We start from the raw sequence: 72,089 nt of genomic DNA, 5'->3' as shown, positions 1-72,089 counted from the left end.
TCAAACTTTCATGCATCCATGGCTAGTACGAGCGGTAGGCGACAGCCTGGGGCACCATTCATTTACGATTTGATTGGGGGGGCGCAAATTTTATTTAAAACATTTTTTTAGAGATGGGTCCAAGTTATACAATTTTTCATGATACTAATTCAATACAATCTTGGCCATTCAGTAAAAAAAAGGTTTCAACATGTTACCATGGGAGTCTAAGGGCAACTGATGGAATTCATCAGAGACATTTATCACAGCCATCCAGTAAAAATAGTGTATGTTAAACGTTTACTTTTTTTAAACAACGGAGTCTATGGGTGACGCATGGCTGACAAATGAAATCCATCGGAGGTACATATTTCTATAACTCGTCAGTTTAACATCTCACGCCTTACATCTAAGGATATGTCGGGTTTAGAGATTAGTTGAGGAAGGACACATCTATAAAGAATTGATGCACAACCCGGTATTGTCACCAAGACTACAACACTTCTACGTGCAATGATATACACAAATAAGGTCACATGACCCCTATGCATGCAAGGACCTACACAAATAAGGTCACATGACCCTATGTATGCAAGCATGGAGCAGCAAGTTTCCACAGAGGTCTATAATTATTTATAGGGTCTGAGCTTGGGTCTGCAGTTATTTAGGGGTCCTATTCTGGTATCTGTATTATTTTAGGGGGTCTAAACAATGATCTGGTCTGGGGTCTGCATTTATTTTGGGGTCTGGGTCTGTATTTAGTTAGGGAGTTTAGTCTGGGTCTGTATTTATTTAGGGTGTCTGGGTCTGTAGTTATGCAGGTGGTCTGGGGTCTTCAATTATTTAGGAGGTCTGGTATGGGGTCTGTATTTATTTAGGGGGTTTGGAGTCTGTATTTGTTAAGGCGTCTGGGTCTGTATTTAGTTAGGGAGTTTAGTCTGGGTCTATTTATTTCAGGTTTCCGGGTCTGTAGTTATGTAGGTGGTCTGGTCTGGGGATTTAAATTATTTAGGAGGTCTGGTATGGGGTCTGTATTTATTTAGGGGTCTGGTTTGGGGTTTGCATTTATTTTGGAGTCTAGTGTTTGTATTTGTTTAGGGGATCTGGGGTTTGTATTTATTTAGGAGGTCTGGGTCTGTAGTTATGCAGGTGGTCTGGGGTCTTCAATTATTTAGGAGGTCTTGTTTGCGGTCTTCAATTATTTAGGAGGTCTGGTATGGGGTCTGTATTTATTTAGGGGGTTTGGAGTCTGTATTTGTTAAGGGGTCTGGGTCTGTATTTAGTTAGGGAGTTTAGTCTGGGTCTATTTATTTCAGGTTTCCGGGTCTGTAGTTATGTAGGTGGTCTGGTCTGGGGATTTCAATTATTTAGGAGGTCTGGTATGGGGTCTGTATTTATTTAGGGGTCTGGTTTGGGGTTTGCATTTATTTTGGAGTCTAGTGTTTGTATTTGTTTAGGGGATCTGGGGTTTGTATTTATTTAGGAGGTCTGGTCGTGGGTCAGTAGTTATTCTGGGGTATTGTCCAAGGTCTTTGTTTATTCTTGCATTTAGATTTATTTAGGAGTTTGGTGTCTGTATTTATTCTGCCATCTGGTTAGCTCCGTATTTATTTGGCTGTCTGGTCTTGGGTCTGTATTACTGTGGGGGTTATATGTTTTTTTTGGCCCAGCGAGTTTTTATTTATTTTAGGAACTCTCTTTGTTTTTGAGTCTTGAATCTGTTTTTAATGTATGCAGTACTTGAAACACATAAAATCGGCTTGTGTTTGGAGGGCATGGCTTGTGTTTATGGTGGGCATATGTTAAAAATTCTATGCATCACTTATCACACCGCTTTTTGGAATCTCCCTAATGTCACCATCCAAAAGTAGGCGTAGGCATAGGTGCGTGTGTGCATTATATTGTATATGTGTGCGCTTGTTGCAACTGTAAGACTGTCCCTGACTATACATCTATGTAAGTGACTGTACGCCTGTCCCTGGCTGTCCATATGGCAGGATGCTTGCACTCCCAGCTCCTGCCAGCCTTGTTGTGGACCAATGATTGGGGCGCCAGACTGTGCTGGAGCTTGAGGAGGTAAGTAAACCACTGGACACCAGGGGCTTAACTAATATGCCTAATAAAGCTGTGTTGACACTGCTGTTGGCAGTCCCGTCATATCTAGCTCAGATCTAGATCTATTTTTTTGGGCTCTCACTTTCTTATTTTTTATATTTCTCTATCTATCTATCTATCTATCTATCTATCTATCTATCTATCTATCTATCTATCTATCTATCTATCTATCTATCTATCTATCTATCTATCTATCTATCTATCTATCTATCCATCTATCCATCTTTCTCTTTCTTACTTGCTTTCTTTCTTTTTTTCTTGTTTTAAACAGCAGCAAAGCTAAACAAAATTTTCCATCTGAGATCTGATAGTCAGCTTGATAATGATGAAGACCAGACGTTTTACACACATAATGAGCTTGGCTAGTGACATCACCATTTCCTCAGGCAGTGTTACCTTTCAACTGGCAATCTGGAGAAGACAGAGTTAAAAGGTTAATTAAATGAAGACACAACCTTGAAGAGGGTACATTTATAATATTCAGGATTGTCCTAGTTAATTCTATTTTATGGCTAACATCTCCTTATGTTAGAGTAAATAGGGTATGGAGCTATAAGTACATAGAGCATAAGAACGTAAAAAGCTATACAGAACGCTGTACTCGGCTCCGGCGCTCCCATAGGGAATAAATGGAGTGCGCATCAGCGACCTGCCGCTCCATTCAAACAAGGGGCACGGGACCCCCATTCTCATAATTGGTGGGGGTCCCAGCTATTGGACACCCACCGATCAGCAAGTTACCCATTACCCGACATATAGGGGGTAACTTGTTGTAATCGGAATACCCCTTTAAGTTGTCCTCTACTGTTATGTTGTCCAAAATTCTATTATAGCTTTATCTGTTCCTCAAAAAGTTAGGTGAAACCAATATGTCCACCTTTAAAGCTCTCTTGGCAGTTGTGCAGCATTATTCAGCCTCACTCTTCCAAGTTATCCAGGCCTTATTCACACTGTTCAGATTTGGTGAAGTTTTTAATATATTTTTTTTTTTCTAGACAAAACCAGGAGTTGATCCAAAATTAATAAAAGTAGAAAGGTAGGACTTTATACTACTGTATTTTAGCACCAATGGAGGTTTTGTTTGAGAAAAACACATCTCATACTGTTTGAACAAGGGCCCTATGTTAGAACTCAATCAGCCATATTAAGGCTTTCTACAATCTCTGAGTTTTATGGAGACAAAATATGGCACCCAAGGAAGTTTATGGGCCCCACTATTTCATACAGAGTTTTTTTTCTTTCGGATATGCTCTATCAGACATTGTATTATGTATTGCTACTGTAGGAGAATTCCTTCTTAAAACAGTGCTATATAGAAGCATCACATAGCGGCACGTAAAATGTCTATGGCTTCTGTGGTACAAAGCCGTAGGTACTCTGTCTGATGTCATAGGGGGTTTGCCATGTGCATCAGACCAAATGAGTAATGTAGTCAATATTTTTATGTTTAATATTATTGTAATGAGTTTGGATCACTTTGAGGAGACTTGTTTTCACATCAAAAGACCCTTTTCTGTTGATCAGGGTAAAAAAAAAATATTATATATTCCATGTGATTCAATTAATCAGAAAAAAAAGGAGGCACTTAATTTTCCATTCTGCAGCTGTCACTTCAGGGCTGGAATTTTACATGTAAAATCGAGCACATTAATTGAGCCTTGATCCAAAGTTTTAAGACATAAATTTTTTTCTTCCTCCTCTAGTTGCATGTGATAACTGTAGCATTCCCCTAAAAAAGTTTCCTTTCAATATGTCAAGTAAAAAAAAGGATGTTGCTAGAGTTAACTCCTGTCAGGATACAGCGGTCCCGGAAGTTTCAATGATTTCGAATTACAATATTTTCCATACGTAATGGTCATTCCTGGGTCATTGTAACTCAAAACCACACTAACATAAAATGACACAGACAGTCTGGATCTGCAGGACACGTAATTGCCGGGAAGATCCAGCCAATCAGCATTATTGAAGTGCATGATCTTATTGGCTGTCTAGTAGCGCCTCTCTACAGTACACAACAGTACTACATGTGCTGCACTTTATCGGTGCCAGGATGAGATGCCTCTTTCGACACCAGGTAAGTGCAGCTACATTTTCTTTTTCTGGTACACTGTGTACTTTACAGGACTCTGTAGAAGCAATTTCTATTTTTCCATAGGGTTATGTTCTCAAGTTGCAATATTTTCAACTTACAATAATCGTCCCGGAACCAATTAATATTGTAAATTGAGGGACCACTTGTAAGTACTTAAGTCGTCCTATTATATCAAGTTGTTGAAAATCCTATTTAGTCATTGCTTATTAAGGCTTCGTTCACATCGGTATTGGGACTCAGTTCATGGGTTCCGTCGGACCTTTCCGTCAGGGGATCCCAGGAACGGAATCCAAACTGAGACAAACGGAAACCATAGGTTTCCGTTTACATCACCATTGACTTTAATGGTGACGGATCCGGTGCAAATTGTTGCCGTTTGTCACGGTTGTTTAAGGGTTCTTTCATTTTGACGGAATCAATAGCGTAGTTGGCTGCCATATTCATTCTGTTAAAACGATGGAACCCTAAACAATGGTGACAAACAGAAACCATTTGCACCGGATCCGTCACCTTTGAAATCAATGGTGATACAAACGGAAACCTATGGATTCTGTTTGTTTCAGTTTGGATTCCGTTCATGGTTTCCCCTGATGGAAAGGTCCGACGGAACCCATAAACAGAGTCCCAATGCAGAAGTGAACTGAGCTTTAAATATGTTTTTTGAAGCATTGGTAATAGTCATAATGGCTTCCCACAGCGGCTGCAATACAGCTTTTTCCAGAGAACTAAATGAGTAACTGCCTTAGTGCCTTCACTTCAATCCATCATAAGGGCCTCAGCCGGGTTGATCTCTCTATCTAGTGGTTATAGTAACATTGTTGTTCTGTCACATACCTGTTGCTTGTATAGTTACATTCAAAACGAGTCTGCAAAGCTCTCCACAATGCAATATTTATGCTCCGCCAATGGCCTGTGCTTTTCCTTCTTCCTTATTATATCCTTCACTCCCATCTGCAGGATTTCTCCCGTGCTGCACCAATTCAGCAGAACTCACTGCACCGGACCATTAGACTTGCTGCTTAAATATCAAGCCATAAATCTGTCTTAAAAATTAACTTCTTCAAGGAGGCCTACAGATGTGTCCACCCTTACCTTTTCTTGAATTTGTTTAAGGACTCCAATTTCTCATGAAACAAATACAATACAATATTGCGACACACTAGCAAAACCCTTGACAGGTTGCAACTCTCATCACAGCCACTGGGTGGCCATACATAAACACATATAGCATTTTTTTATTTTCAAAGCTGGTCATTTCGTGCCTCACATCTCAGAATATGTTAAGATATGGAGAAAGGTAGAGAAGTACACATCTGTACATGACATGTTCCATGGTCCGTACATGACCTGACCTGGGCACACATCTCCACTCCATCCTATCCTCAACTAGCTCCCCTTGTTGCATCACTCTGCCTTTTCTATCTGTGTTGGCTCAGATACTGTTTGGGTGACAGGTTCATGCAGCTTTATTCATTTTCCCATTGCCAACACAAGAAGCAGGTCCATTGGACAAAATTAAGTCTATTGTGTTCCTTCTCCCAGTACATTTTGACTGTTAGCTCTTATGGGCAGGGACCTATCACCTTTTGTCTCATTGTTTCTTCATTTGTTTTGACTACTTGTCATTTTACTCGTATGTTGGTGCTTTATAAATAAAGATTCTTATTATTATTTTAGTGGTACCGGGTTAGCCATACGCTAGGCATATTTTTTTCTTCAAGGACAACGGAAGGTTGATGACCAAATCATTCAGTTTTGACAGATGAAGACAGCTTAATTGATTTTATTTATTGGGATTTATTTATTTTAAATTTTTGATTCAGAGAGAAATGCTAAATAAATTAAAATGATGGCTATTCAAATTAGAATTAGAATTTTCTTTTAGATGTACTGTTCTGGGTATAAGAACAAAATATAAAAAAACCGTATTGTGTGCATACATGTGGCATTCCAGTCCAGATGATGTAATAAGGTTGGCTTATGTGTTTGCACGGTCATAAATTTATTGACACACTAGCAGGCAATTATGTAAATGATATTAAGTTAGCTAATTATGCATTCTTCGGGGTGATATATGTCAGGAGTTATTTTACATTCTATGCAAATGGAAGAATCTCAACTCATTACACGTTTGTCATATATATCTCGTATTATTCCTGCTTGGTGCAATAATCATCCCTAATCTGGAGTCTTGTATTCTGACATGTACCATCAATCTAAAGCTAGTGAAAGGATTTTCAACTTGTATCTAAAAAATAAGAAAAAAGTTTTTACATTTTTTTATTTTTAGTTATCTATATGTGATTCCTGTTGTGATTTTTCTAACTTAAATGTCCTTAAGGACAGTTTTAAACAGCTGTAATATGGCCACATTTGAACCCTTTCAGTGCCAGTTTGTTTGTTTTTTTGGACATTTTACACCACTGGTAGCCTGGAGAATTTTCACACTTTTGATATGTACAAATAAAACCTAAATTACAAAATAAAAAATCATACTAAACTTCCACATCTTTAAATTTTCTGAAAGTAGAAACCTAACACACTATCAAAATGCTGTTCAACACTTTATACACACAAACGCCGATATGCAAATTTGTGTCAATGTAACATTTTTCATCAAAAATTTATAAAAATTCATATTTGTGACCTAAGCAGAAAATTAGATGCACCACACATCCTAAAAATTTAGCGCTGATGCCTTAATCTTCATTAGAGATGAGCGAACTGATTTGGCACCAATCAATTTCAGTACGAATCTCCCCAAATTTTTGGATTTGCCAAAATACTAAACTTTTGTGATTCGCGGCAAACAAATTGTCATAATTGCGGACGTCGGCGAGAGTCAGATAATTTAGCAGATTATAGAAAAAAAGACTGGCGAAATGGTGATAAAATAAAATACCATACTCACCACCACCGCTGCTCTCCCATAGTGACACGTTCCTGCCAGCCTCCTGAAATTAAATTGGATTTTCCCATGTGATCTATAAAGAATGTGGACAGGTTGACTTATAATTGGATTGTAATTTTTGTTATTATTGCACACACAGAATATATAATCAATTAGGTCAAATATTTTGTTTATTAGTGAACCCATAAGAAATAGAGTCTATGGGCAAGAGATTAGCTTCAAAGTCAGGTCCAAATGGGGTTGTCTTCTGCTACGCCATTGTGGACCATTATTTTCAGTGCCTGGGCCCACTGGAGGATCCCGGGTACTCTGCTGGGCCAGTCTGACGTTGCACGACGGTTCTACTGAACAGAGATCACTATAGTGTTTTCTGAAATTGACCTGCACACGTCAGACAATGCTATGGTGTTATAGGCACTATGTGTGCTGCTGCATGGTGCCTCCATTTGTTACCATATAAGAAAGATACTCTTTTCATTAAGCAATGATTCTAGATGAGAATACTTCCATAAAATGGCATCTAATGGAACATGACATGATTTTTTAATTTCAGATTTTGTGAATCTGAAAAAAACTCTGTAGGTGCTATATTACATTTGCATACAACTCGGAACTTGTATAGATTTGTAATATGGTCATACATGAGGCCAAAGTAGAAACTGTCGCCACTACTTCGCCTATGAAATAAACCTAGTGGGGTACGGGTGCTCTAGACCAATGTTTAACAATGTTTTTAAGGAATTTAACGCTACACAAAGTGTACTGTATGTTCACTTTTAAAAATTACTTTACAGTTTCTACACAGATGTAATCTGCATAAAAAGTTGAGTCACTTTGTAAATACATTACAATACTTACATTGTATTGATCCTGAGTTACAGCTTCTATTACTCCAGAGCTGCATTCATAAATGTGTTTATTGGTATTGAAAACATCAAGCTTGTAGGTGAGCTTCTATAATGCAGGGGACCATTTAATGTTTTCCTACATCAGATTGGTGTTTAGTGACTTACTGTCTTGTTTTAAGATGACACTTCCATGAATGCAAATCTCTAAAGCATGTTTTCTGCAGATTCTGAACAAGCAGGGGATGCAGGTCTGGAGTATAATACAGATTGTAACTCAGGATCAGATAAATAATAAAATGTATTTACAAAGTGACTCAACTTTTTTATGTAGATTACTCCTATATCTAAGTCTCAAACTGGTGATCAAAGGTGAACATGGAGTTAATAATAGAGTCAAGCCCCATTTGTGAATTTGCTGTGCTGGATATGCTGGCGCCTGCAGGGAGTCTTTGATTACCATATTCACACCCTCCGTCAGATAACGCTTTAGCTTAATTAATATTTCATGTTCATTTAAATATTTATAAGTTTGAGCCCAGATCCATTTTTGTTTGACATTTGAATCTTCGGTTTGTCATCAAGGACTTTATCTAACACAGCCAGTTACAAGGAAATACTTTCACCGTCTGTCTTCTCCGAGCTGCAATACATGTCTGCGATTAGAATGCCGTTTCCCTCCTAGGAGCCGTTCCCAGATTAAGATGAAAGTCACCAGTCACTTTTGCCAACTTCGGAGACTCTGTTTGTGTGGCATTTTTATATGGTTTTGCTATCTAGACATTTTAACAGAATTACATTAGATACTGGCAGGGTTGCATATTTGTAAGCAAGGATTCATTTTGTGTGTCTACTGGGCAAAGGCTGCTTCTAACATTTAACCACTTTACGACTGCCCAGTAGACTCTTAACAGTAGTCCTGTTAAATATCTGCATATAGAGCAGGAGGAGCTGAGCAGATTGATATATCGTTTTTTGGGAGAAGATTCATTATACATTGGAATTTATTGACCTATATTTCTGCTCTCTCTGTCCTCCCTGAGTCCGGGAGGGAGTCTCACTCAGTGATTGTCAAGTTTACCTTGACTCTTAACGCCTTAAATGCACTGTGTATTTTTTTTTATCAAATCTGTTTTTATTAGTATAAAAGTACAAATTACAATACAAAACTGACACTACAGTTACCTGTGTCGTACAAAAAACATTGAATTATTGTCATTCAGTTGGACTTATTTAACATGTGCTAGCTGAAAGGAAAAGGTAAATAAAAAGAGGAAAGAAAAAGTACATTTCCAATGTGAGCAGTGACATCCACTTGTATCTAACACATGGCTAAACATGAATTTCTAAGAAACATCAACGATGTGTTTCGATTTACTCTATGTATTAACACCTTTCACCAATCTTTAATGATAAATCCTTACGACTGCAGTAATTTCGATTAAGACCACATAACATCTGATTTTTGGGTAACATGAGGTAAGACAAAATGGAACGGTGGGGAAGGGTAATACAAGGGGATAGTTATGGGTAAGGATGTGAATAGGATTACAGCAATACCTCACAATAAAAAATCAGAAACTTAGGAAATTGTTCTCATTAGATCATCTCTATGTTGCAACCAAGGGGACCATATTTTCACGAACTTCTCGTAAGTATCTTCCACTCTGTTAGAAAGTTCTTCCATGCGACATATCTGACTAACCTTGTCTATCCATTGACTTACGGAAGGAGTAGTAGGTTGTAGCCAGTACAAAGGAATTAACATTTTTGCTGCCGCTAACAGATGCGTATGTAAGTACTTTTTGGACATAGTCATAGAATTTGAAGGGAGTCCCAACGCTATGTTCTCTAACGACAGAACTACATCTGTATTACATATCAAGTTAATGTTCCTTTCTATTTGTGACCAAAAGGGTCTAACCTGAAGGCAAGTCCACCAGATATGTGACAAAGAACCCTCCTGTGACTTACATCTCCAGCATAGAGCATTTGGGGCAAAACCCATACGATAAAGATTTTGCGGAGTTTTGTACCATCTGGTGAGCAATTTATAATGGTTCTCCTGTAGTTTTACACACCTAGAGAATCCATGTGAGTTGCACATTACCATATTCCTCTCCTGATCCGACAGCCGCAGTCCGAGCTCCGCTTCCCACGACGCTATGAAGGATGGCAAATCCCTCCCTTCCATTGCTGCAAGTTGGTGATAGATCTTAGACATTTTATGTTTATTCCCTCTATGAGTAGCTAGAAGCTTCTCAAACCATGTGAGCTCTCTAGTTATCTTGTAATCTTTTAAAAATTTAGTACATGCTATTTGTATGTGATGGATCTGAAGAAAATTAAGCTTCAAAGCCTCACCATGCATCATAGACTGGATCTCCTCTGCTGTAGGTACTCTATTGTCTAACATAAAGTCTCTAATCTGAATTCCTGCAAAACATTTCCATAGGTCTGAGCTATATCCGCTCCCCAATTTAATAAGTTTAGGTAATGCCGCTACTGGAAGTATTGGTGACGGTTGAGGTAACACCTTCTCTGTCAAGCCCACCCTAGCCCAGACCGCTAAAGTGCCTTTCATCAAAGGATTTCTCATAGCTCCTATGTCTTGTTGGCTCGGCACCCAAAGAACTCCTAATGGATTATCTAATCCGCCTACTGCGTCCCTAGATAGCCCTCCCTGCTCCTCCGACTCTGCTGCCAAATCTAACCATCTTTGTAGATGTATAGCTTTGTAGTAACCCTCTATATCTGGAAGTCCCATTCCTCCTTGACGTTTGCTCCTTGTGAGATTGCGGTATGATATCCTCGGCCTTCTTTGTTTCCACAAATATTTTGAGAACATTTGTTGTACTGTCCTGAAGAAAGTTCTTGGTAAGAGAATTGGAACCATATTCATAATGTAAAGCACCACAGGTAGGATATAGGTCTGTAGCAGATTCCTTCTGCCCATCCACGATATGTATGGAATATTATAGGCAGAAAGAAGTTCTTTTATCTTCCGAAGGAGCGGTTGATAATTTAATTTGTATAGTGCATTTAGGTCTGCGGGTAGTTGAATACCTAAGTATTTCACAGATTCCGAGGGCCATTGGAATTCAGAAGCTGAAGCCAATCCCTTCACCTGTCTCTGCGGTAGGGTTACATTAAGAATTTCCGACTTAGTATAGTTTACCTTGAAATTAGACACCATTCCATAACTGTGAAAGGTTTCTAAAATAACTGGGATAGCGCTCTCTGGATTTGTGATGGTAAGTAGCATATCATCAGCAAATGCGTGAACCAAGTGTATTTTTGAGTTTATATTTAAGCCTTCAATTCGTGTATCCTGCCTCAAGGCCTGCAAGAGAGTCTCCAGAGTCAGAATGAATAAAGACGGTGAGAGGGGGCATCCCTGTCTTGTGCCATTCCCAATTGAGAAGGAGGGAGACAAAACCCCATTCACCCGTATCTTCGCCGATGGCTTGCTATATAGCGTAAGGATCGCTTTGATAAATGGTTCTGGGAATCCAAATTTAGCTAACGTAGCTGTCATAAAGTCCCATGCCACTCTATCAAATGCCTTCTCTGCATCTGTACCTATGAGCACCAGGGATGTTTTTGAATCATGCGCTTTCTGTATGCAATTCATCAGGCGAATGGAGTTATGTCTACCCTCCCTCCCTGGCACAAAACCTTTCTGATCCAAATGCACTAAAGTATTTAGGAACTTTCTTACTCGCGTGGAGAGTAATTTAGCCCATATTTTAAGGTCCAGGTTTAAAAGAGATATAGGCCTATAACTCGAACATAAGAGGGGATCTTTTCCTTCCTTAGGCAGTATCGTGATATACGCTTCAAGTGACTGTGCCGTTAATTTATTTCCTCTTAGCAACTCATTATAAGCTTTGACCAAAGGAGGTAATAATATATCTTTAAATTTTTTATAATATTTGATAGTTAGCCCGTCTGGCCCTGGGCTCTTCCCTGAGGGAAATGAATATAACACTTTTGACACCTCCGCCAAAGTAACCGGAGTCATAAGTTCCTCCGCATCTGCAGCCGAGATTGTAGGTAATGTTAATGGCCTCAAAAAATCTTCAATTTGCATAGATCTGGAGATATCTGAGTTCAAGGAAGGGACCGGGATATTGTATAAACTCGAGTAGTATTCACTAAAAACTCCTGCAATGTCCTCAGTATTCGTGTATGTATTTCCTTCTGATGTTTTAATCCTATGAATAAAGGCCTTTTCTTTTTTCTTTTTGATCAGTGCCGTCATTAACTTTCCCCCCTTATCCCCGTGCGCGTATAACTTCTGGTGATAGTGCACCATATTAGCTGCCAGCTTTTTGTTCAAGGAATCTTTTAAATTATTCCGAAGAATTTGCAATTCCGATTGTAGCTTTTTGGTTGGGGTATTTTTGTGTATCTTTTCCGTCTCTGCAATTTGCGATAGCAACAATAATATTCCTTTCTCCCTCTCTCTCTTTACTTTAGTTCCTAGTGATATTAATATGCCCCTGATATATGTCTTATGCGCTTCCCATACTATAGTGCCCGACACGTCGTCTGTGGTATTGATTTCAAAGTATGTTTGTAATGACTCGGTCAATGTCTTGGACAAATCCGGTAAATCCAATAGGGCTTCATTTAGCCTCCATGTCCACTCTCTAGGAGACAGCTCAGCTACCTTCAACGTAATAAATGTTGGTGCATGATCTGAGACCGTAATTTGTCCAATACTGGCCGACTCCAGTGATGATATAAAATGTGCATGTATAAGCAGGTAATCCAGTCTCTGATGGGAACGGTGAGGGTGAGAAAAAAAAGTATAATCTTTTTGTGTAGTATGCAGAATTCTCCATGAGTCATGTAAGTTAAATTCTTGTAACTTATTTAAAAGCTTCCGTCTACCAATCTGTGGAATGGTTGACTTTTGTGTTGAAGAGTCTAGCTCTGGATTAATAGTTAAATTTAGATCTCCCCCAATAATAATAGGGCCTTCTGCAAAAGCTCTCAATTCTTCCAAAGTGTGAAGTAACCATGGAACCTGAGATTTGTTGGGAACATACACATTCGCTAAGGTGCATGTGAGTGCCCCCAATTTACCTTTGATAAATAAAGCTCTGCCATCCTTCGCATCATGCCTCGCCAGGAGTACAAACGGTAGGTCTCTATGTAGCGCTATGGAGACTCCTCGAACTGCAGAGCCCGAACTGCAGCTATGGAACCACGAAGAAAAATAGTTAGTAGGTAATTTAGGTATTTTTTCAGCCTTAAAATGTGTTTCCTGTATAAAGGCTACAGATACTTGCTCCCTTTTTAACAGCGTTATTATCTGGTTCCTTTTCTGAGGCGAGTTCAGCCCATTTGTGTTGTATGTCGCTAGCTTTATTGTCGCCATTTTTGTAGAGTATGTATTAAGCTATTCATTTTTCTAAGGTATTGTTTGGCATGTATTTGGGTAGATAAAAACAGTCGACAGGGTAGGAGCAGGACAAGAGGAAAGAGGGGGAGGAAAACATACAACAAAACAGACATACAGACAAGCAATAAGTGTCCAGGCACTATGTAACTTCCGCTCATATATGGCCAACTGGGCTGCATATACAAAACACCACCTAACAGGTGTAGTAGAAATCCCACTACCCACCTAATTCTATCACCATAGCATCGTTGCATACGGAGATAGGGGAGGGAAAAATTCCTGAGCCGAGGCCAGGCTCAGATCCATAGTTTATTCTCACTTTAGGAGAGATCAAATAGTAAAAAATAACATATTATCTATAACAATAGCATTGGAAGGAAATAACCTTCCCTTACAGGCACTTATCATAGAATGTCTGTCTTATGTGAATAACTGCCGGTCACTACCCACATTACTTCTGAGATGATATATTAACCATTAACATACTTGGCCCTTTTGTCCAAGTAGTATTATCTCAGAACATACGTACTAAACCACATACCTAACTATATTCCATTAGCTGGAGTTGCATATCGTACGTATCAGGTGGCCTAGCTGCTTCAAGTTGTTATTCTGGGTAGCTCCTTATCATAGTACATATATAGAGGTCTACATATCCTCTTCACCCATCTAGTACCGTAAAACATGTAGGCCTCTATCCACATAGCCAAAAACCTCAAATTATCATATTATCTATTAGTCACAATAATGTACCCTATAAAACATTCCAAACAGTAGAATTTTAAGATTAGCAGTTAGAGACATCAATAATTGAAACAAAAACAGCATAGCTCACGAACAAGACTGGACAGTTCAAGGTACATCCTCCTCCATGACTTCTGCCCTTTGCTTCTTTCCGCGTGGCGTTCTGTGTTTGGAGTACACAGACCAAGGTTCCATCTTTGGCAGATCTGGTAGCGTGATGTCGGTCTGAGCTGGTAACCAGTTCTGTATCGGAATCGGGCGTAAACCCAATCTTTCCCATGCTTCTTCCAGATCATTCGGAGTATGGATCAAGATCCTCTTCCCCTCCTTAATGATCGCCAACCCGAAGGGAAAAAGCCATGTGTAAGGTAAATTAATTTCCCGGAGTTTCGCCAGCAATGGTCTCATAATGCGCCTCTTTGCGAGTGTAGATGCCGCTATATCTTGATATAGCTGTAGTGTAGAGCCTTCAAATGTAACCCTTTGCTGTTCTCTGTTAGCCGTTAATATAGCTGCCGTATCCACGTAGCTTAGCAGACCACAGATGACATCTCTTGGTGTTTCTGTCGGCTTAGGCTTAGGTCTAAGGGCCCTATGGATCCGTTCGATCACCACCTTTTCCGCCCTCTCTTCTCCCAGCAAGACTGCAAATATTTGCCGCGCAATTACAGGTAATGCCTCAGCTGCGTACGATTCAGCCAGGCCTTTCAGCCTGATATTTTTCCTACGGCTTCTATTCTCCATGTCCTCAATCATAGTCAGTGCCCTGTTCATTTGCGACTCCTGAACTTGCAGCTTGTGCCCCACTGAGTCCGCATGGTTTACTGTGTCTGATAATGCCGATTCAAGCACTTCTAATCTGTGCCCCATACGCTTAAAATCTGACCTGAATTCTGTGATCTCCTTCATAACCGGCATTATGGCTTGTTGTAGGGTTTTCTTCAGGAACGATTTAGTAATTCCTCCTGTGTCTGAGATCGCTGCAGCAGCACCGCACATGCTGTCAGCATCTGAGTCCTCAGATGCAGGGTACGGCGCCATTTTGGAAACTCCAGCCGCCGTTTGCAAATCCCGTTTCTGCAGGAATTTATCCAGGTCAGCCTGCTGTTTTTGCGCTCCCTGGGTGCTCAATGTGTCCCTGAGTTTGTCCTTTCCCGTCTTCACCATTTTTAGTATAAATGTGCCTCTTATTCGTTCTGGATCTGAGCCGGCTTGTGAGGAGCACTGTCTTATGCTTCCATCACGTTCAGCGGTCAGGCTCCGCCCCTTGCACTGTGTATTTAATGCGTTGAGTCAAGTTAAACTTTGCTACATCTGTACAGAGATAGTTGCCTATCACTAAGTAGGACGGCATACTGGACTAATAAGACCAAAAAAACAGGGATTTAAATCGATACTTCTCTGATCTCCCTGTTTATGAGTCTAGAAGAGGTGGTCTCACTCAATAATTGACAATCTTCCCTGCCTGAGCATACATATATGAGCTTTCAATCATTCAGTTAGACCACCCCCAGAGTGAGAAAAGATTTATATCAATAAAGTTCCACTAAATATGTTCCAAAAAATAAATATATCTCAATCCGCTCCGCTCCTCCTGCTCTAGAACATGCTACTCATGTATAGGACAGCATGTTAATTGTGACTAGTTTGCTTTAAGGGGACTGATTCTTAGGTGCGACATCTCAATTTGGTATCCGCTCGAGGGTTAATGCTAAATCCGGTCTCTAGAGGTGACCACAGAACTAATCACGTATGCAGGTGCCGGCATACCATATGCGCAACCTGAGTAGGGGCCCAGTGTCCCTCTAAATGAAGCTAATAACAGCTTATTGTCTAAGATAACATATAAGGGACTGAGCTAATGAATTTCATCCAGACTGGTGGATTGTTAGGAAGATATAAAGGGGGCAAACTATGATGAGCCATCAGAGGGCAAGAGGCCCATATGCTGTTCCCGCATGGGGGTCCCTCTGCTATTTGTGTCCCCCTCAGTACATGTGAGAGCTGCTGAGTCTTACAACACCGAACTTGTCTCTTTGTGAACCTTTCATCCATTCAGCTACTTTGGTAGCTTTAGATCAAGAGGGAAATTGTAATGTAACATATAAATACAATTATAGCATTTCAGAAAAATCTATTCTGACTGGATAAACACTTATCAACTAATATATATTAAAAATAATATAAGGAAAAAATCAGGATGATTTAAGAGGAGTTTGAACAGCGAAATCCTTAGTGCCTCATGCCCACTACAGTTTTTTTTTCGTCAGGGTGCTATCCGTTTTTTAACAGATAGCACCCTGACACATTCATTTCAACGGGACCATGCACAATTTCGTTGTTTTAACGGAACCGTGCGACTGTTCCGTCAAAAGTAGAGCAGGTCCTACACCTGCCAGTTTTTGACGGAATAGTCTCGGCCTGTGCATTGATTTGGTCCATGAAACAACGGGCTGCACACAGAAGCCATCCGTGTGCGGTCCGTGATTCACGGAACCGTCATTAGCGGCCGTTCAATGGCACATGGAAGTGTGCATGAGGCCTAAAAGAAGTATTTCATCTTAGACTTCTTTTGCATATTCACAGGAGCTTGGCTGTTTCCATATTTTTTTGTCCTTCTTTACACTAATTCTACACCTGGATGCGGTGCCAAGCTGCTGTCTCACTAGACAGAACAGGGTCGAGGGAACCCGTTTACGGGGGACAGGTGCAGATCTTAGAGATGGGACCCACATCTATCAGAGATTTATGGCATATCCTATGGCTATACTATAGAAATCTAAGATGGGAATACCCCTTTAAGAATTTATTTAACCCCCTTAAGAACCAACGCACGGTTGGCCTTTCAGACAAGAAGAACTGTTTGTTTTTTGCTGCTTTGCATTCCATCGGCACTTACTCTGAACTTATTCATGGCCCAATTGACCTGGCATATGCCGAAAGAGTGTCCTTTCTAGCATACACTGGTCCTATATGTGTTTGTATATCTTTTTTTACGCTGTATTGAATAGCATAGTAGATTACACTATTCCATGCAGAGGCATACAGTAGAAAATGGTGTACAGTGGTAAACTTTTTTTACAATGTGGTCCCTTAGGCGATGTTTGCCACCTTATGCCTATACAGAGGCATATACCATAGACTTCCTTCAGAGGTATACTGTACGTCAGGAAATAATCCCAACATATACCACTGATGGAAGGCTCAAACACAATCTGAATAGAGCCTAATTTATTTCTATTAATTTTCCATTGTTTACATTGTGCCAACATATCTAACAGCACTATACAGCGATTCACATTGGTCCCTATCCCCAATGGGGCTCACAATTTAATTATCCTAAATCAGACTAACGCACTAGGGACAATTTCATACAAAGCCAATTAACCTTTCAGTGTGTGAGGATTTTTTATTTATTTTTTTAAATGTGGGAGGAAACCAGAGTACCCGAATTAACCCACGATGCCAGGTCTGCCATTTAATAGTGCTAACCACTGGACCCACTATACAGTAATTAACACATTAACTTTACTCTACAGGTCATTTCAAATACCCGGTAATTTGAAACCAAAAATGGTTAATGTAATAAAGTTGGGTCATTTCACAACTCCTCTCAGACACAGCCCTTTTTCTCACAATTTTAAAAAAAACTTTCAAGGAAAGTGTAAAAAGATTTTAGAACACATCTTTTTGGTGCATTTTGCTTGGTAAATTCCTCTTTGTCCCATCAAGACATCTTTTTGTAAAAAAATGTCATCATGTCAAAAAAATAAACACTGCAGAATTATGCCACAGAGGATTCACAAATGTCAGATTCAAAAACATGTTCACTTCCTCTAAAGGTCTTCTGGAATATATGCAACCTCCTCCATTATGGCAACTCTTTGTATTCTCTGGGACAGTTCTCCGAAGACAAAGGGTCATCTCTTGCTCTTTCAATCAATTATATTGCCCTGGAAGAGAAGCACTCACTCAAAATCGTAGACATTTTTATGATCACTTAACTGACTTTCACGCTTTTACCGGACCCCTATTTTTTTGTTTAAATAGGTTGATCCTTTTTTCTCCTTTACAGGACACATTGTTGCCTTCAGAACTAGAGCAATCAATTCATTAAGTAAATGGTAAATGGCCATGTTCACATACATTTCTAAATGTAGGTCCCAAAGGTAGTTTTGAGTCAGTAACAGTAAATTGTAGGATTACCACTTATAAAGTAAATAGTCTCATTGACCTTGATGTCCTCGATTTTCTTTGTTTCATCTCGCAGATTTTTCAAAAACACTCTCAGTTGGCATTATTTTGAACTACCACTGCAAGGCTTCGTTCACATCTGCGCTAGGGTCCCGTTCCGATGTTCCGTCTGAGCCTTTCGTCGGAACGGGACCCTGACTGACAGAAACGGAAACCAAAGGTTTCCGTTTCAATCACCATTGATTTCAATGGTGACAGATCCGGTGCCAATGGTTTCCGTTTGTCTCCATTGTGCAAGGGTTTCCGTTGTTTTGACAGAATCAATAGCATAGTCGACTACCGTATTAATTCCGTAAAAACAATGGAACCCTTGCACAACTGAGACAAACGGAAACCATTAGCACCGGATCCATCACCATTGACGTCGGAACGGGACCCTGGTGCAGATGTGAACAAAGCCTAATTGACCAAGTTCACCCTACAACAATTAAAGGCCCTGATAAGCGGCTGGTGCAGCGAGCATCGATCAGCGAGACATCGTTGATCTGCGCTCGTTTGCGCCTGTCACACGGAGCTATGGATGGGGACGAGCGGTCGTTACTCCGATCACTCGTCCCCATACATTATTATCATGTCGACAGCGTATCTCCCTGTTTACACAGGGAGATGTGCTGTCGACAACGATAATATTTTACTTTTTTAAAACGATACGACCAGCAGATGATTGAGCGTTTGCTCGTTTATCTGCTGATCGTTCTCCTGTTTACACAGGACAATTATCAGCAACGAGCATTCTATGAACGCTTGTCTGCCTGATAATTGCCTTGTGTAAAACCCTCTTTAGTCTGATGAGACCTTGAGTACATATTCATGTACGATGTCCACCAGGTTATCAACGTTGCAGGCTCTGGAAAGTTGAACCTTGTCAAGTTTCTAAAGGCTGAATCTTTGGGCCCGTGTATATGGCAAAACCGCATGTGCAGAGACTGTATGGTGACACACAGGCCTCCTATAGTTCCGTAATAAGGAGCCCTCGTCACTTAGTGTGCCTACTTATGGTGTCTTCATGAGACAGAATGTTATACCCACCTTATACAGAAAACTAAAAAAGTTATGGCTGTGGAAATGCAGTGAGGCAAAAACTAAAAAATTAAGTTGGACAATTAACGACACATACAGAGATGGAATACGGCACTTCAACCCCACAGAGAATGTGAACGGGAGCCGTTCCATTCTCTGAAGCGTACGCCATCTGTGTGGGAACGGCGCATGCGCCGCTCCCACACAGACCAAAACGAAGCTCGTTCGCTGAGTAAAATCGGCACCAGTTTCATGTGGACCGGAAGCCGCTGCCAGACACTAAGATGACGACTTCCGGTCGCGGCTTCCGGCCATATGTTCAAGGAAGCGAAGGTGCAAGGAATAGGAGCGGAGGCAAAGGAATAGGAGCAGGTAATTTATGTTCGTGTATGTTCATGTTATACTGTCGTCTGAGCACTGTATCTAATCCTCCTACACTGTGCAGTTGCTCAGAAAATGGCTGCACACAGTGTAGGAGGTTTGAAGATTCAAACCCCTTCTGGCACTAGCCAGAATAAGGGAGGGGGGATTCTGTGTGGACACTAGAGAGAGTGTGTCTACCCCAAATTTGCAGCATAAAGCAATGAGGTTGCTTTACCACATTGACCGTGCTGCAATTTTGGGAACTGCTCCCTCTAGTGCTCAGCACATGGAAATGTTATAAATTAGAATCTAATTTATAATATTTCCTGATGTGAAAAGATAAAAAAATAATAAAACAGCGTGTAATCACTTAAATAATAATTGTTTAACTGAAAAAAAATAAAAAAAAAATTCTAGCGACACATTCCCTTTAAGCATAATTTACATGAGCGTAATATACGCGCGTGCGATGCGCGTGATTTTTCACGCGTGTCGTACGCACCTATATTAGGCTATGGGGCAGTGCAGACAGTGTGTGAATTTTGCGCAGCGCGAGTGCATTGCATAAAACTCACGACATGTCCTTTCTTTGTGTGCTGTTCACGCATCACGCACCCATTGAAGTCAATGGGTGCGTGAAAACCACGCATGCCGCACGGAAACACTTCCGTGCGAACTGCGTGATTCGCGCAACAGCTGTCAAACTCTGAAAGTAAACAGAAAAGCACCACGTGCTTTTCTGTTTACAAACATCCAAACGGAGTGTCAAAATGATGGCGGCCGCGCGAAAATCACACAGCCGCACATCATACACTGATGACACACGCAGCTATTAAGTGCCTTTTGCGCATGCAAATTGCCGCGTTTTTTGCGTGCGCAAAACGCACACGCTCGTGTAAATCAGGCCTTAAGGCCAGAATTGGCTGCGGGTTAAAATACACATTAAAGGATAGACTGGTTTTGTTGTTTTTCTATCATTATTTTATATCTCTATTGAGCAGACCATACGTTAGAAGCTCAGAGGAACACCGATAGGCGAGCTTGGGAATTATAGAAGAGGTATGTTGTATTGCCTCTCATATGGGGCACCATGGCTGCTCTTTATACGGACACGGTGTCTGGTACTAATGGAGGTACTGTGGGTGGCATTGATATGGGAATAGTGTGTACTGTTCTGTTCAGGGGGAATTGTGGGAGCACTGAAAAACAGTGGCTAAAAAATATGAGTGGAGTAGGGGGGTTGGTGTTGGACTTTATTTTTATGTTTGAGGATATGGATGAAATCTAATTATATTGAATGCATTGTGAGGACAGGTTAAAATAAAGCTTTACACATCATTCTTTAAACAGTAAGCCGGCTGAACATTAGAGCATATGGATAAACATTTTCTGGACTGCTAAGGTTTGATGGCGCTGTCTTGGATCACCACAGCGCTTCATGTCAGTTCCAATTGCTGTGCAGCAACGCAGGAGAGAGAACATGACAGATGTTTTGTATTCTAATAGAAGTGAGACACCTTACAAAATACCTTGTCATTCTGCAATACTGGGCTGGACTGAGGCCAAGACTTTCCACACTGTGCTCCTATCTGGTGTTCTATATGATATAATTATTCATCTTTATCAAGGTATAGAGAGACAATGTGTTATACAATGTGTTAGTCCTGTTGTACTGCAAAGCTCAGAATGCCCGGCTACCCAGAACATTTTAAAGACATCAGTTACCAAGGAGGATCTAATTTTTAATATATTTTTGTAGGTTTGTTGATAAAATGTGAGGATTTTTGCAACACTTGATATTGTTTTTGTTAAAAGACTTAAAAATGTATCATAAATATGGAAAATAAAAAGATATTAAAAATATGTCTTTTCAAAGCTGGTTTTATTTAAAAAAAATTGAATATGGAAGGCAAAGTTTTTTAAATAGAGCTGTAGGAAAAAAATTGGAGGGACAACAACACTGAATCAGCACTGTGGTCCCTTTATTCTAAGAATTGGTGGGGGCCCCCGGAAGTCGTAATCCCCACCGATAATAAAGTGATGGCACCTCCTAGACATATACCATCATTTTCTGTGATGGGATTAATCGCCTAATATATACCTCTTGGCATATCTGAATGGCCGACCAGATTTGATGTGTGACATGTAATGCTACTTTTATCTAGCAATTTGTAGATCTTCCTCTCTCCCCAGTTTGAACTTCAGAATACCCACAATTTGGAGGACTCAACCCTTTAAATTGGGGCCTCTTTAATTTGTCATAGTAGAAGCTAATTAGTATAGTCACACCCACTAAATTGCCCCCCCCCCAAAAATAGTCAGCCCCCAGCAAGGCCTCGTGCAAACTTCCGACACGGTTTTCACGGTAGTTTTTGACAGATCCGTGTGTCCATTTTATCGGCCGTGTGCACTACGTGTTTCCGTTTCCGTGCGCCGAGCATGGTACTGTCCAGGGTGCTGAAAGAGTTAATGGGCTGCACTGATCGGCGGTAACTCTTTCAGCACCCTGGACAGTACCATGCTCGGCGCTCGGAAAATACAATTTTAATGTAATAAAAAAAAATAAAAAAAAATTCATACTTACTTTCCTCCTGTCTGGCCTCCAGCGATGACGTTTCATCCATGTCGCCGCTGCAGCCAATCACAGGCTGTAGTGACGGTCACGCACTTCAGGATGACATCAGAAGGCCGGCCTCCAGGGATGACGCTTCATCCCACGTGACCGCCTCTGCAGCCAATCACAGGCTGCAGCGGCCTCTGCAGCCAATCACAGGCTGCCGCGTCATACAGGATGGTCGGACTGGAGGAAGAAGAGGGACTCATCACCAAGACAACGACCGGGTACGTATGAACTGATTTTTATTTTATTTTTAATCAGCAGCCTCTTTTCTCTATCAGTGATTGATAGAGACAAGTGGCTGCCGATTAGTGTAATATTTCTGTTATGTTCTACTGCCCGCCCGGCGGTTGCCAGGCAGCGGCTCCGTCACACACAGACGGCACACAAATGCCTTCCGTGTGCCTTCAGTTTTTTTGACGGCCCCATTGACTTGCATGGGCCTCACGGTCACGAAATCCCGGACCAAAGTAGGACATGCTCTACTTTGGTTCAGAACGGAGCAACAGACCGTCAAAAAAACTGAAGTGTGCATGGCCCCATTGAAATGAATGGGTCTGAAGGAAAAAACTGAAGTGGGCATGGGGTGTGAATCATTGAGCGGTCCTCCATGTTGAGTTCTCCCTGCACCAAAGACTTAAATAATGCAGAAAGTTCTATGAATGAGAGTCATCACTTTACTCACACCAGTACTTAGACAGAGCACCAGGGCTTATTTAAGTGGTGGCAAACTGGGTAATTGCCAAAGACCCCTGTTTGCTATTGGGTCCCAATGACTGAACCCCTGGGAGAAGTTTAGATTAGAGCATGCAAGACTTTACTACCCCAGACCACAATGAACTTTACTATAAACCCCTTCACTATTTAGACATTGTATGGCAGTATTATTTTTGTACATTAAATGGCAGTATTGTGTGGGAAATTTATGACAGTGTTAGTTATGGATACTTTATAGTAGTGTTATTTGGATTCCTTATAGCTGTATTATTTGGGGACTGAATTATGTGGGCACAGTAAGCAAGTATTACTTGGCATTGTATGGCAGTATTCAGATATGTACAATTTGGTAAGAAGTGACATGTATCTGTGTTTCATTTATATATTTTAAAATTATGAGAACTATCTAAAAATGGTGAGCAAGGGGTCCTTCATTACTTATGGCCCACCACCTAATTTTCTATAAAACTGGCCCTGGTTTGCACTATTTGCATATGCCTTGATGTCCTATCTCTTTGCTATTATTGGTAATTGAGGGGAATCATTTTGAAGGAACATATCACCTCTAAGATTATCTCTATTAAGGCACATTCTGTAGACCCAATTTAACCTCTTCCCACATCATCACACACATTAATTGTATGTCACCGGAAGGGTCGACAATGTATATGCACACTACATCAAAGTGATCATGGAGCACAAAAGCTGTGGCTGCACGATTACCCACTGGAGAACGGCTGTGATTGACAGCCACCGTCCAGCCCTAATTTCGGGTATTCATAGAGAACTCAGATCCCGGCCATTTAACCCATTCAGAACCAAGATCAATTCTGATCATAGTCTTGACAAAGGGAAGGATCTCCCTTATTCATGTAACCACCAGCCCCGGCAATTGCAATTGCCAAGACTGATTGTTTTATAGGGAGGTTAAAAGGTCCCCAGGGCTCTCTAGGATAAGTCCCTGCTAGGGCATACCTTAGATTTTCCCTAAGAGATGCCTGTGCATTAAAATAATTAAAAAAAGAAAAAACCTATGGTGGAATTGCATTATTCATGCATTCTGCCAATAAAAAAATATATTATAGAAAAAAATAACTTATATGTACCCCAAAATAATTTTTAAAAAATCTTCAACTCGTCCAGCAAAAAACAAGGCCCTAAACAGCTACATAGAAGTGGGGAAAAAAAAGTTATGGCTGAAGGTATGAGGTGAGGAAAAAAACAAAACATTCCTGTGGTCCTTAAGGCCAAAATTGGCTTGGTCCTTAAGGGGTTGAAAGGGTCTGTTATTGTGACAGTTGACTTGAAATAGTCAAAGATAAAAAAAATATTAAATCAGGACTTTTCTCTGAAACAGAATGATGTAAATTTTCTTTTGTCCATCACTCCTTACATTTCATTAAGCTCATTCCTCATTCTGCCTTGCTAGAGACACCCAGTAAGCTGAGCATTAGCCCTATCTGTAAGACGAGTCAGAGTTCACTGTTCACCAGGCTTTGCTTTTAATTGACTTTGCCTGCTCTTAAAACCTGAGTTTTAGGTTTTTGCAGGTATGGAAGCGTGTTTTATAATAAGGGATAATGTTAATAATCCCTCCCCAATAACGAATAGCCTACCTGAGGGAGTACAAAGCTTAATTAAAGGATCAAAACTGTCCGACAGCTGGTGCACAGCACGCCAGCGCTCTCACTCCAGACACTTGATTTGTCTCAAATAAGGCACATTAGCCAGAATTGACAAAACTTAGCTTTTAACAGGATTTAAGGACAAAGTGATCAGTGAAGGTAGGGAATCTAGAACATGGTTTGGAATAATGAGTTACATGGATGACCTAGTAGTCTTCCTCCATTTCTGGAGTTAAAAAGAGAAACTTTTCTAAAACGGTTGCGAAGTTAAAAAGTACAGTGATACTATTCACAGGCTATCTATCTATCTATCTATCTATCTATCTATCTATCTATCTATCTATCTATCTATCTATCTATCTATCTATCTATCTATCTATCTATCTATCTATCTATCTATCTATCTATCTATCTATCTATTCTATCCAGCCAAGTCACATTATTATGACCACCAGCTAGTATCCAGAGTAACCACCGTGTGCAGCACGGACAACAGCTAGACGGGCTGGGAGTGACTCAATAAAGTGCTGGTAGGTTGTCTCAGGTATCTGGCACCATGCTGACTGCAGTGCATCCCACATTTGCTGGAGGGTGCTTGGGGGAGGATCCATAGAGCGAACGAGACAACCGAGGTGGTCCCACAGATGCTCAATTGGGTACAAGTGGCGAATTAGGGAGCCAGGGAAGTACTTGGAAGTCTTGGTTGTGCTCTTCCAACCACTGTCGGATACTTCTAGCTGTGTCACATGTTGCATTGTCTTTCTGAAATATTCCATCTGCCCCAGGAAAGACAAACAGCATGTAGCGGTGGACATGATCTGCAACGATGGATTCATACCCAAATAGTTTCAGAGTGCCTTCCACATGGATGAGTGGGCACAGAGAATGCCATGAAAAAATTCCCCAGACCATAATGCTGCCGCCACCAGCTTGTGTTCTTTCAGCAATGGTTGCAGGGTGTTTGTTCTCTGATGTTTCCCGCCTGACATGCCAACATCCATCCGTTCGATGAAGCGTAAATCGTGACTCTTCGGAGAAGGCAACCCTTTGCCAATCATCGGTGGTCCAATTCCCATACTGCCGTGCAAATTGAAGCCTTTTTTTCCCATGCACCTTTGTTAGCATAGGAGCAGTGACCATCTGTCTGCTTCGGAGCCCCATACGCAGTAGGGTTTGCTTAACTGTTGTTTTAGACACACGTCTGGTAGCCCCCTGGTTGATTTTCATGGTGAGCTGCTCCACTGTTTCGTGTCGTTTGTCCCTCGCGCACCTTCGTAGCCGATGTTCACCTCTTACATCAATGGCACATGGTGCTCCGCAGTTTCCATGTCGGTTATTCCCAATGGTGCCATTTATCCACTCAGGATACTTTCACTACAGCTGCACGTGAACAGTTTACAAACTGCGCTGTTTGAGAAATACTGACACCCTTGGCCCGAAAGCCAATAATCATCCCTTTTTGCAACTCGGATAAATCGCCCCTTTTACCCATGGCAACAACGAGTGATATGTGTTCAGACAGGCTATCGCACACATTATATACCCACCAAGCCAGCCCACCACACATCACTTCCTTCATGAGCTACTCGCTGCCAACGTCGAAAGTAGGAGATGGTCATAATAATGTGAGTCTATGTATCATCTATCTATCTATCTATCTATCTATCTATCTATCTATCTATCTATCTATCTATCTATCTATCTATCTATCTATCTATCTATCTAATATCTATCTATCTCATATCTATCTATCTATCTATCTATCTATCTATCTATCTATCTATCTATCTGTCTGTCTGTCTGTCTGTCTGTCTGTCTGTCTGTCTGTCTGTCTGTCTGTCTGTCTGTCTGTCTGTCTGTCTATCTATCTATCTATCTATCTATCTATCTATCTATCTATCTATCTATCTATCTATCTATCTATCTATCTATCTATCTATCTATCTACAAAACAGAAAGTCCAGCGGCACCGGAAATAGGTGTGGGTGCAAGCCCTAGGAAGCAGACCAAGCTCCCAGCTATACAGAAATCCAAAAAACAGGCAGCACACTGTAGTTTTTAGTGAAAAAAAGAGGGTACTTTATTGCCCCATGTGCGACGTTTCAGCTCTGTCCACTGAAGCCTTTCTCAATCAAAAGACATGTGAACACACAGCAGTATAAAACAAGGTGCCAATCAGCAAATACAAAATCAGTAATCAAGTACATACAGTGTCAAAATACAAAAACAGTATAGAAAATTGCAATGTAATAGATCAATGTAGAAAAACAGCACAGATACAGTAGTGACTATACAGTAGTGAGTGTAAGGCCTCGTGCACACTTACGTCATCATTTTCACAGCCGCTTTTGACGTGTCCATGAACCCATTTTAGCGGCCGTGTGGTGTCCGTGTGCACTCCCGTGTGCACTCCGTGTTTCCGTTTCCGTGCGCCGAGCATGGTACTGTCCAGGGTGACAGTACCATGCTCGGCGCGTGGAAAATACAATTAATGTAATAAAAAAAATAAGTTCATACTTATATTCCTCCTGTCCGGCCTCCAGCGATGACGTTCAATCCATGTCGCAGCTGCAGCCAATCACAGGCTGCCGCGGCCTCAGCAGCCAATCACAGGCTGCCGCGTCACAAAAGAAGGTTGGACTGGAGGAAGAAGAGGGACTCGTCACCAAGACAACGACCGGGTACGTATGAAATGCTTTTTATTTTATTTTTAATCAGAAGCCTCTTTTCTCTATCAGTTATTGATAGAGACAAGTGGCTGCCGATTAGTGTAATATTTTTCTAATGTTTTTCTGGCTGCCCGGCGGTTGCTAGGCAACGGCTCCGTCACACATGGACGGCACATGGATGCCTTCCGTGTGCCTTCAGTTTTTTGGACGGCCCCATTGACTTGCATGGGCCTCACGGTCACGGATTCTCGGACCAAAGTAGGACATGCTCTACTTTGGAACGGAACGGAGCAACGGACCGTCAAAAAAACTGAAGTGTGCATGGCTCCATTGAAATGAATGGGTTCAGGGTGCTATCAGTGACAAAAACGGATAGCACCCTGAAGGAAAAAACTGAAGTGTGCAGCCTAACTGTACTCAAGATATGTGCAATATAGTGTAAAGTATCAATAAACACTGATACAAACATCTGTGTAAACATGAAAAAAGTAAAAGAGCAATTGGTTTAAAAACGATATCACCTGAGGAGACACGATCACCAAACCGCGGTTTCTATCATCTATCTATCTATCTATCTATCTATCTATCTATCTATCTATCTATCTATCTATCTATCTATCTATCTATCTATCTCATATCTATCTATCTATCTATCTATCTATCTATCTATCTATCTATCTATCTATCTATCTATCTATCTATCTATCTATCTATCTATCTATCTATCTATCTATCTATCTATCTATCTATCTATCTTCTCTACTTGGATCATTCACGGTGATATAAGCCTTATGGTTACAAAAAAATGTAATCTCCTAAATATCACAGGAAGGTGGAGCGCTGAGTAAGTTTGCACCTAATACTATTTGTGATACCTCAGTCTCTAGACATTATGAAGCTGCAAGCATAAAATAAACCAATTAAAGTGGCAGGTGTTTCGTGCAGCACCAATTTTGCACAGGAGGAAGCAGAATACCATTTAGAACATCCGAAGATTTGGCTGATCTGTATGGTTGGTAAATTCATTTTTACTTGCAATTTCCTTTTAGGTGATTTATTTAACGTCATTCTCCTGTATATGTCCTGGTTTTCCTGAAAAGGTTAGGGTGTAGTATGCCGCACCATCAAAAACTGTTTTACAATGTGTTATTTGGTTGCACAGTTTTTAAAAGGGAAACACATATTGATCCTTTTTATGGTACCTTACATTGCCAATCCCTTTGGGCCTATTCACAAAACTGAATGAAAATGTGCAAGCTCTCACCGCTCGTGATAAATAAAGATGATATTGAGAGCACACTGCCCTGAGCTTTGCAGATATTGGTATAGATTTAGTCAAGCACGTGAAGAATGGAGGAGGGTTGTCTTCCAATGATTGGTTGCCAGGAACAGGTAAGGGAGGACAGAAGATTGTAAAACAGGCACCAATATAGATTCTTGACCTGGAGACCAAAATGTTAACACATTGAAAGATAACATGGCTGACAGCAAGTCATTGCTTTTTATAACAGAAAATGAAGACGGGAGAAGTCTGGAGCACAGTTTTACTGACAAGGAGACTACACACAGTTACTGCACATCAGGAGCACAGGAAGGTTTTCATTTTTTGTATGATTTTTTGCTTTAAAGGCTGTGTACACTTTTGAAATATTTTTTTATTTATTTTTGTGTGTTTTGCGCAACTTTGTAAATACTTTATATTAAAAATTATTTTAACTTTTACTTATTTTCAATTCCCAATGTCTGGTTTTTTGAATTTATCTATTTTGTCTCAGGCAATGCAAGGAAATTCTAATCCAAAGCAAGAAGCCGAGGAAAAGTGTAAAACCACTTTGATAGCATCATAGTAACAGGAAAAAGCCCCTTTTCCCAGTTCTTACCCTAATCTGCTATGAGTAAACACAGAGTCTGTAATTTTCCGGTAGGCAAAGGCTACAGGGCGACACAGTGAATGTGGTTGCTTTGCAAACTGTATTTTGCCGCTACCACAACACCACAGTCGCAAGGAAGCCAAACCTGCTGGACTTCTTGCGCATGTTGGGGCGAGGTTGCGTCAACTTGCGGGTCGGAAAGCGACCACATTCACTTTCTTTTTATCAAATCTGTTTTTATTCAAAAAAATAATTGCAACATCAAATAAACATTGGCACATTTGCCCAATATGCAAATAAGTGGAGTTACAATTCCAGTACATGAAGCTTGTAATACAAATCACATAAACTGTAGACAATCATACAAAAAAATAAATAAAATAATCATGTAAAAAAATAAAAATAAAGGGGTAGACATACAATGACAAACATACAGTGACAATACTTGCAATAAGCATCAAATTGTGTTCTGAAACAGGTTTTACTGAAAAGCGATATAAGCAATGAAAGACATGAGCAATAAACATGTATCCAGAGAACCAATGTAACAGAAGCCTGAGAATATGGTAATATTAAGCCAAAGTGGATGGTCTATGATTCCTCTAAAACAACCCAAGGCTGCCACAAGTTCATATACTTGACATGACTTCCCGTCTCTCAGCTGGCCAATTCCTCTAATCTCGAGATCTGATTTACCTTATCAATCCACTGTTCCATAGTGGGGGGTTCTACAGATCTCAATTTAAGTGGAACTAGCAGTTTTTCCGCCGTTATTAATATTGTGGGTAAATTATGTTTAGAGGGCTGAAACTCTGCAGTGGGAAGCCACAACAAAACGAACTCGGGGGTCAAGGAAAATACCCACCGCCCACTTATTTGTGTAATATACTGTTGTACTCCTGACTAAAAGGGTTGAATCAAATCACAATGATACCAGATATGTGAAAGAGTGCCTATACCTCTACCACACCTCCAGCAGCAGTCGTCCTGTGACAGCCCCATCAACTTTAAGTTGTATGGCATCTTGTACCATCTGGTCAATGTTTTGAACTAATTCTCTTGTATTTTGATACATCTAGAAAATCCATGGGAACTTGAAAGGACTTTAATAAATTCTGACGGCGTGAAATGCACACCCAGTTCCCTTTCTCAGGCGGCTAAATAACCTGGTACAAGCAGAGCGGATTGTGTTAGCAATCGTTTATAGATATTAGAAAATAAACCTGGAACTAGAAAATCTTCAAGCCAGTTGGTATCCCTTATTGGAGCTTCCAGTTGAGCAACATAACCTTCACACCAGTATTTAAAAGAAATTTAATGTAAGAAAGTGGAGGATTGTGGAGATGTATCTAGTAACAAATTAATCAATGTTGGTAAATGAGTTTTATCTTTAAGATGTGGGGAGATAAATACATTTTGGAGATTAGTCCAAGGAAAAGTTAATGAGATAGGTTTCTTTTGAACATAAGCCGGAACTAAACTCATGGGCATAAGTGGAGATGGACCTCTATATATTTGTGTGAGGGAGAAATGCTTCTGACGTATTGCAATTGTGCCTAAGAGCGTCAAGCTATAAATCTGGTGGTGCAGGTGTATATCTGACCATAGATATAAAAGCCCTCCCAAGCATATGTCTTTTTATCTGTAGATGTGGTGCTGTATCCTGAGTACGCACCAAGGAGATCCACCTAACTAAGTGATTTGCTACATAATAAGTAGATACATCTGGAAAGGCGCACCCACCCTGCAGTTTGTGTTGCTTCAGTTGTGAGAAGGATATTCTAGCTCATTTATTGTTCCATATAAACCTTGTCAAAAGGGAGTTTATCTGTTTAAAAAAGGCCATTAGTAGCTGTATAGGTACTGTTGAAAGGACATAAAGTATTTGAGGTAAAATATATGTCTTGACTAGATTCTTTCTCCCTAGCCAAGAGACAAAAGGAATCTTAAGTTGAGAAAGTTGCATGGAATTTTGTGCAAGAGTGGCTTATAGTTGTGTAGATATAGTTGACTTGGGTCTGATGAGACGTTTACTCCTAAATATTTGATCGTCATTGAAGGCCACCTAAAGGGCACTGAGATTTTAAGTTTAGTAATAACTCTATCAGGGACAGTTATATTAAGAGCTTCCAACTTTTCAAAATTGATCTTAAAATTAGATATTCTCCCAAATTTCTCAAACACGTCTAGAAGTTTTGGAAAGGCTCTAGTGGAGTAATAGGTCATCTGCGAATGCAGCCGTGGAATGGGTAAGCTGGCCTACATCTATACCTTGAATCTCAGGCATCTGTGTATTTTTTTTGTATTAGTGTTTCCATCACAAGTATGAAAAGCGATGGACATAAAGGACATCCCTGCCTAGCACCATTATTAATTTCGAAATTCAGGAAAAGTGTACCGTTAATTCTGATCTTTATGTGTGGAAATTTGTAAAGTGTAAAGTAAGAACTGCATCAATGAAAAGTGCAAGAAAACCAAAGCGTTCCAACACACTTGCCATATAATCCAAAGCTACCCTATCAAAGGCATTCTCGGTATCTGTGCCAAGAAGCAACAGTGGAACCTTATGCCTCCTAGCATATGATATTACATTTATCAGATACCACCTATTGGTACATTCAGGAGCAAATCTTTTTTTTTACTGAAAATCAGACCAAAAGATTTACATCGACTTACCTGCAAACGCCGATGCTGCTGCAGAATCAACTGTAGCCTCTGGTGCCGATGTGTCCTCGATCGTCCGACACGATGCAGGACCTGGGGCAGGAAGTGAGTGACGTCACAGCGTGATCTCTCGAGAACACGCTGTGTGTCTGCACTGCCAGAAGCTGGGCGTTCTGAAGAGAAGTGGATGATGCTTCTCGTCAGAACGCCCAGCTAGTAAAAGAAGTAAACACGCCCCGATGTAACACACATAATACACGCCCAGTTGGACTTTTACTTTAAACACGCCCACTTGGACTTTTGCAAGCCTCATTTGCATAAATACAAAAATGGTCATAACTTGGCCAAAAATGCTCGCTTTTTAAAAATAAAAACGTTACTGTAATCTACATTGCAGCGCCGATCTGCTGCAATAGCAGATAGGGGTTGCAAAATCTGGTGACAGAGCCTCTTTAAGTCAAAACACAGTGGTCATCATAAGTAACACATCAATAAATCCAATGTATAAGGACCCTAGTGACTATATATGTACAGCTAAACCAATGTTAGTAGCCAATTTGTTATAACTCCCGCACTGAAGAGACACCAGCCCGACATGCCTTCGTCCGGGGGGGTGTCTCTCCAGCGGAAGCGGTTATTTAAATGGCCGTTGTCCAATCGTGTGTGGGGAGGTGTGGAGTACAGATTACTCAGGAATAGCCTCTATAGGGCGACATACGTAAGGTGCGAAGAACGTCCAGCGACGCATCACTCCGACTCCGCCCATCCAGATGGACACGCGACGCTGCAAGACATCGCAGACCCCGCCCCCCCCCCCCCCCCCCCGACGTAAGCACTCAGCTAATCCCTGGAGGTAAGAGATATATATTGTCCCAAACACGGTTGGACACGTGCAGCTAGGAGGAACGGAATTGAGGGGGAGATGGATCTGAAGAATTGATCTATCACTATTATACCCAGGCTGGGAAAATCCCATAGAGAGTATATGGGATATGGATATATAGGGAATATGTCAGTGTGTAGAGTGAATTATATAAAGCGTGGAGTGTACAAACAAAGCTGTGTTACAGTGATAGTGAATAAAAAGAAAACATGAGAAAATAATTTTGATTGTGTAGGAAAACAATTGATGATGAAAAATGTAAACAATAAAAATATATATATAAATATGATTATATATAGATGAAGTCAAATGTGTAGGTGAGACAAAATTTGTTGTACAAAAATATAGGGTGATATGTATTCTTATGGGAAGAAAATATTGTATCAGTGGTATATACAGGCGCAGAATGGACCTATAGGTCGAACATAGGTCCGTCAGGAGCGCCATCCCCGCTGTGTGGTCACGAACCTGTAAGAAATTTGTCTCGCCCGACTAACCATCCTCTGGGTAATTAGGGACTAGATAGAAAATATAACCTGTTTTATACAGGGGCACGATAAGTTGTGAGTAATTTTCCAGCAAGACCTGTGAGTTGCAGATTGGGAAATTGTAATATTCCAGCCAGATTTAATAAATTGCAGACTGCGAAATAGTAATATTCCAGCGAGACTTAATGAGTTGCAGACTGAGGAATTGTAATATTTTGGCCAGACCATGGTGAAACCAGTCACTAGAAGGTTGCAGACCAAAAGGTGTTATATAAATTACGTGAAGAATATAGACGGTTAGAATGGATGGTTTACAGTCCATATTCAAATCATCAGGATCAGCCGTACCCGGACGATCCTATTCGTATGATTTGGTGAAGCGAATGGAAGTTGGAAATAAGAAAGGCATTGTATGTTATATGTATTAGAAACCACAAGACCAGCCGCCGCCCTGTAATGGCGGCAGTCCCTCATGTTGAGTGTATCCTCATTGTGGGCAGAAAAACCCCCCTCACAGCTGAGCTGTGCTTCCTGTGGGAGATGCTGCCCCCCCCCCACCCCCTGATGAGGTCACACCCAGCCCAATCAACTCAGTATGAAATGATAGTCTTGTTAATTTTGTCATTTCCCTCAGTAAAGAGTTGCCAGTAACACATGCTGCAGTGTTTTCTTCTATTCTAGATTCCGTCCCAGGGGTGCAGGATGCTGTGCACTGGTGAACAGACACGTTATCATAATATAGAGATAGTGGCCGACAGATTGGACACTGTTGGACAATGCTGGCATTGAAATTGTTAAGATTGTGAGAATAGAAGCTGTGAGGAGTAAGTGCGTGACCCCCTCCTGTAGAATGCGATTGTGTGGGGGAGGGGGGCTGTGTGCAGTGTGAAAAGCAGACTGGTGTAAATTTGTATATAGGGCGTGGACTGATGAGACAAGTGATTATATTGCACAATATTGCACTGATTTTAGATCTATATTGTATGCTCTTATTTTTAACAGCAGTAATGTCTAAAAATCAAAATTCTTAGTGTTTTGTGTATGGGGTTAAAATCAGTTTCTTTTTTTTCTGTGTAAAGGAAAGTTTCCGGTAACTTCACCAAGCGAGGAAAATATTACAGACCGCTGGATATGTCTGCAAAAAAGATATAACAGTTACGCTGCATATTTGTGTTATGATGTGATAAGATTTAATGTTGAAATGATTTGATGTTAATTCAGATGTATTAAACTACAGATATTGTGAGACACAGGGTCTTGAAATTGTATGTGCCCCCACTGTTCTCTATTTTTATGTACAGTTTATTGGTTTGCAGTAATTAATATTACCAGATATATTATTTTCCGTTTTATTGAATAACTAATTACAATTGTTTTGTTTTTGTTTTCACACATGAGGCACGTGCTATAGTGCTGCCTAAATGTTATTTTGGAAAATGTGAGATGTTTTACAGGTAAATGGTTGCAAGTTATTTTAAAGATAAAATGTATTTTTGTCAGGAGAAAGTCATATTTGTTCCAGGCTGTTGTATATTTCAGGGGGTTAAACTAGTGCCCCCCAGATAGAGTGCCTGACTTTATTATGTTGAGATGTAGTTCTGAACCCTGCTACATTACTTTCGCAGAGTCCACAAAGGGGGGAATGGTGAAGGAACTGATCAGGTACAATTTTGGTTTGTTTTGAATTAATGAATTTGGTTCCAGGAGATCTACAAAATGTGTAAGAGACCATCCCCCTCCAGCAAATTTACACAAGAGGCCGAGGTCACTCACAGATGAGTCTTTACAGATTTAGTAGGGAAGGAGGTGAAAATTATCTGATCATTGTTAATTTTATGTAAAGATTTTAGTAATTTTTATTTGTTTTTGTATTAATCAAGTATTTACAGAACCTGATAAAAGTGAGATTCTCAAAGTGTTCTGGATTATCAGATGAGTGTGGAGAAGTGTATAACATTTGTTTTTATTTTAGAGAATGAAGACGCCACCCCTTTGAAATGTTCTATCTATATGTGACATGGGTTTTTAATGTAAATTTGTAATGTAGAAATACTTGATCATATACAGTATGTACAAGACAGGATACGAGGCACCAGGTAAATCATCCAGAAACCACTCTCACCTTCTTGTTCATCTCAAGGAGCGGAGCTGGAGGTGCTCGCTGAGGCTGTAACCTGGCAGAAGGTAAGACGGCCGACACTTTTCGACGTATTTCGGCCGCAAGTACCGGACCGAACACAGTGCAGGGAGCTGGGCTCCTAGCATCATACTTATGTACGATGCTAGGAGTCCCTGCCTCTCCGTGGAACTGCTGTCCCGTACTGAAAACATTATTACAGTACGGGACAGTTGTCCTGCAGAGAGGCAGGGACTCCTAGCATCGTACATAACTATGATGCTAGGAGCCCGGCTCCCTGCACTGTGTTCGGTCCGGTACTTGCGGCCGAAATATGTCCGTCAATTACGGACGTAATTAGTGTGTGTGCACATACCCTTATAGAAACTCTGTTGAGTTTTGTAAAACCAGCTTTGAAAAAAAGCGATTTGTGAAATAAGCTTCTTCAATCGTCCGCCCTCCTACATCTCTATGTGATAATAAGGCCCACATATTTGGTATCCCCATGCACAGGAGAAGAGGCAGAATGTGAAAGGAGATTAATTTTGGCTGTGGTCTATACTGTGTGTGAAAAATGCTGGTATAAACTGACGCATTTGCTAAAAAATTGCTAATTTTATTTTGATCCATCTTATTCAAGAAACTTTCAGAAGAAAACTGGACTGTCTAAAAATATGATAAACCCCTTGAAGATAACCTTGTGGAGTCTACTTGTGTGAATGAAGTCATTTATGGGGTGTTTCTAATGTTTCAGCAGCATTAGGCCCCCCAGAAAACAGTATGCTGCTATAAAGTCAAGTGCAGAATTCCTGGACCGAAAAGGCCAAAAAGCCTCCTTTTATGCCAAGCCCTGGCACATGCCCATGAATAAAGCACACATATTTGGTATCCCCATGCACGGGAGAAGTGGAAGAATGTGAAAGGAGATTAATTTTGTCCATGGTCTATACTGTGTGTGAAAAATGCTATCATAAACTGTCGCAATTGCTAAATTCTTGCATTTTTTTTCCAATTTTGCCCACTTTAGAGAAAAAAATAAAAATGATATATACTGACAAATGCCACTAAAACAAAGCCCTATCTGTCCTTTAAAAAGAGTGCAAAATTCAAAGATGAACTTTATTCACCTGCAGAGTTATAGTCATCTAAAGAAGCGCATAGCAATATTGTGAAATTTGCTCTGGTCATTTAGCTGTAAAACAGCCTAGTCCTTAACCGGTTAATAACGATATTCTGAAAGTGTTGTAGGAATATTAAATACTGAGGTTAAGTTTTATGTAAATTTCTGGACCAGCCTCAGCATTGGACTATTGGAGGCGTCAGTATTATGTTTGTGTAAATGAGGACTTCTGTAATGACGGGGTAGGGAGACAGACAGGTGAGCCCTAATCTACCCGCCACTCAGTCCCTGCCTACTTGCAACGACCCGTCCTACGCTACGCTCAGTAAGTGCACGACAGACAAACAGACAAGGGTACACAGAAGCTAGGGAAACGGGGCAGCTGCCCACGGAGACACCGTGAGCAACGAGAGTAGTGAACGAGCCGAGTCAAACCAGGAGTGCACGAGGTACAAAACACTGAGCAGGAGAGTGGTCAGTAAGCCAAGGTCAATAACAAGCAGGGGATCAGTAGTTAGCAGAAGCAGCAGAGCCAGGAAACAAACAGAGCAGAATCACAGGCAAAGGAGGAACAGGAAAGGCAGGTATAAATAGACAGTGGGCGGGAGCTAGCTCCGTCTGGTCAGGCTGTGGTAGGCTCTCCCACTCTTAAGCCTGCCATCCTGAGTGGTGGAAGATGGAGTCAGTCTCACAGACATAGGAGCAGGTGCAGACTGATTACCCACGGGCGTCGACACAGAAGCTGTGTCTGGCAGATCCTTTACAAATTCTCAGTGCAAGTAGATTCCCATTTGAAAATATTTTTGTTGTGAAAGGAAAATTTTAGAGCAGAGAATTCTGTGCAGTGTATATGTGTATGTATAGATATAAAAATATAAAGAGAACAAGAATCAGTTTGTAGGTATCAGTTTTAGTTACTGTCCAGTGTGAACGTTTAACATACATTTTCTGATTAATATCAATTACTGATTATGCGATGGAAAGCTTGTTCTCCACAGGAAGTCTCCAACTGGGAGCGGAAGGTGTGAGATCCAGATTCTAACAGAATGTGGACGGATAAAGGCAGGTAAACTGGTAGCACAAACGGCACTCTTGATGCCACTTGAATTGATGGTGTGACCTCACATATGCCCCAAGACTGCAAGGATCGATGTGGTAAGATCTAATTGGTATGTCCCAGGTTTTACAGCTGTTGCTGCTAAATTCTGTTAGAGCTGTATGATTTGCCTACAGAACAGTCCTTGTATATAAAAAAAAATTGGATTACACTCCTGGTCAAAATATTCAGGTGCTATGAGGGTTCGGGTTTGGGTGATCCACAATATATATCAACAAAATAACCCAAGCACTCAAGCGTATAAAATAGTAAGATTCGTTTTATTATTTTATTTTCATCAGTTTTGTCTTCACTGAAGTAAATCTTCACAAGATATAGTTAATTTTTTTATAAGGCGATTTTTGTTGTTTGACGTTTCGGACAGACATATATATAAAAGAGTATCCGGCACACCAATATAGAAAAAAAGGTATTTTTTTATTTTGTTTTTATTTCTAATGCCAGTGGCAGAGTGCGACGTTTCGGTCTAGGTGACCTTCATCAGGCACTGAGCCGTGCTGGGCAACTGAATTGACGAGCGCTAGTGGTGCTGATAGCGGCTGGCCACTATATACTATAGTATATTTCACAAAGAGATTGGATCTATGGAACACAAAGGAGCCTGCATGAAGGACACGCCTATGGAGACACCACCCCTGGAATGCAAGAGGAGTGTACAGATGAATTTACAGCTGAATAGAGCCAAAAGGGCTTAAGCACGTCCCACATCTCTAGGGAGGAAACTTTTGTGTTTCTTTGTTCAATAACAAAGTTCAGTTCTTGCTTCCTACTTCACTGAGGGAGGATCTGTACCAACTTGTCTCCTGGTATATTTTTTCCACGCGTGCACTCAGATTACAACTTACGGAGGTGGTTATTCGGTGTAAAATAACAGGGAGAAGGAAGCTACCCTGACAATAGTAGGAGATGGGAAGGCCGTCTGGGCCTGGACTCTTACCTCCCGGAATAGGTGATAAAACTAAAGACAATTCCTCAACTGTAAATGGTGCTATGAGGGACTCTTGTTCCACAGTAGTTAGATGTGGTAATGTAATTGAATCTAAGAACATCATCATGAGAGCACTCTTACTCGACACATCCGTCTGAGCGGAAGTAGACTCAATATTATATAGAGATATATAAAAATCATGAAATTCTAATGCAATATCTGAAGTATCTGAGATCACACTGCCAATGGTCGTTTTTATATGGAAAATAAACGTCTTTTCCTTCTGCTTATTTACTAATGCAGACATAATTTTGGAACCATTGTCACCATGTGCATAAAATTTATATTTACATTTTTACAGAACTTTTGCTGCTTTCACATTCAAAAGATCTTTGAGCTCATTCCAGAGTCTAAGCAGCTCAGGTCGTGCATTTTGTAGCTGGATTTTTTTACTTACAGTTTCTAAGGCTGAAATTCGATTAATGAGCCCATCAATCTTTGCTGATCTAGTTTTTTTCAATCTGGCACCCAATCAGTTCTCCTCCAATATACACTTTATGCGCCTCCCACACTATAGGCACCGGGGCCTCTGAGATGTCATTAAAACTAAAATATTCCTTAAGACGTTCTTGCAAATACGAAACTTCGGTATCGTCACCTAAAAGTGTTTCGTTTAATGACCAATTCCAATTTCTACTCGGCAGGGAAGAAATGGATAGTGTGGCTGAAACCGGGGCATGATCGGACACTGTGATTCGGCCAATATCAGCTGCCATTATTCCAGATATATTCCTTTCAGTTATAAAAATCTTATCCAAACGATGATAAGTACCGTGTATGTGTGAGAAGTAGGAATAATACTTCCTGTCCGGGTAAAGTGTTCTCCAAGTATCTAAAAGATGAGAATTAGCTAAAGCTTGTTTGATCTTCCTAATGGCCCCATGAGACAAGGAGGGTGATTTGGAGGTGGTATCAAGATCTGGATCTAATATGCAATTAAAATCCTGTCCTAGAACAATCAAGCCTCCAGCAAATAGTTGGAGTTCATCCAATGTGGTAGATAACCAAGGTACTTGATGCATATTTGGAGCGAATAATTCGCCATCGTCACTAATGTGTTACCAATGTGACCCTTCATGAATATATATCTAGCATTGGGGTCTGCCTTGTGTGATAAAGCAGTAAATGGAATCTGCTTGCTAATGCCTATACTAGTTCCCCGAGATGCCGAGGAGTGGGTGCTATGAAACCAAAGTGGAAAGTAATTGTGTGATAAGTTGGGTATATGTAAGTGTCTAAAGTGAGTTTCTTGTAAGAAGAGAATCTCTGCTTTCTCTTTCCGCAAAGTATGGAAAACTTGGTATCTTTTCGGCGGAGTGTTAAGCCCTCTAATATTCAGCGAAACTATTTTGATAGTCGCCATTACTTAAACAAAAATAAGGTGTAACAAGGTGATTGAATCTGCCGCGTCACATAACACACAAAGGGAACAAAAAAATACATACAGTAGATAGCAAAGCTGAATTATCTAATAAAATACACGGCTAAATAAATGGCTCCATTACAATTCAGTAAGATGTGTATATATATGCTCAGTAGGATCTTAATAAGAGTAATGAGTAAACTTTGCAATGTAATAAAGCAGGCTACATATAAATTACCCAAGAAAACTGAGAATGTCCCGGTCAATAACATAGTACAATAATAATACTAACGAGACATAGAAATACTGATGCGAACAAATGCACTCTCACAAAGCTTTAGATACATCCTAATTACACTAGAACAAATAATATTCTTCCTATAGAAAATAAAAACTTGCAGCCCATTTCAGGACAAATTATCCAATAGGAATAAAGAACAGTTCTGTAATATAAGAACACCCTCTGAAATATTGGACATGAAATCACATGTCAACTTACGCGACCTAACACGTCTTCAACAATTTCCAAACAGAGAATAAAGTATGTTCTGTAAGTGAGCAACCAGTTTCCTAACATATCCAACCAGGAACCCAAAGGTAATCCTCATGTCATAGAAGAGGAAGCAGTGTGCTCCTCCAATCTTCTTTTAGGCGATTTCCCCTTGGTAGCGGTCAACCATTCAGCACGATGCGGTAGGCCCAGAAAAGGAGTTTGAAGGTGGATCGGTAGCCAAGAGGGTATGTTCAAGGGCTGAATGTCCATCCTTTGCCAGAGAGATCCCAGGTCATCCGGATGTCTGATGGTAATTTGCTTACCGTGACACAAGGCAGATAAACCAAAGGGGCACAGCCATCTATACGGGACTCTCCTGTCTCTCAATATATCTGTCAGCGGTCTTAGCATTCTCTTTTTGGTCAGCGTGCTGATTGCCAGATCCTGGAAGAAGAGAACCTTAGTCCCCTCAAAGACCACATTGGAAGCCTGTGCAGCTTCACTGTGTGATAGAATGGAGGATTGCGGGGTTTCCAAGGATTTAACTCTACCACCAATATGTTTTAACTCCACTTTTATGTCCGAAAGTTCATTTAAGACTGGAGACACAGCTTGTGCCAAGAACTGTTTCAAAAAGGATTTAGAGAGATGGCAAGAGTCAGTATCAGTGGCCCTTTCAGAAGTACTACTTTCCTCATCAGAATCGTCAACTTGATCCAGTTGTGTAGGGTCACCTGAAGCATTCTGATGTCGACCCGCTGGTGAAGCCTCCAATTTTTTTCTCAGAAACGTATCAAGTTCTTGTTGGCTTTTGTGACATTTAGGTGTACTGAAAGCATCTTTGACTTTATCTTTAGAAGGTTTGGACATTTTCAATGCAATATATCGTTCCAGTGATAGAGAATCCAAGTGTCCCACCAGAGTAGACACACGTTAGAACATTATGGTCAATAAATGGATACCCTGTTTAGAAAAGTATATCTTGCTAGTGATGCAATAACCAGGGTTGCTGTTTAAGAGACAATTCAATGATCAATTAGTATACTGAGCTTGAGTGTGCAGTGTAAAAAATTGGAGCTATGCTCCTTTAAGGTTAAATATAGAAGTTCTTATGAATACAAGAAATCAGGGGGGTTGATATGTGGCACTTACTCAGTAGTCTGAGAAAGCTGAGGTGCTGTGGGATCTCCACCTGATGTTTATGCTCCGTGATCCCTGACAATCTAAGATGGCCGATGTCCCTTTCCACAGGATCAGGCTGCCGATGGCGTTCAAAGGCAAGGCCTCAAATCTTCTGCCCAGCCTATATGAGCAAGATAGTGCCCAAGAACTCAATAATCCACCCTGCGACCGGGATTCCGGCACCTGTGTTGTGTCAATTGCACGCCTCAGCTCTGCTGGGAAGCACCCTCGGAGTCAGCGTCGGCACTAAAATCGAGGCCGCGGCTCCACGCTGACAAGGCTGCAAATCATCCTCACGGCCTGCTCCAGTCACCGCCGTGCCAAAACCACCGAAATGTCCTGCAAGAGTCCTGGAGTATAATGCGGCTGAGAAATAAGGCAGGTAATGTGCTCAGCAGACCTGTTTTTGCAGGTTATGAAGGAGAATCTCTCAGCTTGCACAATACACGTCTGCTCTCCTCAGCGTTCAAGCCACGCCCATCGACCACATTCACTTTCAATACAGTCCGTATGATACAGCGGATCTTTTGGCCTTTTGAGCTGTGTCGCGGGACAAAGCCATCATGTAGGACTAGTCTTAGGTGATTAGGTGAGACATGGTTCAATGCTGTTCCCACCTCCCTCCTACTCTGCAAGACCCCACTAGAAGTAATTCAATTAACCTATGCTTCCATTTGAAGTAAATATTACAGACTTAAAGGGGTTTGCCAAGTTAATTAAAAAATTGGCCACGGTAGAATGGATGCAAAAAAATAAAAAAAAAGGAATTGCTCACCTCACAGATCCCCCCTGCTTCCGTTCCTCCCCGTCGCTGTGTATTGACATAGCTGCAGCAATGAGGTGCTTGTATGCCCACATGATCACTGCAACCAATACTTGGCTGCAGCAATCATGTTGGCATACTGACAAGTCATTGCTGCAGCTATGTCAATAAACAGCAGTGGGGAGGAATGGAGCGGCAGCGTTGGAACGATGGGGATCTGTGAGGTAAGTAATGGTTCTTTTTTTTTTTGCATCCCCTCTACCTTGGGAAATTGGCTGTAATTGGCTGCAGCGGTCACATGGGATGAAACGTCATCCCAGGAGGCCGGACTTCAATAAGAAGGAGAGCGATCTGGTAAAGTATTTTTGTTGCCTGGAGTTGCGATAATTGCTGAGATCACCAAAGTCGCAACACTTGGCTTTCTGTTGCTGGTTTTGCATCCCCATTGAATCCAATGGGGAAAACCCGCAACAGAAAATCAACAAAAACACAGCACAAATTGACATGCTGCGGAATTAAATTCTGCGCCACAGGCCAATTTATTAATGTTTACGCTGCATTGTTTTCCCGCAGTGTTGGCATGAGATTTTCTAAATCGCATCTAATTTGCTGCTACTGTAAATGCTGTGGAATTTACGCACACAATTCCGTTGCGGAAGTTCCACAGCGTTTACAATACGTGGGAACCCAGCCTTAAGCTTTAACTTATTTTGGACATGTTATAATATGACCCAGCAAATTGGAAAAGACTGTGGAGAAGTGTGGTACATACCATAGATCAAGTCTGAAATTTTGCTACCAGGGGCGTAACTAGGAAAGTCTGGGCCCCATAGCAAACTTTTGACTGGGCCCCCCATTCCCCTAGGTGCCACACACAGCTCCTCTTATAGTGACCCTGTAGATTGTACCATACAGCCCCCCTGTAGACAGTGCTATACAGCCCCCTTGTAGACAGTGTCACACCCCACCTACTTGTAGATAGTTCCATATAGCCCCCATAGATATCACCATAAATCCCCCCTGTAGATAGCGCCATTCAGCTTCCCCTGTATAGTATCACACAGCCCTCCTCCCTTGTATATAGTGCCACACAGCCCCCCTCCCTTGTATATAGTGTTGCAAAGCCCCCCTTAGTAGATAGCACCACTCACAGACCCCTGTAGATAGCGCCATACACAGATCCCTGTAGATTGTGCAACACAGCCCCCCTAGTAGATAGTGCCACACAGCCCCCCTTAGTAGTGCCACACAGCCCCCCTTGTATATAGTGTCACACAGCTCCAACTTGTATATAGTGCCACACAGCCCCCCTTGTATATAGTGCCACACAGCCCCCCTTGTATATAGTGCCACATAGCCCCCCTTGTATATAGTGCCACACAGCCCCTCCTTTCTACATAGTGCCACACAGCCCCGCTATGTATATAGTGTCATACATCTCCCCCTTGTATATAGTGCCACATAGCAATCCCCCCTCCCCTTCTATATATTGCCACACAGCCTCCCCCCAAAAAAAAAATATATTGTACTTACCTTGCCCCGTTTCAGCGACGAACGCAGCGCTGCACATCCTCCAGGGCGGGACGCTTGTGCCTGCGCAGGAAGTCTTCCCAGCACCTTATAGGCTGCAAGCCTAACATGACCTGCAGCCTATAGTATTCATTTGTATCTGCATCCTGAGGACGCAGATAGAAGTGAATGTGGCTGTCGCTAGCACCGGGGCCCCCTCCGGTGCTAGTGACACCACCAGGCATGAGGGGGCCCATGCTGGCCGGCCCATAAATGTTAGGGGCCGGGTGGCGTGGGCCCCGTAGTGGCATCACTACCACTGTTGCAGACATAACGACTGCTAGCGGCACCACCGAGCATGGGGGGGCCGTGTAGGGGGGCGGCACGGGCCCCCTCATGCTGCGGGCCCCATAGCAGCCGCTGCGGCTGCTACATCGGTAGTTACGCCACTGATTGCTACAGGCTCAATGGTCAGAGGGAGCTCAGTACTGAATTGCAGTATCCCAGAACTGGGAGCAAGGAGTGAGGATCAGCCGACACTTGTCACGGTGATGCGCTGGAGGGTGTAACTACCACTCCACGGTGACCACTTCAGATTCTGCTCCCCAGTCTGTTGCAAGGTAAAGAGGTCAAAGGGAAATAGAACTTGGATAGGTTTGTTGTGACGCCAGTTATATATATGTAATCTGGGGATGGGCTCTTGTGGGGATGCAGGGCTGTGATGGTAACCCAGGCAAAAAAATATAACAAAGTCCACTTATATGGAGAGGTGAAGGGGTGGACGCACTGAAGCTGATATCTTCCCTCCCTAGTAAATGAATCCAGAGAAACGGGGTTAACTTAGAAAATCCAACTTACTTTACTTAGATGAACTTGCAGTGAAAGTATTGTACAGGCAGGCTGGATGTGGCATGGAGTACAGGCAGGCTGGATGTAGCAGCAGCATGGAGTACAGGCAGGCTGGATGTAGCATGGAGTACAGACAGGCTGGATGTAGCATGGAGTACAGGCAGGCTGGATGTAGCATGGAGTACAGGCAGGCTGGATGTAGCATGGAGTACAGGCAGGCTGGATGTAGCATGGAGTACAGACAGGCTGGATGTAGCATGGAGTACAGGCAGGCTGGATGTAGCATGGAGTACAGGCAGGCTGGATGTAGCATGGAGTACAGGCAGGCTGGATGTAGCATGGAGTACAGGCAGGCTGGATGTAGCATGGAGTACAGGCAGGCTGGATGTAGCATGGAGTACAGACAGGCTGGATATAGCAGCAGCATGGAGTACACACAGGCTGGATGTAGCATGGAGTACAGACAGGCTGGATGTAGCATGGAGTACAGACAGGCTGGATGTAGCATGGAGTACAGGCAGGCTGGATGTAGCATGGAGTACAGGCAGGCTGGATGTAGCAGCAGCATGGAGTACAGGCAGGCTGGATGTAGCATGGAGTACAGACAGGCTGGATGTAGCATGGAGTACAGGCAGGCTGGATGTAGCATGGAGTACAGGCAGGCTGGATGTAGCATGGAGTACAGGCAGGCTGGATGTAGCATGGAGTACAGACAGGCTGGATGTAGCATGGAGTACAGGCAGGCTGGATGTAGCATGGAGTACAGGCAGGCTGGATGTAGCATGGAGTACAGGCAGGCTGGATGTAGCATGGAGTACAGGCAGGCTGGATGTAGCATGGAGTACAGGCAGGCTGGATGTAGCATGGAGTACAGGCAGGCTGGATGTAGCATGGAGTACAGGCAGGCTGGATGTAGCATGGAGTACAGACAGGCTGGATGTAGCATGGAGTACAGGCAGGCTGGATGTAGCATGGAGTACAGGCAGGCTGGATGTAGCATGGAGTACAGGCAGGCTGGATGTAGCATGGAGTACAGGCAGGCTGGATGTAGCATGGAGTACAGGCAGGCTGGATGTAGCATGGAGTACAGACAGGCTGGATATAGCAGCAGCATGGAGTACACACAGGCTGGATGTAGCATGGAGTACAGACAGGCTGGATGTAGCATGGAGTACAGACAGGCTGGATGTAGCATGGAGTACAGGCAGGCTGGATGTAGCATGGAGTACAGGCAGGCTGGATGTAGCATGGAGTACAGGCAGGCTCATGAGGTTCCTTTCTTCTTTGCGCAGATAAGTGTTCAATCAACAGGTCTTTTCTTCTCTAGAAGTTCAGCTGTAACTCTTCATCTCTCTCTCTCTCTGTTAGATTTCTTTACTCCCTAGACAATATGTCTCTATACACAGGGCTGTTTAGGAATTAGTGAGACTAGTTCCGCACACTTTTCACTATCTATCTCCAATATTTAACTCCACCCTCACAGGCTCATTAGTAAGGAGCTCTGTGATTGGCTGGTTGCTTCTCCAAAGGCTTATAATGCTTCCAGAGAATTCTACCCTGAGCAGGTTTGATTATAAACAAACCTTGTGAAGAAAGTAACCCTTTGAGCACTGCCTGCAATCACATTACACAGATTACAGTAGTAAAGCACATCACATATACAAAATACAGCGTATTCCTGCTTTCTGAAGACTCCACTTTGTGGGCTTTCCACAGAATTGCATCTGCTGCTTTCCTTCACACCTTCATAGGCTTAAACATACTTGCCAACTTTTGGAAATGGCTTTAAGGGAGATTCTGGTTTCTTGCTTGTAGCATGCAGGAAATGTTTTTTTCTTTATGTAAGCCACGCCCCTTTGCAGATCATACTTCTTTTTTTAAGACCACACCCCTCTATAAGGCTTCCTATGCTGCGTTTTCAGGTTGTCATACCGTTTAATATTATAAGTTGCCCTATATTTTCTTATTTATAAAAATGAGTGCAGAGAAAACATTAGGCAGTTGCCTATAGCAACCAATCGGATCACAGCTATACTTTCTAGGACTGAGATAGGTGAAATCTAAGTGTTGGTTTCACTTTATCTATTACATACACCAGACCAGATAAAACAATGACCCCATACCTGAACCCCTAAATAATGACTGCAGACCAGACCCCTAAATATAAAACACAGACCGAACTTCCCCTAAACAAAAAACACAAGACCAGACTCCTCCCAAATACAGACCTCAGACCACACTCCTCCTACCGCTTTAATACAGACCCCAGACCAGACTACAATCCTCTTTACAGACCCTAGACTGAGCTACTCTAAATACAGACCCCAGACCAAACTACCATGACCTTCATACAGACACCAGACCATACTATCCCTTATACAAACCCAAAACCAGACCATCCTCTATACAGATTTCAGATCAGACTACTATCCCCTATGCAGACCCCAGACCAGACTAAATGTGTGGCATCTGTATACAGATCTATTAATGGGGGCTGCAGGCAGACACAATTTTATCATGTAACTCTATGACTGCATGAAAGGGAATCGTGGCTTTTGAGTACGACATCAGAAAGAAAAATTATATATATTATGAAATTAAATAGCAAAGAATTTAGTAGTTTTTTCAATTTTTACAGGATTTTACACTAAGTGCTTATCTGTAGGATATGTCATTAATGTGTTATCAGTGGGGTTCCCACTCACTTAAGAGGGGTTAACTTTTTTCTGCTGATTTGTGGGAATCCCAAATATGGGACGCCTGCTGATCAAGCAGCTGAGGGAGAGATCAAGGTCAAATCCTGGAAATCCCTATTAAAACAGAATGGTGTTAAATGGTGGACATTCATTTAAAAAAAGAAGCAGAGCCATTATATTTACTGTATCCATCTACCGTTCAGAAAATCCAGTATTTGTGGGTACTTCGATATTCCGGATTATAGAAAATTTGGGTAAATCGAAAAGTCCATCTATGGAGACTATATAAACTGTTTTTAGCACTTGTTGGTAAATAAAAGCACATGCTCCGTAATCATTTGGCTTGTTGTTTTTAAGCATAAATGACATTATGTATCAGATGAATTTTCCTTTCAGCCTTTGCATAATTTAGATGTAAATTTAAGACTAAGCCTTGACATTATTAGAGGTCCCTGTAGACAGTCTCTACAGAAAGAAGAGACTTAATTATCCGATAATTACAATTCACAATGTATAACGAAATATAGAGAGGGCTGGTAACGTCAATTTCAAAATCAGGACACAGAACTGTATTTCACTTTATAGTACAAGGGACCCTCACATTTCTCAATGCACTCCAATCTAACTGTATGTCAATGGGAGAGGTACTATTTTCCTTTTTCATATAAACTTTGGCTTTAGAGGAGGATTCATGACAATCGACAATAATCATAGCATACTGAGATCTGTAATAAATTTCATTTCCAGTCAGTTACTAATAATTCTGTTTCTACTTAATGAGCATTTTCCCTTTAAAACACATGAAGTCCTTAATCACATACAAGATGCTAGGTGACAACCTAGTACTGCTACTGTTACAGCACAGATAGGAGTTGTCACTCAGGGTTCCACAGATCCTGGTTGCCAAAAAAATCTTGTCATTCCTCCTCGAATCTACTTGTGTATGTGCCAATCTTCATGGCAGTTATGGCGTTCTATTCATGAACCATTAAATTGAGATAGACAGTGTTATAAGCCCTATTCAGAAAAGAACAATGTCACGAATGTCATGGAGACAGCCTACCCTACTGCTTTGGTGCCATTGGACATAGAGACCCCGCACCGGTTACTGAATTATTAGCAAACATAAGGATGGGAAAGAATGTGAAGGAAAATACAAAAACAATGCCATTTTATCCTGGGTGGCAAAACCCAGCACCATAACGGGTAGTAAGCTTATTGCTATAGAGCCCCCTTTCTTTTGTGTACACCACTAATGAAGTTATTTTCTGTCGTGAAATGCCAACCGGGTATTGAACATAAAAATAGTCACTGCATCCTGTTTCTAGGTCTGGACAAGACAAAAGCTCCTGACATGCACGCTAAACATGTCCATTGGGCTACATTAGTCCAACAGAGGCCAAAAGAGTGTCCATTTGGACACTGTTGGGCTGGTATTCGTTGATATTTCTTTTTTTGGAGGATGGAATAATGTAGTAGTGTTAGGAAATGTCCGCCACTTTAAGGTTGTTGTCACAATGCGGGGTGTGGACCCACTGGGCCGTACCGCGTAGCGGGATGGCAGCTGGCCAAACAGGTAGGTATAGAGTTCAATTAGTTCAGCAAGGGTACCTGAGGCAATCGTAGGCAGTAGCGAGGCAGACACGTCCAGGACCAGGCGGAGGGAAGTCGTAAGGTGAGGCGTAGCAGATGAAGCGTAGGCTGTAGCACAGCACGGAAAATAGCACAGCACGGCAATAGCACTAGGTAGCACGGAAGCAGGATACGGGATACAGGAGCAAGGTACACTGGGAAAGTGGAAGACACTGGGAGACCATAAGCACGACAAACAATGGGTAATGAACAACTCTCCGGCAAAGAGCAAGGAGACAGAGCCCATTTTTATAGCCCAGGGCATCCTGGGCTAGATTGCAGAGTTCCTCCAAAATTACACTCTGTCCGGAAGTGAGTGCCGACGCCTGACAGGAGGACGACGCTGCAACGAGGTAAGTTGTCCATGGCCACGGCCGTCGAGGTTAACGACCGAACGACGGACCGTGGCCTTAGATGTTACAGTTGTCATGACTACTAGCCAAGCTTCTGAGTGGCCCTGGTTTTGGATACAGAGCAATTCTCATTTCTCTGTCTGCGTCCTATCAAGGCCAAGGGTGGAGTATTTGAGTCTGGTCAGTTTTCTCATTGTTGCTTGTGATTTCTTGTGTATGCATGTGTCCGATCAAGCTCCTGGTTACACTCTGTAATACCCTGACTGTTTGGACTACTTGAACTGGACTTCGGCTTGTCTTTGTATTTAGCCTCTGCTCACTGATTTGGACATTCTGCTCTTGGCTGGTTTTGACCGCTGTAACTCCTGGTATTCTTCAGTTTTGCGATTTGGACTTTTAGTATATCCTGGTTTGAACTCTGCTTGTTTATTACCCCTCTGGCTTGTCTGGTTATCTATTCTGGTATTGCCTGCATTGCACCTCCTATCCAACACCATATTCTGTAAAACAACCTGGGTTCTATGCAGCCAAATCCAACCTGCCTTGCGGTCGGATTTGGTAAAGACCATAAAGTAGCCTTAGACTCTGCTGACCAGAGTGGTTACGGACTTGAGGTAGCTGATTTACCTGCACGCTTGATCCAGAAAGCCTCCAGCTACCTTTGGGAAATTGCTTGTATAGCAATTCCATACACTTTCACTTTGGGTAATTGCTCAAGTAGTTATTCCTTGACAAGTAGACTACGTAATTCCATACTGAGGGATCCAGCAAAGAAAAGTATATCGCGCGGTATACGTTTTTTTTTAACATGTGAGCCATGTGTGACTAATGCCACTGTATGGCATTCATCAGAGGTATATGTTAAACTTATACCTCGGGGAGCTTCCCCAGGGCTGGAATCTCTACGAAGAGCATTAGGTAGAGCATCGCCCAAGGATTCCTTCACTGTCAGGATCTTCCCCGGGCACAGTGCTTCTAGTAGCTCTCTGCCTGAGGAGTTTGGGCGATGTATCCCACTGCATGCTTATACAGTGGAATACGTCACTACCTTCCATCTGAGTTATACATAGGATCTCTTCCCGACGTATACCTCTGACGGAAGCAAAAAAACGTGATGTGCACAGGCCCTAAGTCACAATTTGTTTTACTTATTTATTATCTTTAGTTATTCATTTTAAGAATTGTATGACTTACCAGAATTTTTCTCCCAAGCTGTGCCCTCCAGTGAAATGAATGGAATCACATAGAGAAATCCTTTTTATTGCTAGCTCTCAGTGTTCATTTCGGCTGTCATGTGATAATTCCTACCTCAGAGTATACAGTAAGGCTTTATCTTTTCTACATTTATCAATATAGACACAACGCTTGGACTATTGGAGCAGGATGCACAAAGATCACGGACATGGCAGGAGGAAAGGGGGAAAAGGGAAGACTGCATATTTTTAAGAAGTTTCTTTAACTGAGTGCCAAAACACAACTCTTCATTGCATTCAAAATGGATGATTATGGCTGTAACTTCATGTCCCTATTTACAAGAGGAAGAGCAGCTCTGGAGCACGAACTGCTGCATTGACAAGTAAACTACTGTGCAGACTAAGGCCCCATGCACACGACCGTATAATTAATTTGTAATTACGGACCCATTCATTTCTATTGCCCATAGACTTCTTCCCGTATATTTACGGGAAGGTGTCCGGGCCATAGAAGGGCTCCGTAAAAGATAGGACATGTCCTATTTTCTGTTTTTACGGACCGTGCTCCCATACTTTATATGGGAGCACGGTCCGCAAATACAGATGGCTGTCCGCAGCTGACTGTGTCCGTAATCACGTACCATGATTACGGGCACAGTTGTGTGCATGGGGCCTAAGACATCAGGAATATGGCTATGTTCACATATGTGTCGCGGCTTCTATTCATAATGGTAGACATGATGCTGCACCAGATCCATTGTACGACAGTTCCCAACTGTATGCGACGGACCACATTGAATCTGCAAAATTGTAGATGGAGGCTCTAAACAGCTCACATAGAAGTTCTCGTTTTTGAATAATGATGCTAGAAACAAGAATTCAATTCAAGAATTTCATTTTTTTTTCCGAATATAGGTTTAAAATGTATTTACTCATGCACCGACGTTTCAGCTCTCACCATGGTGCTTTTCTCAAGCCCTCATTGTAAGGGCTGAAACATCACTGCATGAGGGAATAAACACCATTTTTGTAGCTTTATAATCCAGCTGCCTCAAACCTTATTTATTTTAGCTACCGGTGTTGGAATCAGAAATCAGGATTCTTTGGAAACGTGCTCCCAACTTGTATATGAGCTTGGTGCTGTTGGATGCTGTTATTTTATGTAGGTTTGAGATTTGATATTGGTCAAACAGGTAAACCACGGATAAGCTAAGAACACAATTGGTCAATTCTGTTATTCTATTCTTTTTAGTTGACCATTTTATTTATAAAGAATAAGGTTTTTGATTTTTTTTTAAACATTTGTGAACACTGTACTTAAATGCCCGACCTTTCCTCCCAGTCTGTGCATTTTACTGGACACCCACCCTGCTGATGCAGTGTCCTTATGTGTCAGTATGTGGCCAGGCCGCAGCAGGAAACAAATTTTGTGCAATGTACGGGTGTCTTTCTGTGCAATGTATAGAAGTCTTTAAATTATTGATATGTACATCTGACATTCCCAGCAAGAATATGATAAGACTCTTTACTTATTAGGGTATGTTCACACGCAGTGTTTTCAGACATAATTCGTGCGTTTTACGTTTTCAGGCGAAAACAGCTCCTGATTTTCAGATGTTTTTGTAGCAGCTCGCATTTTTCGCGGCGTATTTTACGGACGTTATTGGAGCTGTTTTTCAATGGAATCAATGAAGAACGTCTCCAAAAACGTCCCAAGAAGTGACATGCACTTCTTTTTTGCGGGCGTCATTTTTACGCGCCGTATTTTGACAGCGAAGCGTAAAATTGCACCTCGTGGGAACAGAACACCGTAAAACCATTTTGCAAGCAATGGGCAGATGTTTGTAGGGGTATTAGGGGCGTTTTTCAGGCGTAATTCGAGGCATAAAACGCCCAAATTACGTCTGAAAACACTGCGAGTGAACATACCCTAAATCTTAACCACAAAATTTCCTTTTTATAGATTATTCAAATAGTTACTGCTATGTGGACTCTGTATCCAGTATCGTGAGGTGATACGACATTAACAGCAGTTCATACGTGTATATAATAAATAAGGAGTGTTCATCAATTTTCGTGTCTAGAGATCCTTTCAAGTCCTTCCTAGGGAGATTTTAACTATACTAAGAGAGTTCACAGAGGAGATCCTTTATACACACAAGGAGAGCTCTTTCCTGATCCATCGGACAGCAAGCTCTAAAGGTTGTCAGAGAAAACGGATGACATCCATACGGGTAGGGGGGCACTGAGCCCCATACTCTTGTACCTGTTGGTCACTCATTATTACCTGTTGGTCACTAACTTGAAAGGATCTCTAGACACGAAAATTGATGAACACTCCTTATTTATTATATACACGTATGAACTGCTGTTAATGTCGTATCACCTCACGATACTGGATACAGGTTTTGAATGAGCATCAAAACTTCAGTACACCTTTTATATACTGTCTGTATAATTGTGTTTTTTCTAAAGTAATTTTTTAAGAGAAACAAGTAAAAGTTATATTTTATATACAAAAAACTCCGGATCTACTTTTCTTTTCTACATATATTACGGAGAATTCATTAAAAAGAAGTCTGGATGGTGGACTTTATCTTTCATCATCATTCATTACTGATATGTGGAATTTGAACAGAAATCATTTGCCCAATGAATCCTAATAAATGTCGAATCATGAATCGTTTGTCAAATTGTCAGACAAATCAAGTGAAAAATTTACTATCGGCTCCCAATCTACAAGTATTGATACCTCATAAGTCTTTCAGAGAATTCAAAATATATTTTTTAGACCAGATTTCACATGCAGCATTTATACCTTGCCTTCCTTTTAAATTCACTTCTGGCTTTAAATATAAAAGCTGAGCCAAAAACTGCACCAAAATCTGCACCAAAACTGCATGTGTGGATTCTTGGCCTTTCATACCTGATAGAACATTAATTTGATGTTTTATTTCAAGCTGTTGGGTTTCTTGCAATATATTGGTTAAGTCCAGAAAAAGCCAAACTTTTTCAGTATAGGATCTCCTTTTTGTAGCGGCTGAGCAAGTTGATCTACGAGGGGACCAATGCACGTGTTGCACTTGCACCGCAGCTATGTCTTCTTCAATCAGGAACATGCTAATATTATCCTTTGCCCATTAGCTGTCAGGAAGCATGTGAGACCCACACCAGTCAATGGCACTGGCCTAGACCTATAGTAAGTCCCTATATGAATATTTAATGAACCATTTACTAGTGAAAGCATGGTGACAGGTACACTGAAGCATGAACCCTACAAGGAGAGTTGTTCCCATTTCTGGGTTGAAGCCCATATCAGAGCAGCTTTGTGGTATAACATCAAGAGTCACTGATCTCTTCCAAGGCCGGCGTCAGCCCCCGGCGAACCCGGGCAAGTGTCGGGGCCCACTACACTCGGGGGGCCAACTCGGCTGCCTGGTGCTGACGCTGCCATCATGGCTCTTCTCATGGCTGTCGCCCTGGCTTCCCCGGGGAGTCCAGGGGACGGGTTGGGGCAGGTGCCCCCCAGGCTGGTCCCCCAGTAAACTTTTAGGGCTATTCTCCTTATCTAGCAAACGTGCGGCAATAGACATGTCTGCTAGAACACGCCCCTCCTCTCCCCTGATGCTGCCTGCACCACCAGAGCAGAGCAGAAGCGCCAGAGAGAAGACATCGAGAAGAGGCAGCCGGGCTGAGACTGAGGTGAGCGCGGTCTTAAAACAACTGAGCGCCACCCCTGCCCCTTATTAACTTAAAAAAGTCATCGCCGGCCAACGCTACGGATTCCGGGAGGGGGGATTTTGCCTATTTGCAGGGTTGGGATTCTGGCTGTTAGCAAGGGGGGGGGGGGTTTGAGCGTCTCGCTGACTGCAAAGGACTCTATAGGGGGGTGCTTCCTTATGCTGCCGTCATGGCTCTTCCAGGAGCGGAATCCCCAGCCAGAGTGTTTCGGATGCTCTTGCTGTGGATTATGCTCCTGGAGGAGCCCCTGACATCACTGTTTATAAATGGACTGTGGCGTCAAGTGCTCATCTGGGACCGAAATCCCCGGCCAGTGTGCTCGGCAATGCTTTGGCCGGGGATTCTGCTGTTAGATGGAGCCCCGATGGTACTACCTACAGGGAGGGGTGTGTGTAGCACTATTTACAAGGAGGCGTGTGTGGCTTTATCTACAGGGGGGGTGGCACTATCTACAGGGGATATTCAGGAAAACAGCAACACAGCCACAAAAAATTCTTCAGTGTGAAAGGACAACTCCCCAAACATGGGTGGTTCATACAGTAAAGAATACCAGGTCCAAGGGAGACAATCAATATGCAATCGAAGAAAGGAACTGCAGCACTCAAGATAATCCAAAGAAGTGTATTTGATTTATTCACCAAGCATAAAAATACTTGCAACGTTTCAACCCATGAATGGGTCTTTATCAAGCACTATCTACAGGGGGCTGTGTGTGGCATTATCTTCAGGGAGCAGTGTGTAGCAATATCTACAGGGAGCAGTGTGTGGTAATATCTACAGGGAGCAGTGTATAGACAAATCAAGGGTAGGAGCAGCACTGTGATTCCTTGCCTGTTAAGGCTGGTGCTCAGCTTTCAAACAGGGAGTGACCTCTCCCTGCACAAACGTGTATCCAAAAAAGAGAGATAGAAGCAGCACTCAAAAAAACTCTGGTTTATTCAACCAGCATCCACTGCAACGTTTCACCTTCTCTATGAAGGCTTGCTGCTTCTATCTCTCTTTTTTGGATACAGGGAGCAGTGTATGTTAATATCTACAGGAAGCAGTGTGTGGTAATATCTACAGGGATCAGTGTGTGGCCATATCTACAGGGGGCTGTGTGGCATTATCTACAGGGGGCTGTGTGTGGCATTATCTACAAGGGGGATGTGTGAGGCATTATCTACAGGGGGATGTGTGAGGCATTATCTACAGGGTGATGTGTTGGGCATTATCTATAGTGGACTGTGTCAATACCGCCCGCCGCATTTAAATAATCAGAAAGAGGGGGGCAACCCCCTCTAACAGCAAATCGCGCCGTCCGCAACGCAATCGCGGTGGGCGATGGTGGCTATGGCTGCCTGGGGGCTTAATGAACGCCCCCGGGGCCGCCATCTTTGTACACCTTTGTACACCTATTAAGCCCTGCCTCCGGCAGGGCTTAATAGATAACTGTCAGAATCACGATATACTGCAATACATTATTGAACTATTACAATATATCATTATTTAACCCGCACGGTGAACGCCGTAAAAAAATAAAATTGTAAACGCCAGAATGTCTATTTTTTGGTCACCTAATCTCCAGCAAAAAATGAAATAAAAAGTGATCAAACCGTCGCATGTACACAAAAATTATATTATTAAAAACTACAGCTTATCCCGAAAAAAATAAGCCCTCATACCAGTTAATCGACGGAAAAATAAAAAACGTATGGCTCTCGGAATTTGGCGACGCAAAATCCATTTTCTTTTTTACACTTAGGTTCTTACTTGTAACAGTAGTAAAATATAGAAAAAAATATACATATTTGGTATCGCCGTAATCGTATTGACCCGCAGAATAAAGTTAACATGTTGTTTTAATTGAACAGTGAATTTCGTAAAAACGTTGGGCGAAAAACCATGGAGGAATCGCTGTTTTTTTCATTTTCTTCCCCACAAATAATTTTTTTCCCATTTCCTAGTACATTATACAGCACAATAAATGGTGCTACAAAAAAGTACAACTCGTCCCGCAAAAATCAAGCCCTCATAGTACTATATCGACGAAAAAATAAAGACGTTATGGCTTTTGAAATGTGGGGAGGATAAAACGAAAATGAAAATCTGAAAAAGGGCTGCGGCGGGAAGGGGTTAATTACATGTCTTTTATTGCTAGACTAATTATCACCTCCAATGCCATGTCAGGAAATAAACAAATAGCCTTTTTTCAAATACTGACATAGTATCGGACATTACTACCTCTTGGGGTAGGACAGTCTATAGTTAGACTGCTCGAACTGTACAGAACCCTTTCCTATATTGATGAATCACCTTTTCTTCACATGTGATGAATGTCCTTTGGAATGAATAAATCATGTGCTAGTTCTTTGTATTGACATATACTTATACATGTTAATAGAGCACCTCAATATGTCTTTTTTCCAAGCTGAAGAAGCCCAATTTCTCTAGTTTTTTATTGTAAGGCCGGGTTCCGACGTAGCGTAAACGCTACAGAAATTCTGCAACGGAATTCTGTGTGGAAAAGTCTGCAGCATTTACAAAAGCAGCAAAGTGGATGAGATTTAGAAAATCTCATTCCCACGCTGTGGAAAAAAACTTAGCGTAAATGTTAATGTGGTGCGATTTTTCTGACAGAACTTACTGCGAGTTCCGGGTCGGATTTTTATGCAGTGTTTCCGACCCGTGGGAACCCGGCCTAAGAGACACCTCCCATCCCATTTAATAATCTAGTCGCCCACTTTTGAACCCTCTCCAGTTCTCCTATATACTTTTTACAATGTGGAGCCCAAAACGTAATTCCATATTCACATCGCAGTCGAATGCGGCAGATTTTTTTTTGCAGAACTGGAACTTGCAAAAATCCATGTACCTGCTGCAGAAACAACCAAATTCAGATGAATAGAACAGATTTTCAGTCCAAGAAATTACTGCAACAAAATCTACTGTATGTGAATGCAACCTAACAGCAGTCACATGTACTTAGGAAACTGAAGTCTAGTGATGACTTATTGACTTGTATAAGGGAGTGTTGTGGGCATGCTCTGTGACCTGTGCAGAGGTCCCTGTGCGAGGAGGGGAGCTATGCTCATCAAAGTAATTCATGGTGTAATCATATATTATATCCCCCGAGGCTATATAATAGTGGGGCTACGTTCATTGTACTTCTGCCTCTGATAATAATGAAATGACTGCTTAATAGTGGTCTTTGCAAAATAGAAAGTGCCTGTCTATTTTTTTAATTATTTTTTTTAATATAGTGGGAATTTTTTTTTCTCAAAAACAATTTGTAATTTTCTGATGACAGATTCCCTTTAAGAGCATTCGGCAGGAAAATCTAGAAAGTAATTCTAAAATAACTAATTATATAATTGTTAATATTTATAAAAGGCATGTTTGAACACAACACACATTTACCTGCGATGTTATGAATGACTGATGTTCACATCCTCAGCTTTTTTCACCGTGTTTTCATTTTCCTGTTGACAGGTTGTAATTACTGAGCCTTTTTTTAAATAAATATTCACAAATATAATCAATGTCAATATTTATTGTAGCACATTTACTGACACAGATGTGGCTCTATAATTAAATGTGTCATAAATTGATTAAAATAAAAATGTTGCCTTTTTGTAAATACATTTCCTTTAATGCAACTGTCAAAGCAATATAGAAGGGTTAGATACAAATATCATCATCCTCTTAAAACCTACAAGACCCCCATCAAATAATATACATTCATTCAGTTTATTTAAATTCAGTCATATGACATGATGGGGAATGTAGAGCTGTATTGTTCTCTTAGACCGCATCACCCAGGATAGCCTCATTCACATAAAGCTTTTCCTTCTATTGGAGGAATACGTCAGTAAGAGTCCCAACGCATACTTCTGACAGAGGGTGACAACATATCCCATCGTATACGCATACAGTAAAATACCCCCTGTTCAGAGCACTGCCTGTAGTGCTGTGCCTGGGGAAGCTTCTGACATCGCTGTCCAAATATGGACAGTAATGTCAGTAGCTTTGTAATTCAGGAGTCCCCAGCAAGTGCTTCAGAAACGGTCTGACCGAGGACTCTGGGACTAGAGAAGCCCCTGACGTTACTATCCATATATGGAGAATCCTCTGACATTACTGTTCAGCAGGGTCTTCTCCAGTCCTAGTGTCCCCGGCCAGAGAGCTTCTGAAGTTGAAAGATTCTGACATCACTGTCCCATGGACAATAACATCAGGAACTTCCCCTTGGCATGAATCCCTAAGTCAAGCGCTACTGATGCTCTTCCTAGAGACTCTGGCCAGTGGGGTAGCTCCCCGAGGCAAACGTTTAATGTATACCTGTGACGGATGTAATACAGTCGCATCCGTCACACATGGGCTCCCATGTAAAAACAAAAGTATACCACGTGGTATATGCTTTATTTTTTTTGCAATATCCCTTAGGATGGAAAAGTGTAGTCTACTATACTATTACATTTTTCAAAAAAAGGTAAACCAATGTATACCAGCCTGACGGAGGTCAAAAGGACAATCTTTTGGCCTCAATCAGGCTAATGGAGCCCTATGGACACATTTAACATGTACGTCGGAAGCTATCCCAAAGTACACACTAAATATAGGGCAAAAATATGATGTGAATGAGGTCATAGATGCTCAGCTGACAGTATCACACACAGTAAGTTTAGATACTGTAACAAAGTGCAGGTATGTGGACCCACTGGGGCACTCCACCATAATGGAGCAGCTGCTGATCAACAGAGTCTGTGAGAGTTAGTAAAGATAATGTACCTGGAAGGTCAGAAGTGGGTATATGCCAGACAGTCAAGGGAGACCAGGCCTGTGCAGGATAATGAAGTTTAGCTAGGACACCGGACTGGAGTAGTGCAATCGTCTTGGACACTGGACTTGGCTAAGACACCGGACTGGAGGAGTGCAGTCATCTCAGACAGTGGGATTTGCTAGGACACCGGACTGAAGAAGTGCAGTCGTCTTGGACACTGTACATGACTAGGACACCGGACTCAGATGGTAAAGTCGTGTCGGACACTCGGCTTGGCACGGACACCAAACATAGATGGTGAAGTCGTCTCGGACACTCGGTTTGGCAGGGACACCGGACACAGATGGTGAAGTCGTCTTGGACACTCGACTTAGGCACTAGTACTCGACACAGATAATGGATATTGGAAACAGGATTCAGGATATGGAATGCAGCTAAGGAACCATTTGCAACACAAACGTAGGGAAGACACAACATTGCTCAGGCAAGGAAGAAGTGGGCAGAGTTCCTTTTAAAGATCTGGAAGTGCTGGAATTGACCTGGGAAGGATTTCCTAGTGTGCGCGCTTGCCCTTTAAGAGCGGGGTCTACGGGCATCAGCCGAAGAAGACTGCAGTGTGCACCGGCGTCTTGGAGGGAGGAGATGCCGGTAAATTTTCAGAGGTCTGCAGTCGCCGGCAGTCAGCAACCGCGGCCCTAACAGATACACTAACGCAATAGGAGACAATATCACACTTGGTAGGTACCACGTTACTGTTAAATTCAAATTCAGAGTTGGCGCAAGCTATCAGGTGAGCAACCCCTGAGGTCCACAGTGAACAAGCCCAGAAAAAGAAACAAGTCACGACCAAATAATTGAAAAAATATATATAAACAGTCTTTATTGAAGTTACTTTGGACACAGAGACAACATACAAACAATTAAATATATTAAAATACCAGAAACCCTCGAACAGGGATGGAATCAGAAGAAAAAAGCAGAGCGACCCACAGATAGTAAAATATGGTCACAATCAACTCCCAAGTGTAGCTAAAGTGCATATATATATAAGCTATTTAAGCAAGTGCTAGGCATAATACATTTGCACAGATGGACACGTATGCATAGTGTGAATAGTCAACAATCTAGAATGCAGTCCTAAGTACATATAGCACACTGAGCAATGTACCTACACCTACATGATATAAGATGAATGGGAGATCCGGACCAGGAAGGGGGACCTCTGCTTGACCCAACGCGCGTTTCGCTCGTGCTTCGTCTACCTAACAATAGAGGAGCCCTACCTAAAGCAGAACTGACGCCCTAATAAGATCAATCCTAATATCAGGAATTTCCTAGTAACCCTGAGGGATCCTTGTTAGCAGCTATGAAATATCAGGATGACCACTGAGCAGCCGCTGACTGGCAGTAGGAGTAGAACGGCATCTGAAAAGTAAAAGTTAAACCAGAAAGCACGTAATAATTCCAGCAATACAAGTAATAGGTAAACCAGAAAACAATTAATAAATCATGCTGGATAATAGTTGCGCCACACTAAACTAAGAAGAACCCGGGTTGAAACAAAGAAACTAAACTGACAAGCAGAGATAATTCTATTACTAAAGTACATAGAAAAACATAGTGAAATTTAATTGCTGGGTCTAAACCAGGGAAACACAGGGAAATCCAAACCCAGCCCAGTCTGCACAAAGGGAAAACAATACGGATATTTCAGCGTGACATCAAACAGAGAAGTCCAGACACTGAGATATTTAGTAGAGTTGCAATAGTAAACCAGGTAGAATGAACAGTTACTGGCACATGAGGCTAGGAGGAGGCACTTTAAATAGGGGGCTGTCTAATATGAGTGGATGCCAGACCTGACCGCTGATTGATCCAGCGTGTCAATACTTTAGCAGCGGATCGTCTGAGCAGCCTGGAAGCAGGTGAGTCTGTTAAAGTAGGATTAGATACATTAAGGGTATGTTCACACGCACTAATTACGGACGTAATTCGGGCATTTTTGACCCGAATTTCGTCCGAAAATAGCGCCTCGATAGCGTTGACAAACATCTGCCCATTGAAAGCAATGGGCAGACGTTTGTCTGTTCACACGAGGCGTATATTTACGCGCCGCTGTCAAATGACGGCGCGTAAATAGACGCCCGCATCAAAGAAGTGACCTGTCACTTCTTTGGCCGTAATTGGAGCCGTTATTCATTGACTCCAATGAATAGCAGCGCCAATTACGTCCGTACAGGACGCTGCGTTCAAGCGCCTGCACATGCCGTTACGACTGAAATGACGGGGATGTTTTCAGGCGGAAACATCCCCGTAATTTCAGCCGTTACGGACGCCCTCGTGTGAACATACCCTAATACAGCACACAGTATCACCGAGGAGAAGATTAGATATATGAAACCTTTCATGACCTGGGGTGTTTTGGGCCTTAAAGCCCAAAAGTAAAATGTCACCTTATGGAATGCTGCAATATAAAGCTGATTTGTTTTTGTTTTTTAGTCTACTTCAAAGTGTTTTGTTTCTTTGTAGGGGGATGGGGGAACATGGGGCTTTCCTATTTAAAACTAGAGCAGATTTTAATTAATTGTATAGGTATTTTTTCAGGAAAAAAATTCAGAAACATCAGAAGCAGATAAAGCGATGCCATATACAGTACTAGTCCTTCTCAATTAATTAGAATATCATCAAAAAGTTAATTTATTTCAGTAATTCAATTTAAAAAGTGAAACTCATATATTATATAGATTTATTACACACTGTGTGATCTATTTCCAGTATTTTTTTTCTTTTTAATGTTGATGATTATGGCTAACAGTTAATGAAAACCCAAAATTTAGCGTCTCAGAAAATTAGAATATAATATAAGCCCAATTTCAAAAGTGATTTTTAATTCCGATATGTTGACCTACTGAAAAGTATGTACAGTATATGCACTCAATACTTGGTCGGGGCTCCTCTTGCATGAATTACTGCATCAATGCGGTGTGGCATGGAGGCGATCAGCCTGTGGCACTGCTAAGGTGTTAGCAATGCTGCGTGGCATAGAGGCGATCAGCCTGAGGTACTGCTGAGGTGTTATCAATGCGGTGTGACATGGAGGTGTTATGGAAGCCCAGGTTGTATGATAGTGGGTCTGATGTCTCTCATCTTCCTCTTGAGAATACCCCATATATTCTCTATGCGGTTTTGGTCACGCGAATTTGCTGGCCAATCAAGCACAGCGATAATGTGGTTATTAAACCAGGTATTGGTACTTTTGGCCTTGTGGGAAGGTGCCAAGTCCTGCTGGAAAATGAAATCAGCATCTCCATAAAGCTTGTCAGCAGAGGGAAGCATGACGTTCTCTAAAATTTCATGGTAGACGGCTGCGTTGACTCTGGACTTGATATTAATAACATTGCCGAGAGCATCACACTGCCTCTGCCTGCTTGTCTTCTGCCCATAGTGCAGCCTGGTGCTATCTTCCCCAGGTAAGCGACTTACACGCACCAGGCCATCCACATAATGTAAAAGAAAATGTGTTTCATCCGACCAGACCACTTTCTTTCATTGCTATATGATCCAGTTTCAATGCCCATTGTAGGTGCTTTCGACAGTGAACAGGGTTAGAGCTCTTACTAGTCTGCGGTTGTACAGCACCACATGTTACGATGCAGCCCCCATTGTAGGTGCTTTCGACAATGAACAGGGTTAGAGCTCTTACTAGTCTGCGGCTGTACAGCACCACATGTTACGATGCACTGAGTATTCTGACACCTTCCTATTATTACCAAGATCAAGTTTCTCAGAAAGTTTTGCTTCAGTAACTCTTCTGTTTGATGGACCACATGAGCTATCCTTCATTTCCTAAACGCATGAATGAGTCTTGGGAGCCCATGACCGTGTTGCCGGTTGTCTTCCTTTGGACCACTTTGGTAGGTACTAACCTCTGTGTGCTGGAAACAACCCACAATACCTACCAGTTTGGGGATGCTCTGACCCTGTCTTCCACCCACCACGATTTGGCTTTTGTCAAAGTTGCTCATTCTTTTTCCTGCTTCCAGCACATCAACTTTAAAAGCTGACTGTTCACTTGCTGTCTAATATTTCCCACCCCTTGACAAGGGCCATTGTCACAAGATAATCAATGTTATTCACTTCACCTGTCAGTGGTTTTAATTTTATGGCCTCAATGGTGTATATGTATGCTTCTTTTTGCCTCGGTTCTGCAAAAATTTTGGAAAAAATACAAACTGCAATTATTGATAAGCATTAGATTGTGTTCATATGTTTCGGTCAAAGTTCATGTTACCTCTCCCCTGGAGACATTATCAGCTGTACAGGGTCAGGAGGAGGATTCTCCTCCCCTCCCTGTAATTTTCCTGCTGCCCTCCTCCCCTCTTCCTCCACTGAAGTATTTGCAGTGAGAGATGCAAATACTGTATATGAAGCACTCACTTCAACCGCTTTAGCTGCGATCCATGTCTTGTTTTAAAGCTAAGAATCTTATCTTTAAAGCTGCCACCTAACCTGAACTAGTTTCTTTAGTACCAAGGACATATCAGGTACAGCTACTGTTATAGGAAAATTACCTCTATAACAGAAACAGGCTCGAGCAGTAGTCTACCAGCAGTCTAGTGTACTCCAAAGACCGGACCTTCACCAGGTCATTAAGCATGCTGCCTACCACCGTCTCTACAGGAAGGATTTTGTTCTGCACCTGGCATTCCTTGTGTGTTACCTGACCACTAAGATAAGTCAAAATATAGTTCAGAAGTCAAACATACTTCATTGAAGGTCCCATAGACCCACACAAGTATTTTATACAGCCAAGCTTAGGCCAGCCTATCGAGTCGCCTACTCGATTATCATCTGTATTAAAAGGCAACTGAAGCAAGAAGTGCTGTATGCTTTCCAGCATGTCGCCACTCTCCTCCAGTGGACAACTTCCCTCATCGGTTCTCCTGTACAGTACTTCAGATTGCGCCCCTTACATACAATAAAGCTTACCATGAAAGGAGCATCAAAAAATATCCCAGAAGTTCAATGGGATTCTTACTAAATTCAATAAATGAAGCCTAACCCTTAAATCATTATATTACTGATAATCTGCAAAAGGGATTTATTAAGTTTTCTTCCTCTCCAGTTGTGGCAGGGTTTTTCTTTATGTCTAAGAAAGATGGCGGCTTTCGACTATGTATTGACTAATGAGAACTTCAGCTTGGGAAATACCTCTTCAGCTCTACTTCATGGCCCATCTGGCTTACAGGCATCTCCAGTAGGAGCAGCTCTGAGGAGCTCTCACACACATCTGCTCTGCTTGATTTTCACAGCACAAATGGCTTAGATTCAACATCTCAGTAGACAGTATCACACATGCTAGGCTTAGTTATATGTCTCAGAAGACAGTGTCACAAATGATAGGTTTAGATACATTGGTTAAGCAGACAGTATCACACATTCTAGGCTTAGATACACAACTATGCAGACTGCATCTCAGATTATATGCTTAGATACTCTATCTCAGAACAAATTATTTGTATTATAGGCTAAAATACAGAATGCTAGGAAGAGAGAGAGTTCTGTGATATCTGGACATGTGGAGGATAGTTGGACAAGGTCAAACCAGAGAAGTACAGGGGAACAAGACCAGTGGTAGTGAGTAATCCTTCCTCCTGCAACCAGAGAAGTAGAACTATTAAATACTGTATTCTGCACACAAGTTGTTACTACTGTTACTATTTCTGCTGTGTTATTATTGCAAATAAAGTTAAGTGAGAGACAGTACCCTTTTATTATATGGACTTGCACTGGTCTGCGTATATCATATGGTGTTCTGGAATCAAACTCTGTAACGCTCTTGTTGCTCTGAGTGTTGTTCGTCGTGTACGTTGCATATTCACACTCGTTGGTAGTTGGGCTGTTCTGTGAGAGATATTTGTGTAGCAACAACAAGGACCAAAAAAGACGTAGGACACATCCAAACTATTTGGTTGGTGCAATCCCGCAAGTTACACTAATGTGGGGCAGGCTGTGGTAAGGAGGAACCTTCCTTTTGACCCCAAATGGCCCAGTAACAGCAATTGCTTAAAGGTTTATTCCCAAGTTGAGTCCAATATTTTTTTTTTTTACATTCTAAGCTGGAATTTATTATTAAAACATTTGCTGTTAAAAAATTTTAAAAATTAATTCCCTAACTACCTTTTTTTTACACTTGATAACTCAGCTAGTGCTGGTTATCTTTTAAAAAAAGGGGCGTGAGCGGCTCGATGTCAATCAAGCCGCTCTGCAGTGTGCGCGCTCCAGTACAGGCTGGACCCGGCAGAATGCCATAGGTGGAGGCCACCATTATCATGGATGTTAGGAATGAAAGGAGTTAAGGAGTTAGGGGTGTGGTTAGGAGGGGGCGTATGTGAGGGGGGCGAGGTCAGTTTACTTAAAGGAACAGTGTCATCACAAATTTATTTTTCATATGTTAAAGATGTTAGTGCTTTATTAAAAACGTTTATATTTATTTGTGTGTTTGTGTTTTACTTTTTCTTATTTTTACACTTTTTCTTCCCTATGGGGGCTGCCATTTTTTGTTCCATTTCTGTATGTGTCGATTAACGACACATACAGACATGGAATACGGCAGCCACAGTCCCATAGGGACTGCGAACGGCTCCCGTCCCATCCACTTCTGTGTACGCCGTCTGTGTGGGAACTGCGCATGTGCCGCTCCCACACAGTCCAATTTGAAATTGGCGCCGTCCGGCGCCATTTTCCTGTGGACCGGAAGTCGCGGCCGGACAGTAAGATTACTACTTCCGGTCGCGGCTTCCGGACTTGTGCACTTGGACCAGCGGCAGCAGACGGAGCGGACGGGCCGGAGGGAGCCGCGGCGGCAGGAGCAGGTAAGAGATTTCAATGTATGTTCGTGTTTGTGTACGTTTACTATTGTATGTTAACCTTCTACACTGTGTGTTAGCTCAAAAAATGGCGACACACAGTGTAGGAGGTTAGACCGTTCAAACCCCTCGTTTATCCCGGCACTAGTCAGGATAAAGGAGGGGGGGATGCTGAGAGCTCACTAGAGCGAGGGCTTTTTACCCAATTTTGCAATGCTGCAATTTTGGGAATAGCTCCATCTAGTGACCAGCAATGGGAAATATTATAAATTAGAATCTAATTTATAATATTTCCTGACTCGTGAAAAAAATAAAAAAAATTTGAACAATGTTTAATCACCTACACACTAAATGTTTAATTAAAAAAAACAAAACATGTTTTTCTGGCAACACATTCCCTTTAAGGGTAGGAGAGAGGAAGGCGTCGCCAACTTTAGTAACAGCACAGGGAAGCTTGTAGCAGCACGGGAAGCTTGTCCAGGACTTTACAATGAATGCACTACTTACCCAGCTCCGGGCGGCAGTATCAGAAAGAGGCATGGCCTGGCTAGCGGAGTGGCTGGGGCTTTCCGGCCCGCTGTCTGGGGCTCCGAGCTCGGCGGTGAGCGGATGAGGAGAGGAAGATGGGGAGCCCCCTGGTTCAGTGGCGAGTACGGAGGACGTGGCTGTGTTTGGATCTGGGGCGCGGCCGGTGCCGTCCTCTCCTCCCCGGCGGCGGTCACGTCGCACGAGGCCTCCGGAGAGGTTGAGCCCGGAAGTGATGCCGCGAGCCAGGCGCAGGGTAAGGAGCCCCACGAGGGAACCTCCAGGCCGGGTCCCTCGCTTGGCTGCCGTGAGCAGGACGGCCCGGTCTGAGAGCAATCCTGGAAGCCGGCCTAGCTCAGCGGAGGTGGTAGGGCAGGCGCCCGTGCAACTGGGACCTCCCTCTGCCTCCAGATGACGGGACCCAGGACTTGCGGTGGGCCATGCTGGCGATGCTCCAGTCGGGCGGCCCACCTGTACCCAGGATGATGCAACCAATTCCAGGCATTTGCCATGGTCAGTGGTGACACGGCAGGCAGGAGGGCGGCTACCTGCGGGCCGCGGGGTGGACGAGGCCCCCAACAGACGGCGCAGGTCCGGAGTGCTCCATCAGAAGGTTGGGGATGTCATGCATGCGGCGCTTGTCCTGGGCCGTCTGGGCAGGATGAAGTGGACGACCGGGAGTTCGGTGACCAAGAGGGACATCTGGATGGATCCTTCGCCCCGGCTGGTGGGGACACAGCACCTGCGCAGCCCGGTGAGTCGCTGTCTCCTACTTTTTCATTGTCTGCTGTATTTCGGTCCCCAGGGGTAGGGGGTGGGGGTTCACTTTCGCCTACGGGGTTGCCGGGGTGTAGCGGGGGGATTACAGGAAGTACGGGTGGTGGGGGTGAGATTCAGGAATTGTTGTGTTGTGTGCGTTACCTTTTAGCGCGATGCGGAGGGGGGGCCATGGGTTCCCCGTCCCCGGTTGCAGCTTGGGTGGGGCCGTCGGGGCCTGCAGTGGTGGATAGCACGCTATGTGGAGCTGGGGTGGTGTCTAGGGAATCAGGCGTGGCAGTGTCGGTGCAGACAGAAAAGGATGGGGCAGTGGATGAGGTGCGGTTGGATGCTAAGGCGAAGGGCGAGGTCTATGTTTGTCTTGAGGGCCCATTGGGGGCGCATCTGAAACCGGAAGTAAGGGAAAAAATATGGAGGGATGAATATGTGGACATTTTTTCATTGCCGTTGGAGAAGTTCAATTTAGATAAAGGGAAGTGGTTGGAAAGCAAGAAGGAGAAGGAGGAAAAACGTCAGTATCGATTGATTCCCCAAACTTTTGTTAATTGGTTGCAGGCGTTTGCGATTTTGGCAAGCGTAATTGGACAGAAGACGCCAGAACATTGTTCCAGCCTCTTCTGTTATATGGATGCTATCGGAGAGGCTCATCGAGTTTACGGCGGGCAGACGTGGCTGCGCTATGATGAGCAGTTCCGGCAGCGGAAGGCAGTGAGACCTGACATTAGGTGGGATAACAAAGACATAGGGTTATGGTTGCGGGTCATGGCTCCAGTGCGTTTTGGCCAGTCCTTTCAAGGGGGTGGGGCCGGGGTGGCCGGCCCCTCATTGACTTCTAGGGGGGGGAGCAGGGGTGGCAGGAGGAAAATCCGGGTTCTGCTGGCAGTTTAATGAGGGCCAGTGTAAGTTCGGACCGGGTTGTAAGTTCAAACATAGCTGCTCCTCCTGCGGGGGAATCTCTCACGGAGCAGTTAAATGTTTTTGGAAGGGAAAAGGACGAGGGGCCGGGGGCGCTAGTCAAGGGCCGGACACCGGTGAGGTGGGAAGACATGGAGCCCTTTCTAAATAGGTACCCTGATAGGTCCAGGGCAAGTTTGTTGTTGGATGGTTTTCGGGTTGGTTTCCGTATCCCTGCCCCTGCTCACAAGGTGCCGTTTACCTTGCGTAGTTTGCGTTCACCATTGCAGTATCCAGGGGTAGTAGGGGATAAGTTGCGGAAGGAGGTGGAGTTGGGGCGCATGGCAGGTCCGTTTGAGAGTTGCCCTTTACCGGATCTGGTGGTGTCACCGCTGGGAGTGGTGCATAAGAAGGAGCCGAATAAGTTTAGGCTCATACATCATTTATCTTACCCGAGGGGGCGATCGGTTAATGATGGGATTTCTCCGGAACTTTGCTCGGTGGCTTACACGTCGTTTGATGCGGCAGTTGCGTGGGTGCGCCACTATGGTGTGGGTGCATTAATGGCAAAAACGGATATTGAGTCGGCCTTTCGCCTCCTCCCTGTGCATCCTGAGAGCATAAGGCTGTTGGGATGTTATTGGGACGGGGCTTATTTTGTGGATCGCTGCCTCCCTATGGGGTGTTCTATTTCCTGTGAATATTTGAGGCTTTTAGTTCTTTCCTGGAGTGGGTGGTTTGCGATGTTGCGGGGGTCTCATCGGTCATACATTACTTGGATGATTTCCGGTGTGTTGGTCCGGGTGGGTCTTCGGTTTGTGCTACAATGTTGAGCACGATGGAGTGGGTGGCAAAGAGGTTCGGTGTGCCTTTGGCCCAGGACAAAACGGAGGGACCTAGCTCCTGTCTGGTCTTTTTAGGAATCACCATTGATTCATTGAGGATGGAGTGTCGGCTCCCGAAAGATAAATTGGTAGCGTTACGGGCGTAGGTGGACCGGGCTAGGCATTTGCGTAAGATCACTTTACGTGCATTACAGTCAATATTGGGTAAGCTTAACTTTGCTTGCAGGATTATGCCCATGGGCCGGATTTTCAGCAGGCGGCTGTCGGGAGCAATGGCTGGGGTGACAGCCCCTAATCATTTCATTCGTCTGACACAGGCGCTGAGGGCGGATTTGGCAGTGTGGTTTGAGTTTCTGCATCATTATAATGGGAGGTCCTTGATCATGGCCCCGGTGGTTGACAGCGTGGATTGGGAGCTGTTTACAGATGCTGTGGGGGCGTGGGATTTGGGGCTTACTGCAGGGGTCAGTGGTGCGCGGCGCGGTGGCCTGAGGAATGGGCGGAGTTGGGTTTGGTGAAGAACCTGGCATTCCTGGAGCTGTTTCCTATAGTAGTGGCGGTGGAAATTTGGAGTGAGAGGTTTCGGGACAGCAAGGTACGGTTCCATTGTGACAACTTGGGCGTGGTGGGGGCTATTAACAACGTGTCAGCGTCATCCCCCCCGGTCGTCCGGCTGTTGAGGCACTTGGTTTTATGTTGCTTGTCTTTGAACGCTTGGGTGGTGGCGGTTCATGTGCCAGGGATCAAAAATGACATCGCAGATTCTCTTTCTCGCTTGCAGTGGGATCGGTTCATCATGGTGGCTCCGGACGCGGAGGAGGATGGGATCGCTTGCCCGGAATGGTTGTGGGGACTGGCTTATGAGCCGCAGGAGGCTTGATTCAGGCTTCACTTGCTCAGGGTACTTGGGCTGCTTATGATACGGCGTGGCGGAAGGGAGAGTTTGGTTGGCAGTTCTGGAGGGTGTAGTGACGGATGATGATCGGGTGGTGGCGTTGTTAGCTTTTCTGGGGCAAGTCTCTATCGCGGGCTGGTCAGTGTCCAAAGTAAATAGTTTTGTGGCAGCCCTGGCTTTTGGTTTTAAGGGGTGGGGGTACACGGATGTTACAAAAAGTTTTTGGGTTGGCCAGGCCCTGAGGGGGTACAGGAGAGGGAGGACGTTGCTGGATCGGCGGCGCCCAGTGTTGTTTATGTTGTTGGAACAGTTGTGTGGGGTGTTGGGTGACATTTGTTTTTCCAGCTACGAGGTTACCCTGTATAGGTTGGCGTTCTCGTGGGCATTTTTTGGGGCCCTGAGGGTCGAGGAGCTGGTGGCTCCTAGCACAAGCAGACCTGGGGGGTTGAGAATGGAAGATGTGTTGGTAACGGATCGGAGTGTGGAATTCTGGATCCGGTGGTCTAAGACGGATCAAGGGGTCTGGGTAAGAGAGTGGTGTTGGGGGTGGCCAAGGGGGTTAGGTTGTGCCCGGTTGCCTGCTTTGCGGGGTTCAGAGAGGTTTCAACGCTGCGTAGGGGACAGTTGTTGTGTCATGAGGATGGGTCCTTTATGTCCCGGTATCAGTTTACGTGGGTTTTTCGTAGGTGTCTGCGGCAGTTGGGATTGGAGGAGGCTTTGTTTTCCCCCCATTCTTTTCGGATTGGGGCAGCGACAGAGGCAGTGGCATGGGGGTTGGGTGAGGAAGTGGTAAATCAGATAGGTCGATGGGATTCCCGCCGCTTCCTGCTGTATGTGCGCCCTCAGTTTATATGAAAGTCCAGTCGTAATCCCTCCTTCTCTACACTCCCTCCTCTCCCCTTGTCGTTTTTTCTCTCGTCCTCCATGTTTCGCTTGCATCCTTACTCGCTTTGTTAATCAGTGGTTTTATTTTTCAGGACCCGCGGGCCGATTGGTGTGGATCGTCGGGCATTCCTACGTTCATTGGGGGTCGGAGCGGGCGGATGTTCGTCCGGACGGGCGGCAGTTGTGTTTTCGGCGGGAGGATGTAGTTGTGCGGTGGCTGGGGAGTAGGGGAGTAGGGGGATGCTGTGGAGTGGGTTGTTGTCGGACGTGCATCGGTTTGCGCTGATGGATAGGGCCCCGGATGTCTTGGTGTTACATGTCGGGGGTAACAATTTGGGTAGTCGTCCTTTTCGGGAATTGATCAGGGATATAAAATACGATCTACTCAGGTTATGGTCTGTTTTCCCGGGTATTAAGGTGGTGTGGTCAGAGATTGTCCCGCGGAAGGTTTGGCGGCATGCAAGATCGGTGCAGCGGTTAAATAAAGCCAGGGTTAAGGTTAATCGGGCAGTTTCGGGTTTCGTGGTGAGAAACGGGGGGGTCTTCGTGCGTCATTATGACTTTGAGGATGGCCAGGGTAATTATTGGCTAGGTGATGGTGTGCACATGACGGCCGTGGGGATCAACCTGTGGACTCTGCGCCTGCAGGAATGTATAGAAAGGGCCCTCTCGTTGGGTGGGGGCTCGCATACTTAAAGGTGTCTAAGCATGTTCGTGTGGCGGATTGGGGGTCCTTGGAGTTGGTGGTAAATTACTGTGGGGGGGATTCATATGGGGTATGGTCCCCCCCCCCCAATTTATTATGGTTGGTAGTCTAGTCAATTTGGGCTCCTGCTGGGTGGAGTCCCGGGGAGTGGTCAGTGTGGGCTCCTGCTAGGTAGTGTCCCGGGGAGTGGTTGCGGTTGAGGTCAGCCAACTGCAGGTATAACGGTGCCCCTGAGCCAGTAGGGTGACGGCTGGGAGTAAAATACTATGCAGGTGGGCTGTTTCGTGACAGACTTTTGTAACTCCAAGGACTCCCCTTCCATTGTTATTATTTGTAAATTGTTGTTCTTGATGTTTGTTTGTAAATAAAATGGCTGCTGTGGCCAAATTTATCCAACCCAAGTGTCTGAGTCTTATTAGAGGGGCGGGGGGGGGGGGTTTGGAAAAGGTATGGCCGATAATTGGGAAGGTGAGTAGGGAAGCCACATGCCCCCGGTACGAGTGTACGCACTCTACAGTCTCCTGATCAAGTACAGGCTGGACCCGG

This window comes from Rhinoderma darwinii, chromosome 1 (genome assembly GCF_050947455.1).
Source record: "Rhinoderma darwinii isolate aRhiDar2 chromosome 1, aRhiDar2.hap1, whole genome shotgun sequence".
In the NCBI taxonomy this organism is placed as follows: Eukaryota; Metazoa; Chordata; class Amphibia; order Anura; family Rhinodermatidae; genus Rhinoderma; species Rhinoderma darwinii.
Note: the sequence above shows the minus strand (reverse complement) of the source record.